The 71,917-nt window shown below is 40.5% G+C and overlaps 2 protein-coding genes, 1 non-coding gene and 1 pseudogene across 6 annotated transcripts; 1 reads left to right on the forward strand and 3 right to left on the reverse strand.

Annotated features, from left to right (window-relative positions):
- The first annotated feature begins 25,366 nt into the window (after positions 1–25,366).
- Positions 25,367–25,794, forward strand: LOC112836090 (small ribosomal subunit protein uS19-like; annotated as a pseudogene).
- Positions 25,795–27,169: 1,375 nt separating this feature from the next.
- Positions 27,170–38,793, reverse strand: CDCA7 (cell division cycle associated 7). 3 transcript variants are annotated; one of them, XM_025850169.1, is made up of 10 exons: positions 38,673–38,793; positions 35,868–35,993; positions 35,216–35,452; positions 32,418–32,654; positions 32,046–32,123; positions 30,824–31,021; positions 30,118–30,255; positions 29,396–29,545; positions 28,844–28,980; positions 27,170–28,482 (listed from the first exon to the last, which is right to left on the reverse strand). In XM_025850169.1, exons 1-10 carry the CDS (start codon positions 38,691–38,693, stop codon positions 28,452–28,454), a joined length of 1,353 nt encoding a protein of 450 aa, XP_025705954.1. In that variant the 5' UTR covers positions 38,694–38,793; the 3' UTR covers positions 27,170–28,451. The 3 variants fall into 3 exon arrangements, with proteins under 3 accessions (XP_025705954.1, XP_025705947.1, XP_025705959.1); XM_025850162.2 differs by having other exon boundaries at positions 30,824–31,024; XM_025850174.2 differs by lacking the exon at positions 35,216–35,452 and having other exon boundaries at positions 30,824–31,024.
- Positions 38,794–51,340: 12,547 nt separating this feature from the next.
- On the reverse strand, positions 51,341–51,831 carry LOC112836095 (transcription factor BTF3-like). Of its 2 annotated transcripts, XM_073904828.1 has the most exons (2): positions 51,445–51,831; positions 51,341–51,387 (listed from the first exon to the last, which is right to left on the reverse strand). In XM_073904828.1, the coding sequence occupies exons 1-2, from the start codon at positions 51,824–51,826 to the stop codon at positions 51,341–51,343; spliced, it is 429 nt and encodes a 142-aa protein (XP_073760929.1). In that variant the 5' UTR covers positions 51,827–51,831. The 2 variants fall into 2 exon arrangements, with proteins under 2 accessions (XP_073760929.1, XP_073760927.1); XM_073904826.1 differs by having other exon boundaries at positions 51,341–51,831.
- Positions 51,832–52,547: 716 nt separating this feature from the next.
- LOC112808237 (U6 spliceosomal RNA) lies at positions 52,548–52,654 on the reverse strand. Its single transcript, XR_003204309.1, has one exon. It is a non-coding gene; the product is annotated as a U6 spliceosomal RNA (small nuclear RNA).
- Between the last annotated feature and the right edge of the window lie 19,263 nt (positions 52,655–71,917).

The following is a 71,917-nucleotide window of genomic DNA, read 5'->3' on the forward strand; positions in this document are numbered from 1 at the left end:
TGAAAGGGAGCTATGGAAATCTGTATCTAGGTCCTCTTACACTTCTTTCTCCCCACAGCAGCGCTCTTTTTCTCTTCTCTCTCTTAGACTTAAAGCCACAATGCCTTTAAAAACCAACGCAGATGTCCACTTCTGTTCACTTCCATCTCTCTTCATGCTACAGTATTTGTTTATGATTTTGCACCCGTTCTGGTGATGCAGCACATTTACAGCTCATGAATATTTGATACTGAATTAAACCATTTGTCATTCTATTACATAAAGAACACAATTTAGTTCAGAGTGAACCATTTGAAAGAGAACTCATTATTATGATACCACGATTTTATTTTATTTTATTGGAGTGTTTTGATTGTCAAATAGACAATACATGTCTTTCTTTCTCTCTCTGTTTTAATTTTTTTTTTGTCTAAAAGATGAAACCCTGCCTTTTACTTTGCAAACTACATTGCTTGTTTTCATTTAAATAAGGGAAAGTATTTTTCTAAAATATTAAATTGCTTAATTTGGGACAAATGGAATAATAATGTTTTGCAATGAGATAGTGCTTCAAAAATGAGAGAGGAAACATGTGCCCCCTCTAAAAAAGGGGGGCATGTTTGTATTTAATAACAATTTAGCTAAAAGACAGTTCGGAGAACCAGCAGCAGCCCAAGTGAGAATGTTTGTCAATGAAAAGTCCATGATTGTGTTCTGTGCACGTTGTTTTAATGATATGGACTCATTTAGGCATGCACGGGCATATTATAAATGTTGGGTCGTTATCGACATGACTGCCCCAACAGAATCACTGGCTTGTGCATCCGACCAGGGCACCTACTGTGAACAATGATGAAAATAACCTGGGGTTTTGCTGGGTGAGCTGGACAAGGCAATGAGTTCTTGCCCTCCCCATCCTACTTTGTGGTGGCTTCTTTGAGGGGTTTCCAGAGCTGAACTAGGTGCAGGAATGAAAGAGTGCCTCGGGAGGGCCTGACCCTGTGTGTCCTGTACCCTACTGCCCTCCTGACAGTGACACTGGGTAGCCTGTTCTATAGCCTCATCATTGATGAGGGGACATCCCTGGCAGTGAGTGAATAGAGATGCTCAGAGAGAAAGATCTGTAAACACACAGGGATGGGAAATAGTTCACAAAAGTGGCAAAGCGTGTGTGTTCTTCAGTATGGTCACTGATTTCATTCAACGTAGCTATTTTCTTGCTTGATTTTTCTTTTCCCTTTAATTTGACAAAAGCAAAGCAGGAAATGCCTTTACAGCTTAAAAAAAATAGCCAATAAAACAAATCAACCTACATAAGCCACTCTGAAATCATAAAGATTTTTCCTTTATTTTCAATAATTTATAAGACATGGGCACGTAGGAAATTGTGTTTAAGGTAGAGAACCAGGTCTCAATATGCCATCAGTGTATCTTCCCCAAATATTTTCATTTCTTCATTTTCCTCCCTGTAAGAATATTTTTTCCAAGAGCCAAACTGTTTTATAAAAGTCCAGGGTGATATTCAGCATGCTCAGCATTTGCTGATTCTCATTCTAATATTGAACATGGCTTTTTTTTTTTTCATTCAAATGCTTCATTTGGTATATAATTTAAATGAAACCATCTTCATACATAACTAGGACAAACAGACCCCTGCATTCTAATTTACTGTATAAAACACCAAAAACATTTAGAATTCCTCTGTTTTCTCTTACATTTGATGATTCTTCTGCATAGCATTCTTTAAAAACTACCAGAAGCACATGACCTATCTCTGTCATTACTCCCAGAATAGCAGATAGCTCTCTGTAAATTTCCAGAATAGAAAACAATACTAGTCAAATTCTGCTTTGCCTTCAATAATCTATTTTATCTCAACAGGTACTGTACATATGTTTGTGATTATCTTCCTCATGATTTAACATTTTATGGTAATCTCCTGTGTGCATCTAAATTGATCAAATATAACACCCAGATCATTACAATTTGTGTTTTTATATTAGTTGCCCCTTATTGCCCAAAAGGTAGCCTTTATATTTTAAAGATTAATAGCAACAAAAGCTGCTGTCATGGAGTTGGTTAAAATGAAGTGCTCTGCATTTGTGTGTGTTGGCTGCTCTGTTGGTTTTGCTAACTTGAGGACCCAGTGTCCTCAGCTACAAAATGAGGAAGTTGAACACAATTACATGATTTCTAGGTTTCTTACAATTCTGCTGCAATCGGAAGCTTGGTTTATAAAACAAAGTTTGGCTTACTCAGGTAAAATAATTTAGGCTAACGCCTCTGTGTGGCCTCATCAGCCACCTGGTGTCACTGTCAGATCACCTGGTGGGTGTTGCTGCCCTCAGGAAATGTGGGGAGGACTCAGGTTTGATGTTGTTGTCTGGGTTTGGTTGTTGCCATTTTTGTTTTGTTTTATTTTTCACTCAAGTAATTTGATTTCTTTACTTGGCCTTCTTATTGTTCTCTGTCTCTCTCCTTTCCAGTATCCCTGATTCCTCTTTGAAGCCTGCTTCTTTGCCTCCTTTCTTTTTCCTATTCTTGCAAGAGTTTCCTTCTCGGACTTTCTGCTTATTCACCATTTCCCTCAACTACTTGTTTCTAAATCATTTTAGTTGTAGGCCCTCCTGAAAACTTGCTGGTTTGCCTCAGTACTCGAGGGGTTAGAGGGTCACGTTACCTGTCACGGATTCAGGAGCCTGCCCAGGGTAGAAAAGGTAGAGTTGGGTTTTATTTACAGAATATGGTTTTTCATGGTCATGAAGACAAAGTTCAAGAGAAGACAAAGCGGTATCATTGTGGGGTGGGTTCTCTAGGGGCTCAGACAGGTCCAAGAATCTTTCAAAAGATAAAGACTGGCCCCAGGGAAAAGGAGTCCATTTCTCTCCCAGAGGTCACCTAAATGTGGAAAGACCCAGACCTGTGTCTGGCCTCCTCTGTGAGCAGGGTGAGGGCTTCCCAATGTCTTTGAAGGCACCAGATTAGTGACTGACACAAACTCATCATGTCATCCCCCCGCCCCCGCACCGACCAGCAAAGACTCACTGATGGAGCTCAACTGTACACTGTAGCCCTCCCATCACTGCGAGTTAGAAGGCTCTCCGCAGCCTCCCATCCAGTCATCTTTAACAGAACAGCTTTAAATGGAATGTAAACCACCCAGGGATTAAAGATTAATCACACTGAGATTAAACTGCTTTAAGTCTCAGGAGAAAGTATGGCATTTCAAAAATAAAGTGAAGTACATCATTAAATAGGATGTAATAGTAGAGGCCAGCACCCACAGAGCAGGAAGAAACAGTTTCTAAGAAATGAGAACACCACTCTTCTCCATTGTCATATATTGGTATTTGATAGTGAGCATGTTTTCTACCAACAAATATCATTCCCCACCTACTCGGTGCTTATATGACTGACAGTACACAAAGTTCAAAAGACTTTCTTCTCCACACAGCTAGTACCTGGCCTTTCAGCTGCATTTTTAAGAACCTGTCTTGATTCGCTAGTAGCCTCCCCCTTAAGCTCCAAAAGCAAAAGTTAGTTTGTGCAAATGGGAAAGAGCGGCAGAGATCCTCGGATCCCTGGGGCCTAGAATAAGAGGCCCAGGCTCCGTCAGAATTCTGTCTTGAGATCCATGCTAAACAAAGCACTCTAGAGCCCTCAGCTCCTCCGAATCAGCCAAGTTCAGCAAGCATTTCTTGAGGACCCACTTCAAGCCCAGACTCTGAGGACCCTGAGTAGAAACAGCCTGACCCAAGGGTGGGTTCCTACAGCAGGCAGTTGAGATTGGGAACCACCTATGCCCAGGGTGGAGGAGCCCCGTCACTTGCTAGACATGGCCCAGTTTGCCAAGGGCTGGAGAACTTCTAGCAGCCCTGTGGGGGCTGGGAATGCTGTGAAAACGCAGGGTCAGCAAGCAGGAAAACAGGTGCTCCAGGTGCCCTGTGGGGGACTTGAGCCGTTTGTCAAAGCATTCTCACCTCCAAATGCAACCTGTTCACCACAATCTACTCCCACACGTTCTGGAAGCGAGCCTGCCAAGATGACCTGAAAATGTTGGAAACTGGTGCCATCCCTACAATTAATGAGGGGTAACGGAGGCCGCAGGTGTGGGAAAAGCCTCTCCAGGGGTCAATTTCCTATTTGGATACACTCAAGTTCATCCAGTTTGTTTCAGAATCATAATAAACGCCCTCTTTGAATCCAATATACAAATTCCTACTCCTGGGGTCTGTGCCAGCCTCACACCCCACTCTGGGTTTCTCAGGAGGGGTAGGTTTTGCTCCATGGTACACAGTGTCTTCTTGTGCAAGCTATCAATGGTCATAATAAAGCACCTCGGGGGGGGGGGAGCCTGCAGGGGGGGGAGGCGTGGAGTATTTAAGACTTCTCCTGAAGCTGTGGGCACCATTGGTGAGAGAAGTAGGCTGTCTTCTGAGATATCTCCAGGCTCTCTTGAGGTTCAGATCCTCTCACGTTCTTAAAATAAACAAGCCTCATCAATTGTGTGAGCTGAGGTTTTCTTTGCTCTTCACCATTTAGCTACCTTAAGTGTTTTTATGGCAACCTCCCTCCCCACCCCACCCCACCATTTATCACGTCATCTTATCACAGTCTCTTTTGGAGACGCAAATAGCACACTAATGTTTCCTTTTGTTAGGGTGAGTTGTCAATCTCTTCAGAAATGGAACAACTACAGACAGCTCTTTCTTTTGATCATCTTTCTGACACTTGCCTGAGCCAGGCTGATCCATCACAGAGAGCCTGGCTCAGAGCAGAGGCACATGCCGACAGTCAATCAGTATGGATGTCACTTTGCGTCCATCAGGAAAATATGTGATGTGAACTATCGTGTATTTTATTCTAGTAAATAGCCTTCCTTTTTCCTAAACCTTGTCTGTTTTTCCTGGGTTGACAATATAAACACAACACCCAGAACTCTGCCATTTTAACACCCAAGTCTGAACCTGACCTCTGCGTGCAGCTTTCAGCTGGCTTACTGATGACAAAGGAAGGGTGACACAAACATGGAGACTCGAAATGCCGTGCATTTGGTTTAAGAGCGCCTTGAGTTAGAAATGTTTGGGTTTGGTATGAAATTGCTACAAAGTTACATCACCCACCACATACACCTTCCAGACAACTGGCAATCCTCTCATAGACGAGAGTCACCACGTTCCAGATGGAGAACAACCCAAAGACTTTGGAGAATTATATGGGAAAACTATGTGGAATGTGGAGCCAGAAAAATATAATGTGGTCAATTCTCCAAATGAGTCTGTATACATCAGCCTAGTTCAAGCCCCAAACTTTCTCTTGGAACCTTTTCTTCCCATCTCATGGATGGGAAAAAAGGGAAAGACATGTGGGAGGAAGAAGTTGGGGAGGCTGGGATGGAGAAGGGAAGAAGAGATTTTGTATTTACATTTTTGTACTGGGTAAGCAGGCCAGGCACTGGCTGTGGATTGCCCCATTCCTTTCTTTCTAGGAATAGAAATGGATTGAAAAAAAAAAAAAACACTAACCACCTATTGTGACTATCCCTGAGCCTGGCTAAGATCTGTGGCTAGAATTATTAACTGGCCATGTGAGACATTTAGAATATATATATATTTTAAAAGAGAAAAATCTGTAGAAAACCTAGATGTCCCCTGATAGAAAATGATTAAACAATTATAGGGATTCATACTATGGAATCTTCCTATGCCATTCAAGAATGAGGTAGATCTTGCTTCTCTGCTATAGGGGTGGAAACATTTTCCCTTCTTCCCTTCTAGGTTCTTTAGCTGGTCTAATAACTAAATTGACCTAAGACAGATTAACAGGAGAAGAATTTAATTTTGTACATACAGAAGCCCCAAAGATAGGAGACTCAAGGGCAAGTCAGGCAGTTGCGCCTTATGTGCCATCCTGAGCTAAGGAATGAGCCAGGGGCCTGGGGCTTCAAAGGGGGAGAAGGCAATTCAGAGGAAGATAAGAAGAGCAGATGTTTGGTAATTAGAAGCTTGCCCTGCCATGCAGATAGGTCTTTCAGATAAAAAGTTCTCTCATAATAGTTCTCTTTCTGGGCTGGACCCCCTATCTAAATTCTTTTAGGCAGTCACAGGAGGGGTAAAAGTTGTTCCTGAGTGTCCTGGGTCTCAGTGGTATTTAGGCTCAATATAATCCATATACCAAAGTGGCATATTTGGGGGTGACATGTTCTGCTCCCCTTCACTGCCACAGAGCAGTATCCAATTTGGTGTGGAGTGAAAACAGCTTTCTGCTTTAGGATATGTATAGTGCAATCCCATATTTGATTTCAAAAGCATGATACAAACACCAGCTCTTCACAATGATTAACCCTCAGGTAATGAGACCATGAAAGAACAAATTTTATTTTTTTTACTTTTCAGATGTTTAAATTTTTTAAGACAAGTATTTATTTGCTTGGCTATTTCTTTTAAGCCAATAAGAAAATTTTACTTTCTTTCATTCATACATAATCTTCTGAGACAGGAAGGGTTTTAGAGAGAAAATTCATGTGCTTTTGTTGCTTTGGAGAAGAGGGTCGGTCGGTCTGTCTGTCTATCTATCTACCTACTATATCTCTGGGCCAAAAAAAAAAAATCCATGTTTTAAAAACTCCCAGGCAGTCTTTGCTCTCCTTGGCTGAGAAAAATCAAGATTTTGCTGTGCTCTGCCAATGCAAGTGAATTGAATTGAATTTGTTTAAATGGAAGAGAAACTGGTTATTCTAGGCCTCCCACAAAGATCTAGGGATTCCAACGACAAAGAAATAACAATCCCTATGGCTTCTAGACTAAAAAGAATTCTGTAGAGTCAATATAAACAAACATCCTAATAAAAACCCCTTTTACTTTAAACACATATCTCTGAGAATTATTTTTACTTGTCCTTTGACTGAAAATGAAAGACATCTTTAAAAAATAAAAATTTTTAAATGAACCCCTGATTTGAAAATTCGGCAAATGTGCCAACCCACAGGACTGGAGTTTTGTATGAGAGACTCTAAGTCCTAATAAAAAGCAAAGAGTATTATACCAAAAGCTGGGGGCGGGGTTTGAGAAACAAGGGTCGTGATATTCATGGATTAGAGTAGAAAAAAAAGTGCACTGTGTGTATCCATGGAGGTGCTCTCCAGTCAAGTGGAAGAGGTGACATTACAACAATTTGACCACATCAGAGGACTTGAGCCAGATACTTTATTTTTTTGCTCCTGTGCACTGAAAGACTAGAATGATCTGGGAAGAAAGGAAATGCAACCTGATGAGAATTTTTAAATGACTTCTAAAACCTCCTGACATGGTGTGTGGACCCAAACACACTTTCTGTCCCCTGCTCCAGGACTGGCCTGGCTTGGGGCTGCTGCGTAACAGAAGCACAGAACGCACACTCGCGTGCGCGCGCACACGGTCCTCCTGGCTGTGCTATGACTGAGTGCTAGAAAAAGAACAAAAGAGATGGACAATACAAAAATGTGGAAGTATTTAAGAATATTCGAACTTAATAACAAGAAAATAGGATTACAAAGCCTTTGGAATAAGTTTGACCATAGATGCTGCCCTAATGGCAATTTGTAAATATAATCATAAGAGAACAATGCTAAGTGTCTATCCATAGGGAAGTAGTTTACAAATTATGGTACAACTAATAATGGGATGCAGCCATTACAAATGATGTTTTATGTTTACTGAGATAGAACGACACTATATAAAGCAGTGATTATATAAATTACATATCTGTAATAATGTAAACATGAGATTTTATTGATATTTTATAAGGTAATATATATTTTACCATATAAATACTATATATTTAAAATGTACATTTTATACTACATAAAGTGAGATCTCACTGCAATATTCCATAAAGAATTTTACCTATTTTTGTAAAATTGTCTGATATACGCAAAACAAGGTATCAACAGTATAATACAGAGAGAACAGAGTATAAAGATGTGATAGGTTTATTACACATGTTGGAAGAGAGACCACGGCAATGGTACTGACTAGGAGAGGGCACAATAGAGTTTGCTATGGCACAAGAAATGTTTTAATCTAGATGGTGGTGACATGGATGTATACTATCTTTAAAGATCTTTTAAATATTGAGATGTGTACTTATGATTTGTGCACTTTTCTACATGTATTTTATATGTCAATGAAAAAAAAACATAGGACCAAGGTATTAACGATACTATCTTTGGAAAATAGGGTTGATTTTTATTTTTCATAGTCTATCTTTCTCTATTAGATTTTTCACAAGAGCTACCTATTTCTTTTATAATCTGAAAAAAATTAAAAAAGCAGTTATTGAGAAAACAAATAAAGTCATAGAGACCAGGATTGCAGTGATTTTTCAGAATCATGATAGAGTGTCCCACGGGCCGACTCATTTCTGGATTGGCGGTAGATGTAGATTATCCATATCATTTTTTCTATACATTGTAAAAATTTTCCCCAATCTCAACTAAATCAACAGTTTTCACTTCATGGTTAAAAGGTGTAAGTAACATGGAGACCTAATCCTCCTGCCTCATTAGGAAAATATCCAACCAAAAGAGGTCATCAACCAGAGCAGTGTCCAGCCCCGGAGGGAAGTGAATGAGAGAGGAGATGAAGGAAACCCTGTCTCGGATTCCTGCAGCTCTGGCCTACAAGTTGAAGGGCTCCGTTGAGGTGTGTTGCTGTGTACGTGCCAGGTTATGTTTATTTCATGTTCTGAATGATTCCTTTTTAACCTACCAAGTATTTATAGCCCATAGAAACTCAGAGATGAAAGTTTTTCCAATGTGCAAAAGCCACAAATGACAAAATCTTGTTAGAGTGGCCGAAGCCAGGAGGGCTCTCAAGCCTGTGTGTGCGTCTGTCTGTCTGAAGCCCCGTTCATTACGACTGAGCTTTTCTGGGCTGGTCCTCAGCAGAGAATGGGTGACCCTAGGAAACCATTGCGACCACTGTGTTATGAGCTGAAGGAGAGCCATTGAACACAACAAAAAGAATGCTTCAAGGACGCATTGCAACACAATCAGAACCATGCCACGGGCTCTGATGGCTAGGAGGTGACAGCAGGAGTGACACAATTAGGGACAGGAGTGGTTCAATTTAGGGGGAAAAAACCAACAGAAGTATGCTGTTTGTGGGACAAAGAGGCTGAGTTCTAAAGTACCCCCAATAAGCAGCTTCCACAAAAAGCTGACCATGTGCACGTGGCAGGCCTTGCAGACGGCTCTTTCAGCCACACTCAGACCGGGCACTCTAAAAAGAGTCAGGGGCAGCGGGCTTGCAGGCAAGGGAGCATGTAGCCGTGTGAGAATATGCGTGTGCCCTCGCCTACCACAGACAGTCCGGGCCAAACAAAGCCGTGCCTGGCAGGACTGGTGAGTCTCCAGCCTGTTTCTGCTCTCCTCCTGCTTCTTCCCCATTCTCCCCTCCCCAGAACTCCCCGCTTTACACATTCTGAAGTGATAAGCCAGTATAGAATCCCCACATCTCATTTGTTCAGCCATTTTGGTTACAAAGCTCAGTCAACTCATCAGTGAATGCTTTGCCTCCAGACAAAAATTTACAGCAAGTAAGAGCTTTATAATCTTCTGGAAGTACAGGCTGAAAAAAGCTATGTCTCACCTAGAAGGAATACTAATGGAATACATTATACCCTCAACAACAACTAATATGAAGAAAAACGAGGGGAAGATATCGATGAAGAAGACAAGTGGAATAAAATATGCATTTAACCAAGCCAGTTTCCTAGAATACCAGGCCTAGGTTAGTCCTTTATAAATATGTTCACAACTCGCCCATGAAAATTATCTCAGCCATGCTTTGATATGCTGTTACAGTAGGACCGCCAAGATCACTCTTTGACACTTCATCCTTACCATGTAACTCTTGAGTATGGGGAAATGGAGTTCATGGGTGTCAAAAAACCAACTGTACATACTCTGAACACTGCTATCTTTGACTTCTAGAAGGGTTCAGGGTATAAATTTTTAACTTTAGCAAGTCTTAAAGGAAAATTTTCTTCTTCAAATCTGAACACAGCTCACCATAACATTAGTGAAAGGAATCTACATGCATCTTTTGGGAAAGATAAGCCCTGTAAATCCTGTCAGTTTTGGGGAACATTTCAATAGCAGTAGGCACAAGACTAGTCTGCCTTGGAAAAAAGAATAGACTTCGAATTGACCACTTTGTAGGCACTTCAAGAACAGTGTACTGGATTCAGGAATTTTGAGTATGGTTGTATAGTTTATATACTGAACAAATCCAGGGGGTACGGCTCAAATAAACTATGATGTACGAGCTAACCTACTATATGTGAAGGTGCTGCTTAACGCCAACAAAGTAAATGAATGTTTAGTTTGGGATGTTGTTCTCCTGAAACAACGTTAAGTACTTGCTCTTCTGTTCTCTTGAGCATCCTGATTTGGGTATAATGGCGGTGGCTTACTTGCACGTGCCTTTACCTTTGTCTATCCAACCCCTGCCCCCAAAGTCCATCTAGCACAGGACAGGTAGTTGGGTGTCTTCACACTGCCACATAGCAATAAATAGCAAGATTGGTTGTTTCCCTGCACCAAATTTCTGTGTGCTGAGGCCTTCACAGATTGTGACTTAGTCCCTCACAACTAAGACAGGTTGACTGGCCCCCAATGAAACTCAAGTCTGTCTGGCCCCAGAGGTGAGCACTTCTCTCCAGTTCCTCTGACCTTCCACCAGTTACCATGGGTACCAAGCACTCTTCAGCCCAGGAATGCCCTTTCCTGTGCCTCCAAAGCCCTCCTCCCCCACCTTTCCCACCCTAACCCTTCCTGCTCCTCCCCCCCGCCCCTCCCCCCGAGTTCTCAGCTTCCCCATCACTTCCTCAAAATAAGTTAAGCCTCCCCAGTTCTTCCTCCACATGGATGGTGGGTATTCATTTGTACTTGTACTTGTTCAACACTTACCCTCCTACCCTGCGAGCCTGCCAGGCAGGCCTGTGCCTGTTACCCACACCATTGGGTGCCTGGTGCCTGTCACATGGTAGGGCTTATTAACACCTGATGGATGGCCAGATGAATGAATGAATGAATAAGTGAATAAATGTCCAAGGAGGGCAGGGCAGATACTAAAATAACACCCCTCTCCAAATTGCTTCTAGTTTAGCCACAGGTGATTTTAATTGTGGAGAAAACTCACAAATTGACATTTACTCCTTCCTTCGAAAATCATTTCCTGAGTTCCTATCAGGTGCTTCTATCAGCCTCCCCAAGGAGCCCCCCATTCCCTTCTGCTCTGGTCTCCCAGCACAGCCCTCGGCTTGCCACCACCACTGCACCTCCATCTTCACAGAGGGCTTCCTGCCCTGCCCTGGATGATGACATCCCGCAAGGTAGCCAGCTGTCCCTCCCAGATTCTCTGGTAAAATGCGAGGCTTTCACCATTCTTAAGTTAATGTGACTCAGTCCCAACACTAAGTACAATATTACTCATGAGTTCCGTGTACAATGATCATATTATAGTGATATAATACACTGTGACAATCTTGATACTTTAGTCTGACAAGCCAACAAACCTGACAATCTCGTTTTAAGGCATCTGCAATTTAAAGAAAAAAATGTACACTCTAATGTCATTGCACCCTCCCCATGAGAGGAGGGGCTGAACCCGCCTGGAGTACGACATTCTGAGATGCTGTCAGAATTCTTAAAGTTAAACAAAAATCCTCTTGGTGTTACAAGTAAGAAGACAATAGCAGCCGCTACCTGAATAGATAGCTGTCACTCCAGACGACAGCCTGCCTGCTATTCAGAGACGGTGCTTTTGAGGGGGACGCTAAGCTGAGGCTTCGGTGGGCGTTTCTGCTGGTTTCCAGACTCCAGCTGCTGGTGGGTGGGAGGCCCTCACCTGGTGTGGCTGGTCCCTCACGGGCAGGCCATGGTTCTGTGTCTAGCGAACAAAGGCTACTGTTGTGAACTGACACAGCAGCCCCGTTATGGGGTAAGGCTGGTATCCACTGTCTACTATTAATCCAGAAAACTATAGTAACAAGCTATGTTGAACCATACCTTGTCAAGATTTAATGTTCCCATTTAACTGTTACAGTATTTTTTTTAAAAACCGTGCCTGCCCTCAGATCAATGTACTTTTTTTTTTTGGCTTTTTTACATATAGGCTCTCGATCAAATTACTCACATCCCTTAAACACACACACACACAACTTAGCTCCATGCTATAAATAGAAGAGCAAAGATTCTAGCTAGTTCTGAGCCTTCCGAGGAGGAAGAAACCCCCAGGAGCTTGTAAAAACCATCAACTGTGCTTGCATTAGAGCAGGCACCCGCTCAGCGGCTGGTTTTGAAAACGCTGAGCCGAACCTGCACCTCCGCGGTCAGAGTCAAGCCCTCAGACTTGAAGGGCGGCGTTTCTCTGGAATCATTTTCCAGCCTTAATAAGAAGCTCTGTCCTTCCCAGGCATAAGATTAGTGCTCCTCTGTGACCCCAGCATGCCGGCAACTCCAAGTCGCTGAGATGATGCTCACCTTTGGGGAAAAGAATGCTCTAATCTTGATCCTGTTCGAAGCTGCAAGAACCACCGCCCCCCTCCGGTTGCGTGCCCTAGGTCTTTTCTCTTGTTTGCTTTTGTGGTCTGGGTACACTGATCCTTTCCTGCCTGGGTGAGAGAGCAGTGCTGGGCCTGTGGGGCTCCCTCCCTCACATCCTCATCTGGGTAGCAGGCTTTTTCAACCCCCAGTCCTTCTTCACAGGTAGGAAGCACATCACAACTCATTAGTAATTTACTGCTACAGTAATTTTTATAATTACTGCCAGGAGGCCTCATTAAATTTGATCTAATGAATAAATATTGTATTTTTCAACGTGATTACCAGAACAGCTTAAGCTGAGTGCCATAAACAATTATTTTCCTCACTACTCAGGATGTCGGTGACTATTGATTTTTATTTCATAAAGAATTTACTGTAGTAATACCAATATAAATGACTTCAGGAATAGGCCACATCCCCCATGTCGATGCGCAAGCAACATACAGCCCCAAAAACAGCCGAAGGGGAAGAATGGGAGTCAGGAGGAAAGAAAAATCTGTCCGGAATCGAGGTCTGCTGAGTGTCTGTGGCCAAGGCAAGGCGAGGTGGGGACTGGTCGGGGCTGCTCTGACTTCCGATTGTGAGCAGAGATGGAAACTTGTGATTCCTGGCATGTGGGTAATGAGCTCCCATGCTGAACGATAACGCCAGCCGTTGATTTTTGCATTTCATAAAATAGAGTCAAATCCTGCTCAGTTACAAATTTCCAAAGTAAATCATGAAGACCCGACAACAGAACTGGCAGCCCTAGCAATAAGAAACCCTAGTTATTCATGTGCATTTCTTCACTTCCATTAAATATCTTGTGCTTTCCTGTTTTCCTTTTTCTGGTTTCCAATGTCCTGTAATAAAATTCTGCACCTTAACTAGTGGGATGGATATTTCCCCACATCTTCTGCTTTTTATTCCACTTACTACCCCATTCTCCTCATACCTAAGCTACTGTGAAACATGAAGGGATTCTCTGTGATTTTTTTATTTCTCCCCTTCTAACCAAAACAACAATTTGCTGCCCCAAGTGACCCTCACTTCTCCTGGCTGGCTCACTGACTGCTCTTGTCAGACCTCTTCTGCTCCCCAGAAAGGTCATCCTCAACCCTAGCTGCACATTAGAATCATGGTTAAAACATGCTGATACCCAGGCCTGCCCCACAGATTGTGATTTAGGTGGTCTGGGGTAGGACCCAGCTATAACTTCTGTTTGGAACTCACCGGATACTGATGGGCAGCCAGGGTCTAAAACCACTGCCCTGGGACTCTCACGTAGATGAAGGCAGGAGGTAGATAAATGAGACACGAGCCAGAGCTACAGGCCCAAGACCACCAGAATGTCCTGTGGGTAGTTTTTAATGGGCTGAATTCTGTTCTCCCCAAATCCACTGTTAAACTTCTAACCTCCAGTACCTGAGAATATGACTATATTTGGAGATAGGGCCTTTCAAGAGGTAATTAAGGTAAAATGAGGCCACGTGAGTGGGTTGAAATCCAATATGACTGGTGTTCTTATAAGAAGAGGAGATGAGGACACAGACAAGCACAAAGGGAAGACCATGTGCCATCTGCAAGCCAAGGAGACAGGCTTTAGAAGAAACCAACCCTGCCAACACCTTGATCTCAGACATCTAGTTTCCAGAATTGTAAGAAAATACGCTTAAACCATCCAGTCTGTGGTACTTTGTTATGGCAGCACTAGCAAACTAATACAATAGACTTCCCATTGATGGAGCCTACCGGCTAAGAGTTGATTCTGGAGATAGAGTCACATGCAAACCCAAGGGCTGTCACTTACCAGATGTCTGTGCCTTGATTTGCTGGTTACCTATCACTGTGTATCAACTGACCTCAAAACTCAGTGGCATAAAACACCTCTTTGTCACATTTACAGATTCCATGGTCCAGGAATTTGGACAGGCATAATGGGGGCAAATTTGTTTCTGTTCTATAATGTCTGGGGCCTCAGCTGGGAGACTGGGAGGATGAGAATGACTCCAAGGCCTGTTTTCTCACATATCTGGTGACTGATGCCAGCTGTTGGCTGGGACCTACAGCGGCACTGTTAGTCAGAAAATTGACATATGCCTCTTCATGGAGCCTGGGCTTCCTCACAGCATGGCACTTGGATTCCAAGGGCAAGAATCCCCTCAAGGAGAGAGACAGTAAGAAGCTGTTCTGCCTTTTTAAACCCAGCTTCATAAGTCATGAAGCGGCAGTATTTCCAGAATGTTCTATTCATCAAGGCAATTACAAACGCTTGCTCAGTTTCAAAAAGAGAGGAAGTAGACTCCAAGGCAAGAGGAAAGGGTTGTGTTCTGGAAAAGCAGGTGGGACAAGAACTATTGTTGTGGCCATTTTTTGGAAAATATGGTCTGCCACCTTTGCACTAGTTTCTGTACTTCTTTGAACCTCTGTTTCCTCATCCTTTAACTAGAATAATGTAAATAGACTCATCTGATTGTTATAAGGATTAAAACAACAACTTCAGAGCAGAGTGCCTGACACATAAAAAGTCCTTAGGAAATTCTAGTTGCTCTTAATATTTAGTAATATTAATAATATTAATATCTGGTCAGGCCTTGAGAGGTGATGAGAAAGTAGGGAAAAGAGGTCAGGAGGTCGACAGATAATGTCTAAAGTTGATAAATCAAGAAATATCAGGAGAGAAATAATGTCTGAAATATGGTGGTTATCCCTCAAGTTACAAAATTGTTATTAAAAGTGGCTGCCTCCTGGAGAGTAGGACTGGGTTCTGGAAAAGTAAGGAAAAGCATTATTGTTTTTCATTATGAATCCTTCAGAACTACTTGATTGTTTTAACCAAATGCATGCATTACCTTAATTTTAAGAAAGAAAAAGGACCCATTAAAAAGACCTGCCAGAGGCGGCTGTCCCAAATAAATGTCAAAAAATTACTATTACTTATCTTTATAGTGTATTTAAATTGATGTTTCCTAACAGTGAGGCACTATTACACAACTTTGATGTAAAAAAAAGGGGGGGGAGGGAAGATAAAAATTATATGCAGAGCATAATCTTAGCAATGTTAACAATACTCATGTTCAGCATCCATGAGTAACCCAAATAATAACTGTAGTTATCTGTGAGTAGTAGAATTATGGGTGATTTTAATCATGAAACTCTAATTTTATATAATAAGTAATCAAAAGACATTTTTTATAACCATCCAAATATACTGAAAAAAATAAAATAAATAAGAATACACTTAAAATAAGATGAACATAAGCTTATTTCCCAGATCTCTCTTTTTTCTCCTCCCCAACATTTCAGTCAGCATTTTCAAATGAAGTATTACCTATGGTTAATTTAAGGGCATAACTTCTTGTTAATAAAGTACTATTGAAATGCTCATATCAATATGGGTGAGAATAAGGAGGGTAGCAATATCCTTCAGCATTTAGAAAGACTGAGGGTCAGAGAGTGACCATTAAACCCAAAGAATTAGCAAAAATTCTCAAGGATGCACTGGTGGGAAAACAGTTCCATTAATAAAAATAGTGACTTCAATATACAAAATGAATTATATTTCTATATATAAGCACTAAATGATCTGAAAATTAAGAAAGTAATTTCAATTATAATATCATCACAAAAAAAAAAATCCTTGGGAATAAGTTTAACCAGGGAGACGCAGGACTTGTACACTGCAAACTACAAAATACTATTGAAAGAAACTAAGGAAACCTAAATAAATAGAAAGACATCCCCTGTTTGTGGATTGGAAGACTTAATATTGTTAATATGGCAATATTCCCTAAATTTAACTACAAATTGCATGCAATCCTTATCAAAACTCTAACTTCCATTTTTTTGTAGAAAGAGATAAGCTGACCTTAAAATATGAAATTGCAAAGCATCCTGAATAGTCAAAACAATCTTGAAAAAGAAGGTAAAAGGTCACACTTCCCAATTTCACAACTTAGCACAAAACTGCAGTAATCAAAACAGTGTGGTATTGGCATATGACAGACATAAAGATCACTGGGATAGGATTGAAAGTCCAGAAATAAACCCATGTATCTATGGTTAATTGATTTTCAACAATGGGGAAAAAAAAGAGTCTTTTCAATAAATGGTGCTGGGACAATGGGATATCCGTATGCAAAAGAATAAAGTTGAATCCTTACCTCACACCATATATAAAATGAACTCAAAATGGATCATAGACCTAAACCTAAGAGTTAAAACTATAGGGACACCTGGGTGGTTCAGTCGGTCAGGTGTCTGCCTTCAGCTCAGGTCATGATCCCAGGGCCCTGGGAAGGAGTCCCGCATCAGGCTCCTTGCTCAGCGGGGAACCTGCTTTTCCCTCTGCCTGCCCCTCCCCCTGCTTGTGCGCTCTCTCTGACAAAAACATAAATAAAATCTTGAAAAAAAAAAAGAGTTAAAACTATAAAACTCTTTGAAGAAAGCATAGACGTAAATCTTCACAGTGTTGGATTTAGCAATGGATTCTTAGATATAACACCAAAAGCACAACCAACAAAAGAAAAACTAGGTAAATTGGACTCTATTAAAATGAAGACTTCTGTCCATCAAAGAACACAATCAAGCATTTGAAAAGACAGTCTGGCAGTTACTCAAACAATTAAGAATAGTTATTATATGACCCAGCAATTCCACTCTTAGGTATATACCCAAGAGATCTGAAATCAGGTGTTCAAATAAAATCTTGTAAACAAATGTTCATAACAGCACTGTTCACAATAGCCAAAAGGTGAAAACAACCAAAATATCCATCAACTGATGAATGAATAAATTGTGATATATCCATACAATGTAGTATTATTTGGCCATAAAAAGGACTGAAGTACTGATACCTACTACAAGATGAATCTTGCAAACATTATGCTAAGTGAAAGAAGCCAGACACAAAAAGCAACATATTGTATGTTTCCAGATGTCCAGAACAGTTAAATACATAAACACAGAAAGCAGATGGGTGCCATGGGCTGGGGGGGTGGGGAGAGAAAAAGGGGAGTGACCATTTAGTTAGTACCCAGTTTCTTCTGGGAATGATGAAAATGTTCTGGAGTTACATAGTGGCAATGGTTGCATGACATTGTGAATGAACTGGAAGTTATCAAACTGCACATTCTTAAATAGTTAAAATGGTAAATTTTATGTTAAGTGAAGTTTACTTCAATTTTTTTAAGAAAAATAGGTAACAGAAATTTAAGCAGTAGGCAAAGACCCAGCAAGCTTGATACTGAATTGTTTCCAAAACACAGTTCTCTGGTAAAGCAAACCAAGTTGCAATAGAACCTCTCCCTTACCAAGGGCAGCTCTCCAATTTTGAAGAGTACCACATCTCGCCTTGCTGAACTCAATTAATAGAGTTCTTGGTGTCTGCCCTAATCATCATGCAGACAGATAAAATTTAGTTAATATCCTTCTCGCCCTCCCCAACACTGAAAAATAAGATAAATAGAATCTATCTCCATAATTTTACTTAGTCATTTAGTTCAGTAGCATCTGTTTATCATGATTTACAAGAATTTGGATGGCAATGAGAATTGCAGGAAACATTTGCATAAAGGAATTTTATTTACATATTTTTCCTCCTTAAGCACTAGGATACTCAAAATGGTCACGTCTTGGAAATTCAGGCAAGCTCCAGCGGTGATTATTACCTTTTTAAAAGCCATACTGTATGGTCTTTAAGAAGTGAGAAACATTTACAGCTATTCAATTTAAAAGACAAACTTGAGGATCAGTCTATTTAAGAACATGTAATCAAATAAAAATAAGGGAAAACCGAAACACTAGTTCCTGCTGAAATGGCTTGCCTACTAAGCATGCAAGAAAAGAGAAACTGACTTTCCTAGCATAAGCTTACAGAACAGTTTGTCCTTGCGCGTCTGAGTAGGAGAGAAAACCACTCTCCTCCACATCTTTTTATCTAAAACTTTACAGCTTAGTTCAATGTTCATATATGTGAGTACATTTCAAAATTCTTTATATTCTACGTATAATAAAATTAATGTTTCTCTCTCCTATACATACAGTTAAATAAAAGAGGCAAGACAGAAAAAAGTATGTAGTGAGTAATATGCTCCCATTTATTTGAGATGGCAAGAGGTGGCTACAAACATGTATACATATTTGCTTACATTTTTGAAAATCAAAGTCATAAAATTTTATAAATGTTTACCTAGAGAGGGAGAGAGGATCAGAGTGAAAGGATAGAAATATCAACTAGTTTCTCTAAAAACATCTTATTTTGTAAGCTTGACTTTGAAAATATGTAATCGTTTTACATCATTATAAAACTATTTTTAAAAAAAGCAATCTTTAAAATCAAAAGCAAAATAAAACAAATGGACCTCACAATGTATTAAGGTTGTGGCTTAACCACATAAAGAGGAAGTGTTCAAAATGATTTTTAAAACAGTAATTTGGGGGTGCCTGGGTGGCTCAGTCGTTAAGCGTCTGCTTTCGGCTCAGGTCATGATCCCAGGGTCCTGGGATCGAGCCCCACATCGGGCTCCCTTCTCAGCGGGAAGCCCGCTTCTCCCTCTCCCACTCCCCCTGCTCGTGTTCCCTCTCTCGCTGTGTCTCTCTCTGTCAAATAAATAAAATTTTTAAAAGAACAAAAAATAAATAAATAAACAGTAATTTGTACCAAAGGACTTACACTGAGGACCAAACCAAAAAATATTAAACTGTTCTCAGTAAATAATTTATATTTTAGTAATAATATTGGTATTATTCTGAAACCATATAGATATGTATATGTAGTGATATTACTAATATATTACTAATAAACATAAACACTAAAGTATATAATTGCTTATATATAAGCACATTTATATAATAGTGTATACATGTATATTTATAATGTTCAGATAAATAGTAGATATACATGAAAGAAATGTGTTTTCGAAACAAAACACTTTGGAGAAATGGTTGATTCTAGGTTTGGGGCAGAAACTGTATAAGGTAAGCCTAGAACATTTTGTCTTACCAGAAAACAAAAGAAACTATCAAAAACCACTGGGATCATATCAGAAGGATTTAGGAGTCTACCTGAAGAGGCTCCCACTGGGCCAAAATTGGGCATCAATAAGAACAGTAACTGCAATGGATTGCAACACATTAAATATTTGAAAAATTCAGGAGGTCATATGATACTTAAAAATAAACAAACAACAACAAAACCCCCAAAAACCTTGGTAGGCACCACTGAAGGATCTAGAAACCTAATTTTTGATTCTGAAAACTGGTTTAAAAAAAAATCAAGTCCTTAATATGCTTTTTCTGTACAAACTCGACCTTGGATAATTAAATCATCCACGAGGGAACATTTCCAGTTGATTAATGAAGAAGGAAAGAGAGAATTTACAGGAAATGTTCATCAGTGGCTATCAACAATACAAAAAGGGAGACAACAATAAGAGTCTTCTGATGTTAGTACACAACATTAGCTATAAAGTATTGTTGCATCAGAATCAGATCAAGTTTCTGGATCTAACAGAGAAGACAGAAGAACATGTTAAATGAGACCATGGGGCCAATTAGTAAAATGTGGAAAATTCTACAGGAAAATTCACTGTTTTTTTAAATAAACTGCAAAGAGGATAAAGGGAGAGGAAAACTATTAATTAAATAGATAAATAAGAGTTAAGACTCCTGAATTCAAACAACTATATCAAAAGGGTGAGGGGTGTAGGATAGTGAAAATCTGAAATATCCATATTTGATATGTATTTATCTATTTTTATTTTTTAAGCCCAATGTGGGGTTTGAACTCACAACCCTGAGATCAAGTACCTGAGGTGAGATCAAGAGTTGGATGCTTAACCAACTGAGCCATCCAGGTGCCCCACAATACTTTTTATGACTTGACATAATCAAGTCATGGGACTTGAACTCACAAGCCTGAGATCAAGACCTGAGATCAAGAGTCAGAAGCTTAACTGACTGAGCCACCTAGGCATGCCTCCATTTTTGATATTTAGAAACTCTTGTTAATTTCATGCAGGTTTAACAATGATATTTTGATTATGTTTTTTAAAAAAAGGATAATTATCTTTTAGAAATACTGAAGTCTGGGGGCGCCTGGGTAGCTCAGACAGTTAAGCGTCTGCCTTCGGCTCAGGTCACGATCCCAGGGTCCTGGAATCGAGGCCCGCATCTGGCTCCCTGCTCAGTGCAGAGCCTGCTCCTCCCTCTCCCTCTGCCATTCCCTCCGCTTGTGCTCTCTGGTTCTATCTCTGTCAAATAAATAAATAAAATCTTAAAAAAAGAAAGAAAGAAATACTGAAATCTGTATGAATGACATATAATGTCTGGTATTTTATTTTTTCTTTTTAAATTTTACTTTTAAGTAATCTCTACACCCAGTGTAAGGCTCAGACTCATAATGCTGAGATCAAGTGTTGCATGTTCTTCCATGGTGGGGGGGGTTGGGGGGTGCAGGGGGCCTGGATGGCCCAGTCGGTTGAGAGTCGGACTCTTGATTTTAGCTCAGGTTATGATCTCAGAGTCCTGGGAGCGAGCCTCATGTTGGGCTCTGAGCTCAGTGGGGAGTCTGCTTGAGATTCTCTCCCTCTACCTCGGCCCCTCCCCCCTTTCATGTGCCTGTGCGCGCGCACTCTCTAATAAATAAATAAATCTTAAAAAAAAAGACAATAAATCAGTGGGTTGGGAGGAGTAAAGAAATATAGTTGAGACAGAATGGACCATGAGTTTATCATTGCTGAAGTTAGTGATGGGCACATGGAGGGGACCTCTCTTTTCTCCAAAAAAAAAAAAAGTTCTATGCACTCAATTTTTGCCACCAAAAGTTTTCCCCCAACACATGGTAGCACTTAGAGCTACTATGTCTAAAATTCTCTATTTAGGAATGGCTGTTTGGCTCAGTTGGTAGAACAGGTAACTCTTGATATCCAGGTTGTGAGTTAGAGCCCTTATGTTGGGTGTAGAGATTACTTAAAAATAAAATTATCTTTTTGTAGCTCAATTTATAGCTTATTTGTAGCTATGTTGGGTGTAGAGATTACTTAAAAATAAAATTATCTTTTTGTAGCTCAATTTATAGCTTATTTGTAGTTCAATAATACTTTACTCAATAATACTTTACTCAGTAGAACAGAGGTATTCTTTCAAAGTTAGTATGATGAAGGAAATTATATTTTCCCATAGAAATTAGAAATACATAAATTTAAATGAATTGACCACGGCAGCTTCATAGCAAGCTAAGTGTTATATCATAAAAAACGTTATGCCTCATTGGAGTTAATGCTTTCAATGTTGGGATCTACTCATTATTTCTCCTCCACCATAACTTTAGTTCTCTCTACCCAAATCTAAGGAAATATCCTGCCTGGGATACTCAATCATCCTCTGATAAATATTTAAAAAACATTTATCAAGTTAAGGGGATTTGGATCAAAGATGGTCTTGCTCTCAAGAGCTTCATGGTCTTACAACAGGAAAAACTAAAATAAACACATAACTATAGGTGGCAGGTATTATGTGCTATGATCAAAGTATGTAGACTGGTCCATCAGAAGTCCTCAGAACAGGTTTGATCTAAGGTCTACTTTCTTAGGCTAGGGGAATGAGCATGGGCTCTTGAGTCTTCAGAAGTTACTCAACCTCACTGAGTCTCATCTTTAAAACATCTGCTATGAAAATCTAACATACATACTGTATTGAGCACTGTGCCTCACACCTAGGAGGTGTTCAACCAATTCTACTTTTCCTCCTCTGACAAATATTTGTAAGGTTGCATTGAGCAGGGCTGCAATCACCCATTACCAGCAGATACTTTCATGTGAACACTTCCAATAAACTTCCTTAAATTCAAGGCACAGGATTACATAAAACATTGTTTCTTATTTGGCCAGCTATGCACTTCTGCAATCCTACAGATTGAGTTTACCTACAGTGAACCATGCCTCTTTTTTTTTTTTTTTAATCTGGAAAGCTTTTATTTTTTTCTCTTTAAATTTTTATTATGTTAATCACCATACATTACATCATTAGTTTTTGATGTAGTGTTCCATGATTCATTGTTTGTGCATAACACCCAGTGCTCCATGCAGAACGTGCCCTCTTTAATACCCATCACCAGGCTAACCCATCCCCCCACCCTCCTCCCCTCTAGAACCCTCAGTTTGTTTTTCAGAGTCCATCATCTCTCATGGTTCGTCTCCCCCTCCAATTTCCCCCCCTTCATTCTTCCCTTCCTGCTATCTTTTTTTTCTTAACATATATTGCATTATTTGTTTCAGAGGTACAGATCTGTGATTCAACAGTCTTGTACAATTCACAGCGCTCACCATAGCACACACCCTCCCCAATGTCTATCACCCAGCCACCCCATCCCTCCCACCCCACCCCCACTCCAGCAACCCTCAGTTCGTTTCCTGAGATTAAGAATTCCTCAGATCAGTGAGGTCATATGACACGTCTTTCTCTGATTGACTTATTTCACTCAGCATAACACCCTCCAGTTCCATCCACGTCGTTGCAAATGGCAAGATCTCATTCCTTTTGATGGCTGCATAATATTCCATTGTGTATATATACCACTTCTTCTTTATCCATTCATCTGTCAATGGACATCTTGGCTCTTTCCACAGTTTGGCTATTGTGAACACTGCTGCTATAAACATTGGGGTGCACATACCCCTTCGGATCCCTACATTTGTATCTTTGTGGTAAATACCCAGTAGTGCAATTGCTGGATCGTATGGTAGCTCTATTTTCAACTTTTTGAGGAACCTCCATACTGTTTTCCAGAGTGGTTGCACCAGCTTGCATTCCCACCAACAGTGTAGGAGGTGAACCATGCCTCTCATTTTGATGTCTAGTCAAGAAGCTCACCTCCTCTCCTCCCATCTGTGGGCTACACCCAAATTTACCAGCTTAGGTCTACAGAACAGCTCCACACTCTCCAAAATTCCTAATCTACTGCCTTCCTTCATCTCTGTAATTAAGGGTTACTTTACTTTCTAGAACTCTATTTCTAACTCAAGATTTAGCCATAACAGTACTAACTACAGCATTACTCATAATAGCAAAAGATTATTAATAATTCAGGCACCCCCAAGATTGGAAGTTGTTAAGTAAAATATATAGCATCCATATAAACAAATACTGGATAGCCATTTAAAAGGTTTTCACATCCTTGATGCTAAAAAAAAGTTGTACATGTAGTATAAATACTACCCTATAAAACAAAATGCAAGGGAGATTGAAAAAGCCAAAATGTTAGTGGCTTTTAGCCTTAAATGGTGTCTCCTTTGTTTCTTGCTCTTTCAAACAAGTCTTTCATCACCTGGATATTATAATGGATGGAGGCCTGTATCTGGAACATGCCAGGTTCTCTGCAACCAAGAGCCCATTTCTTACACCATCCCTAAGCAGATTCCCCAGCTTCCTGCTGCCACTCCAAGCTTTAGCGCATCCTCCACTGTCTCAGCAACGCCTCCTTTTGAAGTTCTTGTCCCCTCTTATCTTCAGCCTCCCTCAACGTTGTAATTATTTAAAAGGTTGTCTTCGGGGGCGCCTGGGTGGCTCAGATGGTTAAGCATCTGCCTTCGGCTCAGGTCATGATCCCAGGGTCCTGGGATAGAGCCCCACATCGGGCTCCCTGCTCAGCGGGAAGCCTGCTTCTCCCTCTCCCACTGCCCCTGCTTGTGTCCCCTCACTCGCTGTGTCTCTCTCTGTGTTAAATAAATAAAATCTAAAAAAATAAAAAATAAAAGGTTGTCTTCTACCCACAGAACTTCAATGCCCTACAGTTAAAAGCTTCAGGGGTTGCCAACATCCCTGCTGGATGATCCAATACCCAGGTTTCCCACTATCCGTGACCACAGAAGCTCTCAGTCCCCTCCCAGACCTCCAGTCTCCCTCTGTTCAAGTTTTCTGCAAAATCCACTTCAGCACCCAGTATGCCCTTGTTTTCACGGACAGAACCTCCTTCTCCTTTTTTAAGGCAGGCAAGCTCAGCTTAGTTTAAAAAAAAAAAAAAAAGATAAAGGCCTCCTCCCTGGAACAACCCTCTAGCTCTGACATTTTAGCTATGTGGCATTGGGCATTTTCCTCAACTTCTATGGATTTACTTCCTCATCCTTAAGATGTGTGGTTAACATTAAGATAAAATAACATTTGCTCACCTTTTAGTCCCCTTAGGACTTGCTATCACTTTCCTCTCAGAACCTAATACTTTGCAGCCACGCTTCAAAGCACTGAACTCTTACTCCATTCCCCTGGTATGCAAATAACCCAATTTTCCACCTGACCTTGAGCCATGAGGAGCTCCCTCTCACTTCTTTTAAAAGCAAAATAAAACACAAATATGCCCCTCCTGCAGCATCCCCTACTGCCTTTCCCCCTCTTCATTATTAAACTACTGAAGGCTATTACAGTCTCTATTTCATTCCTCAAACTCTTGGTCGCTGAAGGTAACGGTGGACATCCTCTCCACCTCGGGAACCCAGGCTGGAGCGACAAATGGAAAGACTATTGCTGGAGCATAAATGCTGTAAACTACTCTACACATCGAATTGTCGAAACTTGAGTGTCGTCTCTGGGACGCCTGGGTGGCTTTGTCGGTTAAGTGCCTGCCTTAGGCTCAGGTCATGATTGGGGGGGGGGTCGCAGGGTTAGAGCCCCGCATCGGGCTCTCTCTTCAGTGGGGAGCCTGCTTCTCCCTCTCCCTCTGCCGCTCCCCCTGCTTGTGCTTTCTCTCAATCTTTGTCAAATAAATAAAATATTTTAAAAAAACCCAAAACCTCGAGTTCTCACTTTTTCCGAAGAGCCAACAAGATGGCGGAAGCGGAGCAGAGGCAGCACCGGGCCTCCCTCAAGTTCACCTACTGCCGCGGGGGCCTTGACCGGCTTCTGGACTTGTCCCTCGCGCAACTCATGCACCCACTCAGGGGCCCCGCGGCTGGGTGGCCTCCCTAGGGGCACGCGGGGCCTGCGGAGGGAGCAGCACGCGAGGCTGAGGCGCCTGCTCGAGGCCCAAGAGGCACCGCCCATGGAGGGGAACCGGGAGGCTAGAGCGCACCTGTTCCACGGGGAAGGTGGGCAGCAGGGTGCGTGTCTACAGCGGCAAGACCTCCAGCCAGGTGGGTATCAAGCCGGAGATGACTGGCTGCGACCTGGGGGAGTTCTCCATTACCTGCAAGCCAGTGAAGCTCGGCTGGGCTGGCATCGGGGCTACCCACTCCTTCCACTTCATCCCTCTGTAAGTGACCTGTTCAGCCAATAAAGGCACAGACTTCTCTTAAAACACAAGTTCTTTCAACTGTAAGGACGGTGTGTGGAGCTTTGCAGTGGGGTGTGTGGGAGAAAGTTCGGGGCCTCCAGGCAAGGCTGAGACTGATCAACTGATGGGTTTCTTTTTTCTAAGACAGGAGCCATTACCAAACCCACGGGCCCATCAAGTGTTCTATAACACCTGACACTGAGAAAATGCCTTTTTCTTTCATTCCTACTCAGAACTTTATTTTTAGACTGTCAATCCTGTAAGGGTGTCTCAGAATCAGCTGTTGCTAGTCACTATTTTTGAATGAAAAACCACTTCAGTTCCACTTCATATTGAAACATGGTGAACACCAAAAATGTTCCCAACAGCCACCAATTTTACAAACTCCCAAAAATTTAACCTTCCCAATTACCTCCCTAAAAAAGGGTCAGATTAGAATTTGGGTTAAGATTCCCAAGTTTAGTAGAAGAAATACCCGATTCTTTTGCATCTGTCTACAATACCAGTTGTATTAACTTCATATAGTTTGATCTTTTCCCCCGAGTGAATACGATTTCTGAGATAAGTCTAGAGCCTATGTCAGCAAACCTACAGTTAAATGCCACACTGTAAACATTTCAGGCTTTGCGGACCATAGTGCCATTTGCTTTTTTTTTTTTTTACAACCTTCTAAAAATGTAATACTTAGTGCAAGTGCCATATGAATATCGGCTATAGTACGATCTGACTTACAGGCTGTAGTTTGCCAACTCTGGTCTAAATTGGGTTGAGAGGGGCGCCTGGGTGGCTCAGTCGGTTAAGCGTCTGCCTTCTGCTGAGGTCATGCTCCCAGGGTCCTGGGATCAAGCCCCACATGGGGCTCCCCGCTCAGCGGGGAGCCTGCTTCTCCCTCTGCCTGCTGCTCTATTTGTGCTCTCTCTCTCTGTTAAATAAATAAACATCTTTAAAAAAAACTAATAAATAAATTGGGTTATGAGTGCTTTTAGACCATGCCTTGTCTTTTGCTTCTCTCACTCCTGGAACAGGCCTCAAGGTACAGCATGCCTTAAATATTCAAATGGTTGATAAAATCAAGCCAGGTATTGTTAGCTCTTGGGTTAGCAAATGGTGAAGGAAAACAGTATTGTAAAACTTCATGAGCTTGTATTATTTTCTATCTTGGGATGTAGCTGTCTCAGCTGATTTTCTGAGCACAGCTACTGGTTGGTTATATCACCAAGCTAGGTCCTATTCAAAAGAGCTGGCCCTTGACCTTCAGAGACTTAAAAGGTAGAAATGGTCTTTTGTTTTAATAGGAGGAAAAAATTAGGATTCAGTCCAGTAAGAATGAGTATTAAAGAAAAAAAAAACAGACAAGCTAGAATAAAATGTTTTATTATTAAAATAAAAAACTTTGTATAAAAGCATTACAGATCAAAAGCTCTATTTACACTTATTGATTCAATATCCAATTAGGCATCAAACACTGAACAGGCACAGCAAAAGGCTGCACATGCAAAGAAAACGGACACACAAACACTTAAGATTCCACCTCTACAAAATGATTTAATACAAAAGGAGAGTGGGGTAGGGCACGACACATGAAATCTGCCCAGAAACTAAAAGGGTAGAGATGGCAAGTTAACAAACTGTTGAAAGTCACCCAATTCTAAAAAGGCACTTCTCATTGTTATAAAAGTGCTTAAAAGCTGAACATGAACCCTGTGCTTAGTTTATAACTTTAAGAAAGCAAACATCGCAAAGACTAGTAGTAGATGAGTATTACTATTAATTTTCCATGCAAAATGATCAGGAATTTGAAACACCTTACATACAAACCAAAATAAACTTGGCAAACTACAATTATGCTGAAGTGTTACAGCATGAATTCAAGTCAGCCTATTCCTGAAACCTCACCATCCTAACTCCCTGGGATGTCTTTTCTACAATGATTTTGAATACAGCACTGCCCTTGGACTGTGAGAGCCAGATGCATTACTTAACCTTGTAGTGGAAGAAAGCAGAAGCAACTGAGTCTCAACCAGGGCAACTTGTAAAATAAGCATAATACATGGAATATTCTCATGAGAGGCATCCAAAGTAATATACTCCACTTTACAACAATTACCCAATTTTTCCACATGGTTTTAAGACTTGTGTGCCTTGATTCTGTTAAAAAACATCAACTAGTATGAACGCTAAATCTAAAATTATACAGCTTTCTCGTAAACAAGTTAGAGGGCTGTTCTCTGGAATTCAGATGTAGTTAGTTAACATTACTACTGTATTTCTAAGTGCTTGGTTTTATGGGTGGATTCCAGGGCTATTTCAACGCCAATTAAATCAAACATGCTTTCCTAAAATTGCCATTTAAAAGGAATCGGAAACAAAATGCTGGGAGAGAATCACCGGAAATAGAGGGGGGATGGTATGGGGTGGCGGGGGGAGTGAAGAAGAAACTGCAGGAGGGTAAAGTATAGCTAAGCGATAAACCTCTGTGATGGTCAGGGACATGTGTGTCTAGTGAGATTAACTTGATTTGCGTTTCCTATAAAACTGGCTTATCATCAAAATTCTTAACTCGGGTTCCAATCATGTGACAAAACCAAAAACTTTAGGAAGCTTTGCACAGTGGAAGACGGAGAGTGGATCTTCCAAATGCTATGCTTGCATTTCGAATTCCTGTTTCAGACTGAAAGAGAGAAGGAAGGGAACAGGTCAGGATACGGCTTTCAACCTAAGAATGTTCTTTGGAAAGCCTAATTCAGTTTTCAAAATGTTTTCATTGAGTTATAGTATATGTAGTTAAGTGCATACATCTAAACATAACAACTGGAATTTTTATGCCCTCACACACACGTCCCCACCACCCAGATGAAGACAGAACGCATTTCCAACATTTGAAAAGACTCCCAATGTGCCCCTTTGCAGTCAAAACCTGCAGTCCTCACCCCCCGGAGACAAACGCTATTTTCACTTCTATTATCTTTTCATTAAGACACAAACGTGAATGTAAGATTTGGGTGTGGAAGAGAGAAAAACCAGCCATTTACCTTTTCAAGTAAGCATGCACATTCCCAAAGCCATGGTATTTGGCTAAATACACAAGGACCCCAGTCGCACACCGCCCATCTCGCTGCCGGCAGAAACTACAGTTGCAGATTCTGCGGCAAGGCGGGCAATGCCAATTCTGAAGGAGAATTGTGAAAAGGCACAGTTAAATCAAATCTTAACTTTCCTCCCCTTACTTACCTATTCTTATTTAACCTCTAAGGTAGGTACATCAATTGCATTTACTTTTTTTTTTTTAAGTAACAGCAAAAGCTTAATATGATTAATTTCCATTAGTCCTCCTGATGTTTTCTTAGGAAATGCAGCAGAGGTTACACAGCAACTAGCAAGGGTAGAGTCAACTTCCCCTGTATGGTCTGGTCCCAACCAAGCACTCTGGAGGGGGGGGCTCAGACTTGTCTATGAAGTCATCAGCCTCCCCTGAAACATGCACCCCACAACTCTAAGGCTCGATCCTTTCACTGTTACCCTTTCTGGCCCCTTCAACTCATGGCTAACATTTAAGTCCACAGGACCACCCTTCAAGCACCTACTGGATCCAGCAGAGCATCCTTGACCTCTTCACCATAACGGTTTCGAAGGCAGGGACCACAGAACTGGCCTCGAACACCCCAGCACTCTGGGTTTCTGCAGTTTGTTTTGGTATCAATAGTTTTCTGGCGGCATTGATGGCAAGTAGATCCCTACAAAGAGGCAAATAAGATGGAAAAAAAGAACAAAACACTGCTTTTTGTATAGAAAAATGGCATAAAGAACGTCCTTCTTTGTAGATGGTGTCTGACAATTTGTCTTTCAATCCTATGTTAAATCTACATACACATGTATATGCCAAGGGCATGAAAAACAAATCAAGCATGGTGACTTCATCAACTGGCAGATGCAATAGTTAATATTATCAAAACTAGTTTTCTGCAAGAAAACATCTTATGCAAAAAAAATACCCCAATCTTTATTTTTAGCACACTATACCCCAGCACCTGTGTATGTAGACGTACACACAGTAAACATGTTGAATCAATTTCTAAATTAAAAGAAAAATCAAATGCTACCAAAGGCTTACTAGGCAAATACCATTACTGCAGACTAAGAGATGTATATCCCAAGGATGCTAAAAAACTTTCCTTGTATCAAAAAAACACACAGGCACATATCAAATATGCTAAGACCTTTAACATTAGCAAAACTCTAAGGATAGAAGCTATCCTTTCTCTCACAGATGTTCATGTTCACAGATACGACTTAGAGAGGTTCGTACCAATGAGCGGTTATAGATCTTCTCTCGAGAGTTGTTGCAGATGTTCTCCAGCTCTTCCTCTGTAATTTCTTCCACAGGGCGAATTATATGTGGAAGGGTCATGGATCCGGCACGACGACTTCTGGGCATGTCATCTTCCTGCATGACAAAATTCATGGAATGGTGTTCTACTGGCTCTCCCCAGCTCTGAATCCCAGATACATGATTTGTAATTTCTTCATGAAGAATTCAACCTAGAAATCTTTCTTATAGCTTATGGAGAAGGGGCAAGTTAAGTTTACTAAAGATAATGGGACAACATCATGGAAATGATTCCTACATTAAGAAGCTGAAGAAAGCTTTGGCCACTTAAAAATAAAATCTTGAAATAAAAGGTGGGGGCGGCACTCTGGCTGGCTCAGTCGGTAGAGCACGCAACTCTTGATGTTGGTGTTACAAGTTTGAGCCCCATGTGGGATGTAGAGATTACTTAAAAATAAAATCTTAAAAAAAAAAAAAAAAGGCAAGCAAGCAAGCTTTGACCTTCTCACCTGCTAACAAAACACATCAAATAAGTTTATACGACATTAACAATTCTGAATGATTTGAGAACGTTTACTATGGGTCATCTGGTGTTGAGGCCACATGGGTCCCTGTGCTGTGTTTTGGATACTGGGCCTACAGAAGATAACAAACAGAAGAGCAAGCACAAGTGCAGAGAGCTCACATTCATGTAGTTGTCCATGGTCTTCCTCTTTCTCACCAGCATGTACTTATCCTCCATCTCTTCCTCCTCCTCCTCTGTGGGTAGAGCACTAAGGGACCCAAGGATCCGGGACCTTGACCTGGTAAGAGGACGAGCTCTTCGTTCAGGGTTTCTCCTGGAAGCTACACCTGGGAATGTACGCCTTCGGGGGGTCTTTGACTGCTAAACAAAACACACATGATGGAACCCATTTATTCCAGAATGAAGAGAAGTGGCACCTTCTCCTTAAGTACGTTTTTGTTTAAGTAAAAGGGGAGCTCCATTTCCTAATCCTTTGTCCTTTCCATAATGCATGGAAAGTGAGCCCCAAAATGATACAGCTGTTGTAATTCTGCTCTTCTAACACCAAGCCATTTCTCTCAGACTGAGAGATGATCCTTCTATTCTTCCACTTAAGAACAGATCTTGTTTTCCAAAAAAACCCTTTCTACAATATCTCTTGAGCCCTGAAACATACTCAGTATTTCTACACGGCACAAGAGAGAAATATATGTATGGTTTTCCTTCTTCTGTTTCTTGCTTGCCTCTTCCCCTTCTCCTCAGGGAGCAGACACATCAAATTCCCCTTAGTTGCATCAGCTTAGTTCCTCAGAAGATAATCACATATATTAGGCCATGACTTGGTTAAGAAATTGTTTTTTCCTCCCATTCTCAGTTATTAAAAACCTCTATTATTAGGAAATGCAGCAGAGGAAGGAAGGAATATCCTAATGCTAGGGATACAGAAAAAAAAAAAAAATTCAATCTTTACTCCCTACCCTTGAGAGGCTTAATTTAGCTGGGAAGGAGAGAAATAGCCAATCAAAAGGGGTTTAAGCGCTGCAGAAGCATGGTTTGGAGAGGCCAGATCTGTCCTAGCATGTACAGAAGAGGTCCCAGAGATCTGTTAGAAGGTTTACTTCTTTGTCTGTAGGACTACACAAAATAAGGAAACTGGATTTTAAAATAACAAATTTAGGGGCACCTGGGTTATTCAATCGGTTAAGCGTCTGCCTTCGGCTCTGGTCCTGAACCCGGGGTCCTGGGACAGAGCCCGGCTTGGGCTCCCTGCTCAGTGAGAGTCTGCTTCTCCCCCTCCCTCTGCCCCTCCCCCCCGCCCATTCTCTAATAAATAAAATCTTAAAAATAAATCTATCTTAGACCTGTCCAAAATATTACAATATAAACAAGGATTTGCACTTACTGTACTGGGGCCTGGTAGGGAACGCCTTCCAGGGAATGAGCCAGGGAAGCTTTCTAGTTCTGACATTAGTTTTGCAAGCTAAAAAGGGAGGATATTCAACAGAAATTATTAGTTTAGAATAACTGCTGAAAAAAAGCAACTTCTGGAAATTAGTAGCACATCTCGAGTTTCTGATTTCACCTATACATTTACCAAGACTTTAATAGATTAAAAAAGAGAAGTTAACTTAGGAAAAGCAGCACATTTTAAAGCACACATTGTGAATACTTAAGTTACATTGAAAATAATTCTTAGGACACAGGTATAAGCAATGAGCAGCTTACAGAAAGGACGGGAAGGGTTATTAGTGTTATCACAAAGTCAGATACCTACCATTGCTTTGTTTTGCTTTATATTTAAAGCTCTTTTCTCCAAAAAATTCATTCCATTTTCATCTTCTGAATCAGAACTGGAATCGGTTACAGTATTCTCAGGGGGCTGGGGGGGCACTGCTCTTTTGTTGGTGGCTCCCCTGGTTTTTTGGGTTGGAAACTTCATGGCCACCCGGAGCGGTCCGGACCGTCGGCACTGGCTGCGGGTCCTGTAGCCAGTGTGGTCTGACTGCAGTCTCTAGTTAACCAGGAACAATGGAGTCGTTAATGACTTGTTGATTGTCTGACAGGCTGCACCAATATGACTACAAAATCCCTTCTGAACAAAAGACACTGACATCAAATAAATTTTAATTGAACACCTTAATTGTCAATTTTAATTGACAGCTCTGGGCAATAAAATCAGGAATTACAAATAAATACAATAATCAGGGTAACTGAACTCCTGTAGCCTGAGACACGTCTTTATAAACCATCTGCATAGCCCTTAGGCCAGTGGTTCTGAATCTTTTTTTTAATGTGAAAATCCCAGCTCCCTTTTTAATTCAAAAATAGATCTTTTGTTTTTTAAACGAATTCCTATAAAAACAAATATGTGTTCTCCCACAAACATGGTTTCAATGTTTGGCATTAAACTATATTACAGGTGCCTGAGTGCTCTAATCTACTTTTTAAAAATTTTGCAGCAAACAGGTATAACATGAAATTCACCATTTTAACCCTTTTTAAGTGTACAGTTCAGTGGCATTAAGGACATTCACACTGTTGTACAGCCATCACCACCATCTGTCTCCAGAACTTTTTCATCTTCCCAAACTGAAACTCTGCACCCATTCAACACTAACTCCCCACTACCCCCTAGCCTCTGGAAACCACCATTCTACTTTCTGTCTCTATGAATTTGACTATTTGAGGTACCTCTCTAACCTACTTACTGTAAACTTAAAATTAAAAAAAAATTTTGAGATTTCAAAATTAAAGTGGGGTTCCATCATTAAAAATATATTAAAATTAGCCATCAGGGAAAAGCAAATCGGAATCACAAGATACTGTTTCATTACCCACTAGTGGAGCTGAATCAATAGCAAGTATGGCAAGGATGTAGAGAACCTCGAACCACATACACTTTTGGTAGGAACATGCAAGAGTGCAGCCGAAGACAGCCTGTCAGTTCATCAAAAGGCCAGAGTTACTATAGGACTTGTTCGTATATATACTCTGATAGTATTATGTCCACACAAAAACCTGTATGTGAATGTTCACGGTAGTGCTATTCACAATAGTCAAAAGGTGCAAACAACTGCCAAATCCATCAACTGATGAAGAGGATAAGTAAAATGTACATTCACACAATATTATTCGGCAATAAAAAGATATTAAGTACTAGCACATGCCACAACACTGAAGAAACATGAAAACCTTCCATGAAGTGAAAGAAGCCATTCACGAAAGACCTCATAGCGTACGGCTTCATTCGTACGAAGTGTCCAGAGTAGGAAATCTACAATGGTGGCAGACAAATTGGTGGTTGCCCATTGACGATTGGGGGTACTGGGAAAGGATGAGAAGTGACTGCTAATGGGGACAAGGTTTTTTGGGGGAGCTGATGAAAATATTCTAAATTGATTGTAGTGATGGCTGAAAAAAAAAATTGATTGAGAAAAGAAAATATATCACCCATAAAGTCCCAGAAATGGAACAGCCACTTTTTAACATCCAAACACTTCTTAAATCTGCACAGCTTCTAGGATTCTTCATGTACTTTTAGTGTGCCCGACACGAGAAAATGACAAACTTTTACGAGTTCTTAAGACTTTTAATCGATTGGCATCTTATTAATTGAAACAAACACCATCTACAAAGAGTGTAAACACTGCCCCGAAATGACTCAGGCTAGACAATGTTTAGGTCACATGCAGACTTAAGAGACTAGCCCCTACAAGAACTCCAATCTGCATTGATTTGGACCATCACTTCTTAGAGGCAATGTTACATTACCACCAAGTTACACCGTGATAAACACTCCTTGGCCAGATGTTCTCACTTATGTCAGCATCATTGTGGTCGCTGGGAGTGGCTCCCCATCAGACCCCAATGAGCTGAAGAGCATGCACCTGACTGTAAATCAACACACTGCTTCCTTTGTTGAGACAGTCCTGCTAACCAGAGTCTGCAGAACTAAACAATATGCTCAGGGAGAGTGGGACCGAGGTGCAGCAGCAGCAGTGGCCTGAGCAGAATGACAGAGGTTAAAGGTAAAGCAGCGTGCACAAGAAAAGCCAGCCAAGGAGCACAAGTGAAAGCAGGAAGGGCCCTAATTGTCATTATGTGCACTCAAACTCCTGCACATGAATTATCACAGGTTTTCCAAATGAGGTCTAGGTCCACCACCAGAACCCACATTTACCAAAGGCCTGCTCCAGGCCGGGGCCAGTACTGGGCTGGGCACTTGAACTTAAATACAAATATAGCTAATCTTGAGGACATGTGGGCTTCTGATCATCAGGCTAGATTTCTGTGGCAACAGAAATCTGGAGGTTGGCCAATTTTATCTTACCAGTTTCCAAGACTTTCAGAGCCTACAAAATGTTCAACCTTTACAAGTAGGACTATATTAGTAAAAACTGTTGTAAGATAAGAAAATAACTTAAAATTTTAAAAAAGGTCAACAAAATCTTCTGGCATGACTAAAATGAAAATTACGAGGAAAAAAACTTTAAATTATGAGAAAAAAACTTCAAACAAGTATGTCATGCCTGTAAATGTACGGTACTTCTTGACATGGGTTCTCAAACTCACCATTCCATCTTGTATCTCACTCTCTGAGAAACCGCAAAATGATTCATCGTCAGAGTCGGCATGAAAAATACTGGCCAGTTCTTTAGTGACATCTGGCCTTGATTTCTGTAAAAATCCACAATGGTCTAACACATCTTGCACCTCACTTTCTGAAAAGCCGCAGAAAGATTCATTATCAGAGTCCTCATAAAAAACATTTGCCAGTTCTTCACTGATATCTGACCTGAATTTAGGTTTCTGTAAAATAAATAAATAAATGTGGTTGTGCATTTTTTTCCTTTTTCAAGAACCAATTTTCCATAAACGTGCAGAGAGCAAATCACATTTACAAGTGCACTACAAGAGAACAGCTTTTGTTACAAAGAAAAATGGTTCAGAGGTTTACAAATGATTTCTGAGTTGTTATGGCAAATCATCAGGCATGTTAGGTTAGGCGACATTTCAAAAAGACAGAATAAGTAGCTAATCTACCTCCAACAATTACTACCTAGAACCACAGCAAAAAGTGAAATGAAATTACAATGCATACTGTATTTTCTAGCGGCTGTATAGAAATGCAGGCAAAAAGCAAGCAGCTTTAATCACGCACAAAGCATTTGGGGCACTGTGGGCACTGCAGACTCAATTCTGTTTATTCTCAGGCAGCACTTACCGTGTTTGCAAAATTATCAGAAGCAAAGCTGTCACAACTGTCATCAGAGGATGACGACGTTTCCATGGAAATCAACTTCACATATCTAAATTTCTTTACGTTCTTCTTTACTCCGTGATCCTTTTGCTGTAAATGAAAATGGCAATACTATTAAGTGGGTCGCTTACACCAACTGAAGACATCATTTTGAGTTTAGTAGCTGAAACAGCACAGAGTAGATATATCCATTTCTTATACCCTACATAGTAAAAGGAGGATTTGCGAATGCTACAACAATATTTTCAAAACCTGGTAAAATCTTCAAAGGGGATCCCTTTGAAGGAATATTGTTAAGGACATTTATCGGTTCAATCAAACATCTACAGAACTACCTCACTGAACACCTCTTTCCCCCCAAGCTGAGCGTGTGATACGGAGTTCCCAAGGGGTTTAATGCTGACCTCCTAAAACCTGCCTGTTAAAAACATTAGATTGCACTTCCAAAAGGAAATTTCAAAAGTACAAAATGGTTGAGTGATTTCTCTCCCTCAGCCAAAATCAAGCTAATGAGGTCTTTTTATATAAGCTTTGGCCTATGTACTGTGATGCTAATTTCCCAAACTACAAGAACTGGGCAGCACCTCTACTTCAAGATGGCAGGCTTTCAAGCTGGCCCTGCTCTAACCAAGAGGGGTACAGTGATTTCAGCACAAGCCCTTACAAATCAAGTACATCAACCGAGTGAACAAACATACAAGGAGGCAAGTTAAAGGTCAAACAGCACTCCAAACCCAGGTAGAATGCACGATTCCATCCCAGCATTCTATCAGCCCGGCCTGACATTCAGCTTTTTCCGAAGTCCCCTTCCTATACAATTCTTAAGTTTTTAGAAGTCCTTCTGTAAGTCACAAATTACTTGTAGGTTACTTGTTCATAAACACCGAACAGCCTGGCTTTGCTCATCAGAAAATGCAATTAGCATCTCATCTATCTAAAGATAGAGACAGCAGTTTCTGGCATTTCTTAACATTTAATGAGACTTAAGTGTTTTTAGTTCCTATGTTTTAATTTTCTTAAATATGGCCACACAATAGAAATGACTCCTCCCACTGAAAACTTTAAAAGGCAAGCTCTGCTATGGGTCCCACAAAATAAAGCCAAGATGTGAGGTGTCAGGTGGAAAGAACATTCTTGACCTTCCTTGTACATCTAACATTAGGCACTTCATTTCAATCTCTTGCAAATAAAATTATGTCTTCTGTCCTTTTAGAAAGGCAGAAAAATGTGATAATAGGTAGTGCTACTACCTATTAGAAGGGCTCTCAAACACCCCATTTTCCAAGTGAGGAAATTCAAGGCTCGTGAAATAGAGTGCCCAAGAGGACACAGCTGGAAGGAGAACCCAATTCTGTAATCTCCTACGACAGCAGTGCTCCCTGCACTAATGCAGCAATTTACTCATCAATCTACCTGCAAGCAGTCAGAGGCCCAGGACAGCCTCAAGGGAGGCAGTCTACTGGAAGCTGACAATACGCTGGGCTTTAACACGTCAGCACATGCCAAGAGTTAGTTAGCAGGCAAACGCATGTTTGGAGGAAAAGACGTAGAAAAAGGCAAATAGTCATGGTTGAGATGAACTTTTCTGGCAGGCAGGTAAAAACTAATACGACTTAGTAGGTGTTTTTTTCGTGCCAGGCCCTAAGCATGTTTTCACATTACGTTTAATTCCTTGCAACAAAGGTGCTATCACTATTCCCACCTAACAAATGGGGAAGCCGAGGCGTGAAGGGTTAAGTGGATTATTCGTCACAGGATGGCCCAAATTTGAACCCAGGCACGTCAGATTCCAAGTCCTGTTACACATGGCTTTCTCCAACCTAAAAGCTAATGCCGGGTTACACCCAAGAGTAGTGTCTGAAACCACGCCCCCAACACGCCCTCTCCCACACCCCACCCCCACTAGAACCACAGCTTCCCCACGTGTGTCACTCTTTATTTATTTTAAGCATGTCACACTCTTCCTTTCCACCCAACCCCCATCTTCTAACATCTCCTGGGGCAGACCCTACGTTCCGGTTTCCGTTAGAGCAAAAAGTAACGTTCCGTTCAGGGAAACGTCCTGCAGCTGCGAGTAAGGTTGGTGGGTGGAGGAGTGGGAAACGAGCAAATGGTCGTTGAACAGCACCTTCAGGTGCTCTTAATCGCCGATGCCTACCCCCCTGTGCGCACCCAAGTCCTAAAGAGACCATTTTGCAAGACCTTTAAACTTCAAACCCACAGGTACTCAGCGGTTAGAAAGCGGATGCTGGTGTGGCAAGCGCAAAATCCGGCGGGGAGCGGGTCCAAAGGGCCCCCCGGTGCGCGCAGGTCTTGCCGCAGCGAGCCACCCACCCGCCCGCAGCGGCACCTCGGAAAGGCCTGCACTGCTGTAGGGCAAACCCCCCAGGGTGCAGGGAGGGAGGCGCTCCCCTCCACCCGGGCTCTGGCCGGCAAACACAATGGGGGACCCGCTAGATCTGGCCGCTGTCCGGCCCCGAGCGCACGTGCACTTCAGGCGCACGTGGCTTCGGGCTCCCCAGCGCTGCCAACCAACCTGAAAACTGCTCAACTCTCCGACCGCCAGCGCGCCGGGTGCGCACGCCCAGCGGGGTCGGCCCCCGGCTCGGAATTACGCGAAATGCATAAAATCTGGGGCTTGCCTAAATGGGCGCCGCCCAGGACGGCCACCAGTTGATAAGCAGCACTCGGACCGCAGAGGTAGAGGGAGTCGGTCCGCGCCCAGCACCCACCGCACCCGCCCCTCGGGTTCATCAGCCTAGCGCTCACCGGCACGCGGCGAGCGTCCATGCTGGCGGCGGGCGCCCAGGCCGGCGCTCTGAGCCTGGAGAGCGAAGCACCGCGCGCCGCGGTCCCACAGAGCTGAAGGAGCTGGAGCTGCAGCGGGCGGGGCGCTCAGACCCGGGCCTCGAGGGGCGGGGCTCCGGCCGGCTTTCCCGCGTTGGGGCGCAGGTCCTGCAAGCTATGGTAACCGCCTACCCAGGCGCGAGACCCTTTCGGCACTGGGGAAAAAAGCGGCCCCAAAAATATTATGACCCCAGGGCACAGTCTTGGAATGCCCTAAAGTCCGCCGTGGAAAAGCGGCGCTTTTAGGGCTCTAGACAACTCTCTTTAGGTTGCTGCACGGTCCTGAGCGAATGGCGCGAAAGAGGTTCGTATTGCCCCGGGGTTAGCAGGCTGATTTGCATGAATTCCCGGGCTGGGAGAGGAGAAGTCGAGGTGCGGAGTAATGGAGAGCAGAGCGAGAGTCTTGCGGGTTTTGGCTCTTACCACTTGCATTGCGGCGTGCGGTTTACGTTATTAAGCGTAAAAATCAAAGAATTAAGCATGAATTCCCCCTTTATTAGTCCAGTCACTGTCTCTGAGTGTGGCACCTCTTTATCTGGCAACCACATCATTATCTGCAGCAATAAAAGGAGTAAAATCTTGATTTTTTTTTTTTCCAGAAAGCACGGGAAGCCGTTGTTTTGCATAAGACTTGTGGTTTTTTAATGGACAAAAAGGCGCTGCCATTAGTTAAGACTTACTGCGGGATCATACAGGCTTTAAAATTTACCTGTTGAGGATAGAAGCTGAAGACTATTAATGCGGTTTGACTATCTTTTCTTTCGTCAGAATTTATAATTACCGAAATTGGAATGACCGTGAGGTATTTTTCAATTGCCCTTTTAATCAAATCTGACGTTCCGACGCAATAAAGTGAGGTTTTAAAAATTTGTAGAGAGCAGGAATAAAGCTTTTAGAAGAAAAAGTAAGATGATTTGGGTTGCTTTAGAAGACACTAATTATAATCTTATACTTAAGACAAGTGCTTGAAATGAAACCATTCGAATTTTCTCCTTAAAAACTTTTCTCTCGGGAATAATTCCTTTACAGTAAGAGAGCATGCGTGAACACACCGCGCTCCTCTCTGGATGTATTGAATACAAAAACTTGTGCGCAAGTAATACCAGAGAACAATGGATTGGAAGAATTGGGAGGGTCTTGGTCAGAGTCTTCGAGCCTTTCTAAAACACGCCTGCCCATGGTCACTCTGTCACAGTGTAAGGGACAAAGAACTCACGGTCTCGAAGGTAGGCGCCAAGAGAGGCGGTTGGTTTGGCGAAATTTTTGGCAGTGGTGGTGATTGGGGGGGGGGTGTGAGTGACTCAATAAGTATTGAGTAAATAAACAACTATATAAATGGTGAAAGAACTAAAATTGTCGTTGGTGCTGTGTCCTTGGGAATACAGTTTTTTGCCACTGAAGTATGTGAGAATTTGGAATTGTGAAATGCATAAAGTAAGGGAAGATTAAGTCCTTTGACTCTGAGAAGTTCTGATAGGAAAATTCTTAATTCTCTTGGGGCACTAGAAAATCGTTTACATATTAAGATTAAGATGTCTGGTCTATCAGTCTTTTTAGTAAACCGAAAGATGCAAATTAAAACAGATACAGTTTCACTCAGAGGCAAAAATTTAAAAAAACCTGATAAGACCAGGTGCTGGTAAGGACATGAGGAAATTCCTGCAATGTTAGAAGTGTATTTTTTTTTTTTTTTTTTTTTTTTTTTACTTCACAGGACAGTTCAGGGATATTTGGTAAAACCCAGCAAAACCATTTCCAGGTATATTACCCCCCCAAAAAGTTTTTCACACTGCTGGTTAGAACCCATTGGTGAATTGTGAAATCAACTTAGTGGGTTACAGCTAGCACACTTTCTTCTTTCTTTTTGAAATTGGGTAAAAAATGAGTAGTAAGTGTGAGTATTGTTTTCTCGAACTGTGTCACTTGTGTGTGTGTGTTTTGTATAAATGCGTATTTCATATTGCGCTTCGCCATGGACAGAATTTTCAAAATAGCATCCTGGAGAATGTGCATGATGAGTCTTGTACTGATGTTCTCTCATTCATTCAGGTTAAGTATAGACAATGCCTATTACAGCAGGCACTATTCTGAGAACTGGAGACTCAAAGGCCAGGGAGTGTACATCCTAGCAGAGGAGTAGAAGTAAACAAGATAATTTCAGGTGTGATAACTTCTGAAAAGAAAAAAAAAAGGAAATGAAAGAGGTATTAATTCAAATAAGAAAAACAGGAAAGGCTTCTCTGAGGTGTTACCTGATCAGGAGCCTGAGTAAAGCAAGGGAAGGGAAGAAGTCATAGGAGATAAGAGAAGTGCTGGTTTTAAGCAGAATGAATAGCTGGTTCAAAGGCTCTATAAGGCAACTAACAGAAGAAGCCGAGTATGCTGTGACTATAGAGCTAGGGTAAGAAAGGGAGAGGGCCCAGATCGTGTGGGGTCTTCCTGACCATGGGAAGAGCTTTGGATTTTATCCTAGGTATGATGGGAAGGATTTTGATGGAGAGACCCAATCTGACCCCCATGGACTGTATGAACTGTAGGTTGAAGGGGAGCAGGATTGAAAGCTCAAGGCACTTAGGAGCCCCTGGAGGAGAAAATGATGGCTTGGACTAGGGTAGTTTTAGGGTGGGGAGAACTGCTCAGATATATTACTTTGAAGATCGAGCTAATGGGACTGGAGGGATGGATGGTTCATTCATATTAGCATTGTGTATCATAGTAAAATATGGCAAATTAAGTGCCCCTCAGAAGGGAAATGGATGCACAGACGGTGGTATATTCATAGAATGGAATTTGAACAGTAATTCAAATGAATGGTATGGCTTACTTGCACCAATGTAGATAAATCTTAATATTGAATGAAAAAGCAAATTGCAAACATTTCTGCAAACTGTACCCCTTAGGCAAATTTTAGAAACATAAGACCAAACAAAAGAAACCTAAAATCTACTTAAGTTGTGAAAGTATAGAAAAACCTACATGAACAAAACAGGATACAGTAAACTCTGAGGAGGGAAAGATGGAAAGAGAGGTGAGGCCTTCCACTCTATCATTAATGCTTTGTTGTTGTTGTTACTTTCTTTAAAAATAGTGTGAAGCAAATATGGCAAAGTGTTAAATGTGAGTGGTGGGCACATGAATGTCTTTTATATTTTTACTTTCCATGGGGTTTTCTTTTTTCTTTTGGATCCAAAACATTTTATAATAAAATTTTTAAGTCTGAAGCACTTGACCTATCTGTCCATCAAGATCTAGGTTTGTAGTGTTAACTATGCAGTCCCTTTACAGGGTCCTATAAATGGGAATGTAAGTTCATCTTGCAATTTTAGGTACCTTATAAAGGTCTTCAGTCACTATGTTAATTGTATCCTGGTAAATACGTTCATTTTAAATGAAAGCCACAAAAAGCATAAGAATGGAAATTCAGTGTGCTCAGCAACAGGTAACAGGGAATGACATTTCATAGGCACGTACCTGCTATCTACAGACAGTATCTGGTATGAGAGCTGTAAATACAAGTACTCAGAAAATACTTATTACCAACTAAAATGATTGTAGATGGAATTTTAAACCTAAAACTTTCTAAAATACTGTCTCCTATTGAAGAGCTTTAAGGTATGTGTTGTCCTGTAGCTTTTATTCACCTTGCACAAAGAATTCCATTTCCTATTATTGGGTTTGAAACTTGACAACTCAGCACTTAAATAATGAGGTAAGGTGAAGTCAAACTTGAACTCAAGATAATTGATTTTAAGACAAAGAATGCAAGAATTAATAAGATCATTTTTAGATGCGTGGGTGTATTTGTTCTCTGTCCCATACACCTTTCCTTCTCTCAGGAAATGTAACGTGAACCCAAGTGGCTCAGTAAATGAGAGACCTTCAATAGACCATGCACACCCAGAGACAAAGGGCTGGTGAGGGGTTTCACTGTGTTTGTGGATACAGACAGGTTGCAGTCTGTCAGGTCACAAATCTCTATTCTAAATAACCCCCTAATTATAGATTTACCTCCCCCGTGTCTGCTTTCAGGATGTACAAAGGCAAGAAACCTAAAAGGCCTAAAGTTACCCTTCCGTTGCCAGAAGCCACTCTGTGGGAGGGCCCAGCCCATTACCACCCTGGTTGAGTTTAGTCCACAAATCCTACCTCTCCAAACTCTACTTGTATGTTTGCTTTTGATTATATGTCTGCACTGTTGAGCAGGTCCGTTTGCAGACATCGGATACCTGGTTAGAGAAAGGAATATGGAAACATGAATGCAAATCTGGTGGTTTTTAGCAAGAGGAAATACTTGTTTTTTCATGGATAAGCATTGTTCATTATGAAATATTTGACGGTATAAAGCGTTAAAGCATCATTGAACACTAGATGAGATAAAGTCATGTTTTAATTACTGAATCAGTTCAAACATTATGGAAGCTGAACTATAAATATAACCTAACCGCCTACATTTTACCAACCGCAACTCCCCTCTAACTTGTTCTCCTTCTATAACTTTTTAAATTTGCCCTTGATAAAGTGTTTTTACAGGGGTACAAATATTTCTTGGAGGTAGGGATTTCATTTCCCTTGGATATAGACCCAGAAGTGGAATTACTGGATCATATATTTCTATTTTTAGTTTTTTGTGGAATCTCCATACTGTTTTTCCATAATGGCTACACCAATTTGTATTTCCACCACAGTGTGCAAGGGTTTCCTTTGTTTTCCCCACGTCCTCGCCAACACTTGTTATCTCTTATCTTTTTGATATAATAACTTCAGAAAACACAATGAGGGGAGGAAAGAAGTCCAGAAAGATATGTAGCAGAAAGTTGGCAGAGATTTCTTCTGGGATAGGGGAGCTAATGGTGATTTTTCTTCTCTTTTCTCCTCTTTTGTTCTTTCCAAATTATCTGGAATGAGCTCAAATGACTTTCAAAACCACAGGAAAAACAACAGAAAAAAACAAGAGTGGCTCCCTATCCTTAAAATAACAGAAACAAACCATGCCAAGGAAGAGAGGCTGAGGCACTTAGGGTGATTTGGAGGGGATGAAAGATGGGGGTGGGGGGAGAGGTGTGTGAAGGGAAAATGGAGTCAGGGAAAGGGAGGGTCTGTTGATGGGGCAGCCAGCTATGAAGTGCTTCTCAGTTATCCTGGGGGCTCTGACCAGCACCTGCTTGGCCTTCTGGGACATGGTAGCAAAGTCCTGCTGAGCAGCTTGGGGCCCATAGGCACCTAGCAAGATTTTTGGTTTTACTCAAGAACTTCTTGTTTGTTTTTAATTTGATCATTTCCCCTTCTGGAAACAACTAGGATGCAAAAAAAAAAAAAAAAAATTCTGTTTTAGTTGTGAGCAGTCTCTGTTCATTGCATAGACAACTTCTTCTAAACTATTATGGTTGTGATTTTTCCAGATCATAGAATTCTTCAGATTTCTTTTTAAGCAACTCTTTGGAAAGAGAATCGTTGCAGAAAGAGGAAGTTTATTAGCTGAAAGGAAACTTAGGGATTGTCTATAGATTGGTTAATTTCTGGAGTGAACCAAATTCAAGATGGTGAGGGACCTAGGGAGAAGTCTAATCTGCACATTGACATATAGAATTCAAAACCAGTCTACCAGCAGTCCTTAAAACCTTAAACGTAAATACCATATGATCCATCAATTCCACTGGTCAACTGGCAGAATTTCCGCTTTTTCTCTTTATCTCTTTTGGAGTCCCCAGAGGTAACCTTGTGAATGGTATGGCTCATCTTAGTCGTTTTTCAAAGCAGCTTTCTTCAGGCTTCAAATGTAAAGCATACAAACTGCTATGGACTAATACTTTCTCTACCACTCACTCCGGAATTTCATATATCCCAACCCACAGAATTCACTAAGGAACACTGACAGAAAGCTGAACGCTTATTTTTTTATTTTATTTTTAAAAGATTTTATTTAACAGTCTCTCACTTAACAGAGAGACACAGTGAGAGAGGGAACACAAGCAGGGGGAGTGGGAGAGGGAAAAGCAGGCTTCCCAGGACCCTGGGATCATGACCTGAGCCGAAGGCAGACGCTTAACGACTGAGCCACCCAGGCACCCCTGAACTCTTATTATTCTACTTTGCTTTTCCTTAGGCTTATCAGAAAAACAGCTGGTACCACACCCAGGACACCTGTAGGGGGCTGAATTGTGGCCCCTCAAAATACATATCTTTGTTCTAATACCCAAATTCTGTAAATGTTCATTTAGGAAAAGGGTCTTTGCAGATATAGTTAAGGGCCTTGAAAGGAGACCATCCTGGATTATCCACGTAGGCCCTAAACCCAATAACGAGTGTCTTTATAAGAGAAGAGAAGTCACAGAGTAGGTCATTTGAAGATGGAGACAGAGATTGGAGTGAGCAATCACAAGCCAAGGTACAAGGACAGCCTCCAGAAGCTAGAAGAGGCAAGTAACGGAATCTCTCCTTGAACTTCTAGAGGAAGCACAGTCATGCCCACAGCTTGATTTCAGACTTCTGGTCTCTGGAACTGTGAGAGAATACATTTCTGTTGTTTTAAGCCACAAACTTTGTGGTAATGTTTATGGCAACCACGGGAAATTAATACAACCACGTTGGCTTCCAGTCTCTAAAGAAGAAGAGTCCAAACAGAACCAGCTTGACCAGGCTTTCATGATAGAGACGGGATTGCCATTACAACTCTGGTGACAAACTAGGTTAGATCTTTCAAGCTCTTACTCTGAAAGACAACTAGAATAACTAGGCTTTCCCAATTACCAGCTAGTGTTTGTGACTTATGGAGCCAGTGCTAGGGACTGAATGTATGCCCACCCTCCATTCTACCCACCCCATTCATATGTGGACATCTACTCTAATGAGCTGATATTTGGAGGTGGGGCCTTTGGAGGTAATCAGGTCATGAGGGTGGAGCCCTCATGAGTGGGGTTAGTGCCCTTATAGGAAGAGACATGAGAAAAATTTGCTTCCTCTCTCCCTGCTCTCCACTTTGTGAGGATCTAAGGAAGACCACCATCTGCAAACCAGGAAGAGGGCCCTCACCAGATACTGGATCTGCTGGCACATTGATTATGCACCTCCCAACCTCCAGAACTGTGAGAAATGAACGTCTGTTGTTTAAGCCGTGCATCCTGTGGTATATTTGTTAGACTAGCATTAACAGCCAGTTTTTTACAGTTTCTAATTTTTCCGAGTTTTAGATAATTGTCCTTAACACGGTCCTGATCAACCCAGCTTTCCTGCTGTCCGTTATGTTCTCATGACACTGACTTCACAGCAAGCTTTTGTCTGCCTTGGATACAGAGCATCATTTTGCCTTCAATCTTACCATTGGCCAGCATTATCTCTTGGTATTAACAAGAGATTAAACCAAGAGAAAGAAAATGATTGGCTTAGGTTCATCTCGTATATGTGTATGTGTGTATGGGACCACTACGGTATTATGGATCAGTGGCCCCTATGTCAGGTGTCCAATCTGTGCTATCTGGGAGCATGAGAGAATTATCATGTGGTATCAAATGTGGTGCTTAAGTAGCTGGGGCTGGGTATTCAGATGCTGTCTGGCACAGTATAAGGGTAAATAGTGTGGGCGGTGCCTGGGTTTGCATGGTAGCTCTGTCACCCACCACATGTTTTATGATCTTGGGCAAGTTAATCTCAATCTCGGTTGTATTGTCTATAAAACGGAGATAGTAATCCAAGTCTACCTCATAGGGTTGGCATGAGGAATAAATGAGTACATATCTGGCATATACTCAGTGCTCAATACATTTTTTTAAATTTTTTTATTATTATGTTAATCACCATTACATCATTAGTTTTGGATGTAGTGTTCCATGATTCATTGTTTGTGCATAACACCCAGTGCTCCACACAGAACGTGCCCTCTTTAATACTCATCACCAGGCTAACCCATCCCCCCACCCCCCTCCCCTCTAGAACCCTCAGTTTGTTTTTCAGAGTCCATCGTCTCTCATGGTTGGTCTCCCCCTCCAATTTCCCCCCCTTCAGTGCTCAATACATTTTAACTATTGGGGCTTAAATTTACCATTTAATTTTTTATTTCCTGTTTTTTCTCCTGTTTCTTTGTTTCCCTGTTTTATTCTGCTTTCCGATGAGTTTGAACATTTTTTAAAATTCAGTTTTGACTTATTTATAACTTAGTGTATCTCTTTATATATTATTGTTTGCTCTAGGTATTATACTTATCACAGGCTACGAGGGTTTCCATTTCACAAGTTCAAACTATTATTGAACCTAATAAGCACATGACTTTTCCCATTGTGTGATTCCAGAGATGCCCTCAATTAACATGATTCATATGTCACTTATGGCTGAGTAATATTCGTGTGTGTGTGTGTGTGTGTGTGTGTGTGTGTGTGTGTATACACACCACGTCTTTATCCATTCATCTATCAAGGGGCACTTGGGCTGCTTCCGTAATGTGGCTATTTTAAATAATGCAATAAACACAGGGATGCATATATCCTTCAAATTACTGTTTTCATATTCTTTGGGTAAATATCCAGTAGTGTGATTACGGGATCAGATGGTACTTATATTTTTAATATTTTTGAGGAATATCTATACTGTTGTCCACAGTGACTGCACTAGTTTGCATTCCCACAGACAGCACACAGTGGTTTCTGTTCTCCACATCCTCATCAACACTTGTTTCTTGTGTTTTTCATGTTAGCCATTCTGACAGGTGTGAGATGGTATCTTATTTTGGTTTTTGCATTTCCCTGATAAGTGATGTTCAGCATCTTTTCATGTGTATCTTAGCCATCTGTATGTCTTCCTTGGAGAAATGTCTGCTCATGTCTTCTGCCCATTTTTTAATTGGATATTTGTTTTTTGCTGTTGTATAAGTTCTTTATATATTTTGGAAACTAACCCTTTATCAGGTAAGTTCTTTGTAAATCTCCTCCCACTCAGTAGGCTGTCTTCTAGTTTTGGTGGTGGTTTCCTTCACTGTGTAGAAGCTTTTTTATATAGATGTAGTCCCAATAGTTTATTTTTGCTTCTGTTTCCCTTGCTTCAGGAGACCTATCTAAGAAGATGTTGCTACAACCCATGTCAGAGAAATCACTGCCTGTACTCTCTTCTAGGATTTTTATGGTTTCAGGTCTCACATTTAGCTCTTTAATCCACTTTGAGTTTATTTTTGTGTATGGTATACAAAAGTGGTGCAGTTTCATTCTTTTGCACGTAGCTGTCCAGTTTTCCCAACACCATTTGTTGAAGAGACTTTGTATTGTATATTCTTGTATAATCTTGTATACATTGTATATTCTTGTATAATCTTCAACATATTCATGTTGAAGATTAATTGACCATACAATCGTGGGTTTATTTCTAGGCTTTCTATTTTGTCCCATTGATCTCTGGATCTCTGTGTCTGTTTTTGTGCCAGTACCATACTGTTTTGATTGCTACAGCTTTGTAGTGTATCTTGAAATCTGTAATTGATACCTCCAGCTTTGTTTTTCTTTTTCAAGATTGCTTTGGCTATTTGGGGTCTTCTGTGGTTCCATACACATTTTAGGATTGTTTGTTCTGGTTCTGTGAAAAATGCTGTTGGTATTTGGATAGGGATTGCATTGGATCTGTAGATTGCTTTGGGTAGTATGGACATTTTAACAATATTTGTTCTTCCAATCCGTGAGCATGGGATGTCTTTCCATTTGTGTCATGTTCAGTTTCTTTCATCAGTGTTTTAAAGTTTTCAGAGGACAGGTCTTTCATCTCATTGGTTGAGTTTATTCCTAGATGTTTTATTATTTTTGGTTGCAATTGTAAATGGGATTGTTAATTTCTTCTGCTTCATTATTAGGGTATAGAAATGTAATGGATTTCTGTATGTTGATTTCATATTCCGAGACTTTAACTGAATTCATTTATCAGTTCTAGTAGTTTTCTGGTGGAGTCTTTTGGTTGAATATATAGTATCATGTCATCTGCACATAGTGAAAGGTTAATTACTTCTTTGCCCATTTGGATGCCTTTGATTCCTTCTTCTTGTGTGATTGCTGTGTCTGGGACTTCCAGGACTATGTTAAGGTGGTGAGAGTGGACATCCTTGTCTCATTCCTGATCTTAGGAGAAAAGCTCTTAGTTTTTCCCTGTTGAGTATGGTATTGGTTGTGGGTTTTTCATACATGGCCTTTATTGTGTTGAGGTATGTTTGCTCTAAAGCTACTTTGTTGAGCGTTTTTATCATGAATGGATGTTGTACTTTGTCAAATGCTTTTTCTGTATCCATTGAAATGATCATATGATCCTTCCTCTTATTGATGTGATGTATCACATTGATTGGTTTGCAAATACTGAACCACCCTTGCATCCTGAAAATCCCACTTGATCATGGTGAATGATTTTTTTTTTTTAAGTATTATTGTATTCACTTGGCTAATATTGTGTTGAGGATTTTTGCATCTATATTCATCAGAAATAGTGGCTTGTTTTCTTTTTTTGTGGTGTCTTTAAATGGTTTTGGTATCTGAGTAATGCTAGCCTCATAGAATGAATTTGGAAGCTCTCCTTCCTCTTCTATTTTTTGGAATAGTTTGAGAAGTTGTTCAGTAGAACTCACCTGTGAAGCCATCTGGTTCTGGACTTCTGTTAAGAGGTTTTTTTGTTTGTTTTTAAAGACTATTTATTTGAGAGAGAGAGCACGAGCAGGGTGAGGGGCAGAGGGAGAAGCAGACTCCCTGCTGAGCAGAGAGCCCAAAGTGGGGCTCAATCCCAGGACTCTGGGATCGTGACCTGCGCTGAAGGCAGACCCTTAACCGACTGAGCCACCCAGGTGCCCCTAGGAGGTCTTTGATTACTGATCCAATTTCATTGCTGGTAATCTGTTCAAATTTTCTATTTCTTCCTGCCTCAGTTTTGTTACTTTATATATTTCTAGGAGTTTATCCATTTCTTCTAGGTTGTCCAATTTGTTGGCATATAATTTTTCATAATCTCTTATAATCACTTATATTTCTGTGTTGTCAGTTATTTCTCCTCTTTCAATTCTGATTTTGAGTCCTCGCTCTCTTTCATTTGATAAGTGTAGCTAGAGGTTCACCAATTTTGGAGAACTAGCTCTGAAGGAAACTGTTTCCTTTGTTCCTTTGCTCTAAACCTAAAACTAGCTCATTGATCTATTGTATTATTTTTTTAGTTTCTATATTGTTTATTTCTGCTCTAATCTTATTTCTTTTCTTCTGTTGTTTTCATGTTTTGTTCTTTTTCTATCTCCTTTAGGTGTAAGTTTAGGTTGTTTGAGATTTTTCTTCTTAAGGTAGGCCTATATTATAAACTTCCCTCTTAGGATTGCTTTTGCTGCATCCCAAAGATTTTGGACTGTTGTGTTTTCATCTTCATTTCTCTCTCTCCCTCTCAACCTCCCCCCTCTAATAATATATATTATTTTTTCCTTTTTTAAGTAAGCTGTGTGCCCATCATGGTGCTTGAAATCCCAACCCTGAGATCAAGAGTCACATGCTTTACTGACTGAGCCAGCCAGGCATCCCATGTCTCCATATATATATATATTTTTTTTTTGAGTTTCTCTTTGATTTCTTGGTTGACCATTCATTGTTTAGTAGCATGTTATTTAACCTCCATTTACTTGTGCTCTTTACAGGCTTTTCCTTGTGGTTGATTTCTAGTCTCATAGCACTGTGGTCAGAAAAGATGCATGGTATGAATTTGATCTTTTTGAATTTGTTGAGACTTGTTTTCTGGCCTAATATGTGATCTCTTCTAGAGAATGTTCCATGTACACTGGAAAAGAATGTGTAGTCTGCTGTTTTAGTGTGGAATATTTTGGATATATCTGTTAAATCTCATGTGTCGTTCAAAGCCACTGTTTCCTTGTTGATTTTTCTGTTTGGTTGATATGTCCATTGATGCTAGTAGGGTGTTAAAGTCCCCTACTATTATTGTATTACTATTGATTAGTTCTTTTATGTTTATTAATTGCTTTATGTATCTGGATGGTCCTGTGTTGGGTGCATATTTACAATTGTTATATATTTTTATACCCTTTATGATTATATAGTGCCTTGTTTGTCTTATTACAGTCTTTGTTTTAAAATCTGTCCTGTCTGATATAAGTATAGCTATCCTGGCTTTTTTCTTACATCCATTTGCATGATTAATGCTTTTCCATTGCTTCATTTTCAATTTCCATGTGTCTTTAGATCTGAAATGAGTCTCTTGTAGGCTGCAGATAGGGGAGTCTTTTGGAGCACTTAGTCCATTTGCATTAAAGGTAATTATTGATAGGTATGTACTTCCATTTTGTTACTTGTTTTAATTTTTTTTTGTATGTGAGGTCTTTTTTTTTTTTTTTTTTCCCTAGGCAAAGAACTTTATTAACCTTGTTTCAAACTTTATTCCCAGGCTTCTTCAGCTTAATTAGCTGCAAAGAATGAACTGTGTATAAGCAAAAACTGAAAAGAGCTGCAGTGTCCAAGGGGCTTGGGCTTAAAAATATTAGAGATCTAGATTTTATCAGATCCATGAACAAAATTTTAAAAAGCAGTCATAATATAAAATAGCAGCTCCCAGGAACTTCAAGTTTTATCTTCTTCAGAAGTTGACTCAATTCAGTTTGCTTCATTCTTGGAAGCTTCATCAAAATTCTCCACAAGATCTGGAACTTCATCATCATCACCCTCTCCGGTAGCAAGTGGTGCTTCTCCATCCGCAGATTGTTTGGGCAGAGCTTCAGCCAGTCTTCTTAAACTAGTCAGACTGTCTGCACCAAGTTGGTTTAAGATACTGGGTAGCATTTCTGTCAGCTGCTTTGTCTCAGCATGGCCTGTAATGGTGAAAGTGTTCCCTGCCAGCGATGCCTGAACTTTAGGGTTGTTAAAGTGGAGCACTGTTCCTTGGTTTGTGAACATATTCACTTCTTCAGTATCAGAGATATTGCTTACCCCTAACTTCTTTAACGAGAACTGAAGTTTTTTATCATCTGCTGTAGCCGTTCTGTGAACCACCTTCTTTCGGCGAGCGGTTCCTTTCCCACCAATGTGCACTTGTGCTTGCAGTTTGGCGAGTTTCTCCTGGTTCATGATAGTTTCTTTCATCTTGTTGGAGCTGAATTGGGACCGCTCGGGGGTCTCAGGCGGACCGGCTGAGATTAGGTGCACACACGCTGGGACGCAAGATGGCAGCTAGAGGATGTGAGGTCTTTCTTAAACTTTGTTTTCACCCTAATAATTATATAATTCTGACTAGAGACCAGTGTTTTACTTTAACTTCTGATACCTGTTTGTTTCTTGGAATCATGGTTTTTAATTTTAGTTTGTAGTTTTCAGTTTTAAAAATATTTCTACAGACTTATATACTATTATGAATGTAGTTCATTGGCTTATTTTTGAGGACACTAATGATATTCTTTCTTTAATGACAGCACTCTAAATCTCTTTATTAATTCTATTTTACAATCTATCACAGCTTTCTTATTCTTTCTCTGAATTCCTAAAAAAATTTTACATCCAGTTTTATGCTCACCCTTCCCTCTAATCCCACTTGAACCATATTAAGTTAGCCCCTCATGATTTCTTGTCCCAATGGCTGGAATAGATTCCTGGTTTTCTAACATCCAGCTTATTTGCCCCCCTTCCTATACATTCTTCATCCTACTGCCAGAGTGCTTTTTCTAAAATGCAAATTTTATGATATTGTTCCTTTGCTCTAAACCCCATTGTCTTCAGGATACAACCCAAACTTAGGCCTTTCATCAAATTCTAGTCCAAGAGGCTCCTGTGATGTCTTTGGTTGCCATTAAGTCACCCCTGTCACACCTGTCGGTGCCTCTTCTTCACAAATTTGCGTGTCATCCTTGCGCAGGGGCCATGCTAATCTTCTCTGTATCGTTCCAATTTTAGTAAATGTGCTGCCGAAGCGAGCACTGTCGGTGCCTCTTCTACTCCATTGCCTGGTGGTCCCAATCAGCAAGGTCCTTGCTGTTGCAACTTATATCACCCTATCATCCCCTCAATCACTGATGCAGGTGTTTGGTGACATTTTAAGTGCAGATGTTGGTCCTTCTGAAACAGCAAAAGCCTTCCTCCAATTTTTGCAATTCTTTCATTAAATTGTAAAGGGAGTAGGCCATTCTGAGTTACAAACTGGGAGAAACAAGTTTCACCAGGACCATTTGGAGACTATTAGAGTAGAATCTTTGTGTCCTGTTCCAAAACATCTGTTTGTACCAAAACTCCATCAGTGTTCCAGAAGATACCTAACTTAGCCTGAGTGCTCTATTAGTTATTTCCTTTCACACTGGATGATGTTCACCTAAGAGCTAGGGATGCCATTTCTCCCATTGCTGGATCTCTGTATACCTGGGTCAGATTGACAATTCTGAGTGTTTTCATTTCTTTTTGATGGCCCAGAAAATGAGTATATGTTTGTGGGTATAGAGATTATGTGCCACTGATAGTAAAATTTATTTTTATTTTTGGTTTTAAAAACTGCAATTTTTAAACACTGTTAGAGCAGAAGGGAGCTGTGAAGTATGACATTAAGGAGTATTTATAATTCTGTCATATTTACAAAGGTAATTTCTTCTCTCTGGACATCTGGGAGAGGATGGGGTGGAAATCTGGTTCTCCTCCTCATTCCCACCACCTTTTACTTGACCACATGAGTCCTCACAGAATCAGGACTTCTGGTGTACTAGTTTTTTGTTCTTGTTCTATTGTGTATTGTAAAATATACACAAAATGTACCATTTGAGCTATTTAGTGTACATATAATTCAGTGGCATTAAATGCATTCGGTGTGGTGTAGCTATCACCACTGTCCTTTTCCAGAACTTTTCATCATCCCAAACATAAACTCTGTACCCAATAAATAATAATTTCCCATCCCCTACTCCCACCCCAGCCCCAGCAACCTCTCTTCTACTTTCTCTATGAATTTGACTCTTCTAGGTACTTCATACAAACGGAATCCTATAACATTTGTCCTTTTGTGTCGGGCTTATTTCATATCACTTCCAGGGTTCATTCATATAGTATCAGAATTTCATTGCTTTTAAGGCTGAATAAACCGTTACCCAATATGATAATAGATCATTTGAATACCCTATGACTATTAATGAAATGGAATGTGTAATTTTAAAACTCCTCATAAAAGATATATCCAAGCCCAAAGGAGATTCTACCGAACATTTAAAGAATTAAGACAAACAAGCTTAATTAAGACAGTTTGGGACAAAATATTTACAAACTGCATATCTGAGAAAGGACTAGTATCTGAAAGCTATAAGGAATTCTCAACATTCAGCAGTAAAACAAGCAATCCAACTTGAATGTCCACAAAACTCATGGAGACATTTCACTGAAAAAATTTATAAGCACATGAAATGTTTGATATCCTTAGTTATTACGGAAATGCAAATTAAAACCACATTGAGATTATCACTGTACATCTATCAGAATGGTTAAAATTAAAAAAAACAAAACAGTGATACCACCAAATGATGGTGAGGATGGAGAGAAACTTGGATCACTCATATATTGCCAGAGGGAATATAAAGTGACACAGCCAGTCTGGAAAACAATTTGGCAGTTTCTTAAGAAACAAAACATGCAAATACCATATGTCCCAGCATTTGCAGTCCTGGGCATGTATTCCAGAGAAATGAAAACTTGTGTTCATATAAAAACTACATAAATTTTCATAGCAACTTTATTCATAATAGTGAAAAACTGGGGGGAAAAATTTACATGTCTTTCAATGGCTGAATGGTTAAACTATGGTATATCCATACTTTGGAATACTAATTATTAAAAAGAAGTCACTGATACATACAACCTGCATGAATTATGAGAATTACACTGAGTGGAAAAAGCCAATCCCAAAAGATTACTTGTGGAATTATTCCATTTATATATATGTAAATTTTTTTTTTTTAAGCAACCTCTACCCTCAACGTGGGGCTCAAACTCGACCTCAAGACCAAGAGTCACATGCTCTACTGACTGAACTAGCCAGGCATTCTAATTTATATACATTCTTGAAGCGACAAAACTATAGAAATAGAGAACATATTAGTGCTTGCCAGGGATTGAGAGGATGAGGGTTGAGGGAAATAAGCATGGCTATAAAAAGGCAACATGAGGATTCCTTGTGATAGAAATGTTCTGAATCTTGATTTTACCCTGGTGATTATGTTGTACCATGGTTTTGCAAGAAGTTACCATGGCAGGGAGGGGACTGGGTAATGTGTACATGGGGTCTCTTATTTTTTACAACTGCATGTGAATCTACAATTATCTCAAAAATCAAAGTTTGATTAAAAAATAAAGCTGGGGTGCCTGGGTGGCTCAGTTGGTTAAGCGCCTGACTCTAGGTTTCAGCTCAGGTTGTGATCTCAGGGTCATAAGATTGAGCCCTGAGTTGGGCTCTGTGCTCAGTGCCGAGTCTGCTTGAGATTCTTTTTCTCCCTCTGCCCCTTCCCCCACTTGCATGCACTCTCTCTCAAATATATAAAATCTTAAAAAAAAATAAAGCTGTTAAGCATAAAATATACTGAACAGTTATCTATAAAGTAAAAGTCTAAAGATACTGTCCCTAAGACAGTCCAAGTTTTTTGGACAAAGACAATGATAAAAAAATCAATTGCCTGAAGGTACAAGAGAGAGTGACCAAAAGCAATCAGGAACTTCGGAGTTGGAGGAAGGGACTAGCTCTGTGGGGTCTCCCATTTCTGTAACTTTTACCTGAGGGAAGTCCCTACTTGGCACCAGATAGGCAGGCTAAAACTCCAATAGGAACCTGCAGTGTTACTGGCTTGAAGAACCAGAGTCTGAAGTGGCCACAGCAGCTGGAAATGGACTGAGAATCTCAGAAGAGAGACATAAAGGGAGAATCTCAAAATCTGCACATAAATTCTGCCCAAATCTTTGATTCCTAAACTACACATGTGTGAGACAGATCCAAGAAGTTTATCCATGACTAAAAGAACTAAACAGATTTCAGCTGCTGCTAACTGCAGGAGAGTTTGAGTTTGGAGTTTGAAGCAGGCGTAGTTAACTTTCTGTTAAACAATCAAAACTCTTTGGAAGAATAGAATCCAGAGTTTCTACAATGATTATTAATAATGTCTTGAGTAAAATCCAAAATCACTGGATATAGGGAATAAAAGAAAACATGACTCAGGCATTCAGTGTAGACTAACTTCAAGATTCCCCAGATGTTGAAGTTGGCAAACAAAGATTGCAAAACTGCTGTTATAACTATGCTCAGGGACATAAAGGAAAATATCTTGTAATTGATAAATGAGATATCAGCAGAAAAATCAAAAGTATTTTTTTAAAGATTTTATTTATTTGAGAGAAAGAGAGCATGAGAGGGGAGAGGGTCAGAGGGAGAAGCAGACTCCCTGCCGAGCAGGGAGCCCGATGCGGGACTCGATACCGGGACTCCAGGATCATGACTTGAGCCGAAGGCAGTCGCTTAACCAACTGAGCCACCCAGGTGCCCAAATCAAAAGTGTTTTATTTTTTATTTTTTTTTTTAAGATTTTATTTATTTATTTGAGAGAGAGAATGAGAGACAGCATGAGAGGGAGGAGGGTGAGAAGGAGAAGCAGACTCTCTGCTGAGCAGGGAGCCCGATGTGGGACTCGATCCCGGGACTCCAGGATCATGACCTGAGCCGAAGGCAGTTGCTTAACCAACTGAGCCACCCAGGCGCCCTCAAAAGTGTTTTAAAAAAGAACCCAGAGGCGCCTGGGTGGCTCAGTCAGTTAAGTGGCTGCCTTCGGTCAGGTCATGATCCCAGGGTCCTGGGATCAAGCCCCACGTCGGGCTCCCTGCTCAGTGGGGAGTCTGCTTCTCCCTCTCCCTCTGCCTGCCTCTCTGCCTACTTGTGCTTTCTCTCCGTCTCTCTGTCAAATAAAATCTTTAAAAAAGAACCCAAATGGAAATTCTGCAGCTCGAAAATAACCTAAATAAAATGATGGATGGACTTAACAGAAAATTGGAGATTATGTAAGAATAAGTGAACATGAAGATAGATGATTAGGAATTATTTGGTCTGAAGAATAGGGAAGAAAAAAGATTGGAGAGAAAGGAAGAGAATAGAACAGGGACTTAGTGACATGGGACAATATAAAAATTTGTAATATATGAGTAATTGGTGTCTTAAAAGGAAAGCAGAGAATGGGACATAAAAATATTTGAAGGAATAATAGCTAAAAATTTCCCAAACTTATAGATTCAAGAAACTCAATGAATCCCAATAGGATAAATACAAAGAAAGCCACATCTCTGATATTCTTAGTAAATTTTCTGAAGACCAAAGATGAAGAGAAAAACTTTAAAAGAAGTTTTTAAAAATACATTGTATACAGGGGAATACAATACAAATGACCACTGGCTTCTTATCAAAAGTATTTAAGTATTCCAAAATCTGTGTTTTAGTGTAATTCAACTTTAGCATACTACCAGTCAGTAGGACACATGTTCATGATACTAGGCCCTTAACAGAATTATTGGAAATTTTTTGTTTAGTTCCATTGTTCAAAAGAGATCAAAGAACCAGCTACTACATACTGGACTGATGAAAACTTACGTAAGAAAATAAAATTGTGCTTTCACTATATAAATATTAACACGCAAGTTGTCCTACCAACCCCTGAAGAGCTAGAGTAGAAAGGACTGGTAGCAGAGTTTAGAAACAGGATCGCTGATTAAATTGGATTATCATCCTGACAGCCTCTTCTAATCTCTAGTCAATGCTATCTCCCTAGGGGTTTATTTTCTTTCTATTCTTTGGATAACAGAAGTGTTACTTTTCAGGTGATATTGACCTGATCCAGGACTAGAATCAGATGACTTAAAAGAAAATTTTATTACTCTCCTCAGGATCAAGATCAATGTAGGAAAAAAGAAAAGCAACAATAGATATTTCTGAAATTGAAGTGTCATCAGAGACATTCAAACAAATGAATTTATAGAGGTATTTTAAAGCTACCTTCACAATGGTTGGAAAGAAAGCAAAGCAAATAAAAAAACCATAAATCAGAAGTGGAATTGAACATGTTACACTGATTCTTAAAAAACTTAACAACCTATAAAGATAAAAACATCTTAGGGAACCAAAGATAGAACCTCATAGAATGGCTGTATTCTCAACAACCTTTTACAGTAAAGCTGTAAAACCCGATTTTAACAATGGCACTGGATTGAAGGTCTTAAGCCTTTGAATTCTCTAATCTCTATTTCCAGTCCTGACTTGACTTCCTAACTGTAGACTGCCATTCACCACTGCCTCATGCTTAGAGGAAGTATGTTACTGAACAGAATTTTCCTAACTTCAGCCATTCCAGCATTCTTGCCTCATGTTTTGCTGTAACTGTATAACCCTGGTACTATTAGTTTTTATTCATTTTCTGTACTTTGACTCACAATTTTGCTTGTATAAAAGTTGAAATCATAGCTATAGTTGGAAAAGTAGTATCATTAGCCATCAGTAAAATGATAAATGGATAAAATACAACACGTGATTATTAAATTCTAATTAGATGCTATTGTCTTCCAAAGCCTGAGACCTGTTCTCTTTTGGATAAAAGGTTATCCCCTTACATAATGATTTTTAAAGGATTAAAAGAGACTTGAGAATTCTGGTGTTGATAATGGCAGAGTTGCCAGTCTGAGAATAACTGTCCCAGAGATCACAATTATAAACTCTGGACAAAGTGTAGCCAGACAACTATTTGAAGACTCTGGAGAGGAGACAAAAGCAGGCAGGTACTAAGGGGAGGCTTTCATACCTTAAAAGAAGGGAACTACATGCAGTGGATGAGATCCACATTTATACAGATATTCCCATGTCTAGGCAGCATGGGGCCACCAGAACTCAAGCAGAAATCTGCAGTCTTACTGGCTTGAGGTGTCAGAGCTAAGAAGCTAATGGAGGAACTAAGAGATTGAATACTAAAAAAAAAAAAACAACAAAACAAAACAAAAAACCCAGAAGGATGAAAAGAAAAAATAGAGAAACAAAAAATAGTTGAGATGGATAGAAAACAGGAAAATAGAACTGAATTCAACATACCAATAATTACATCAAATGTAGATGAACCTAGCACACCGATTAAAAGGCTAGGATTGCCAGACTGAATTTAAAAAAAGGAAGTCTAACTGTGCTATCTAAAAGAGACCCACTTGAAGAGTGGCTATATTAATATGAGGCAAATTAGACTTCAAAACAAAATATATTACCAGAGATAAAGAAGAATAATTTATAATGATAAAGGGATTATCTCACCAGGAAGACCTATCAGTACCAAATGTATACAAATCTAATAGATATCAAAAAAAAATTTAAGAAAACTTTGACATAACTAAAGAGGAAACTAAAGAAATTCATAATCACATTTGGAGATTTTAACACCCTTATGTCAAAAATTGACAGACCAACATACACACACAACCAAATACCAGGATATGAAGAATTTGAAAAACACTATTAAGCAACTTACTTGACATTTATAAAATATTTCATCCAGCAACTGTAGAGTAACAGAATATATGTTCTTTTCAAGTGCAAATGGAACATTCATCATGATAAATCTTATTTTAGATCATGAAATAGTCTCAAAAATTTTAAAAGAAATTGCAGTTATGTGTAGTATCTTCGCTGACCACAAGAGGATTAAATTAGAAATCAGTAACATCTAGAAAAGCCTCAAATATTTTGAAATTAAATAACACACATCTAAATATTATCCATGAGCCAGAAAAGAAATCATAAGGGAAGAATATTTTGAATTGTATCATAATGAAAGTAGAATATTAAAGCAGGCACAATGAAACTGGCAGTAGAAATCAGAACAGTGATTGCCTTTGGCATGTGGGGTAACTGATGGCATGAGGGATGACATGCTCTCACATTAGCAAAGATGTGACTTTATCAGGATGTTTTTGAGGAGCAAATGATCTCAACCCTTGGGCAATGGAGTCATTATAGCCTATAACTCCTGATACTGTATCTCCAGCAAAGACTTTTTATTGGAACTCCACACTCCCATATTAAACTAGCTGTTTGATGTCGTTTTGAATATAACAAACATTATCAGTCATGGATCTGTTGGCTCCTTCCTCAAAATCCATTCATCTTCAGATCTTTCCACTTCAGTAAATACCATCATCATCTACCTAGTTGCTAGCTAAAACTCAAGTGTTATTCTTGATTCCTCTCTACCCCTTATTTCTCACATCAAATTGCACCAAATACTATAGATTCTACTTCAACAAGTCCATCACCCCTCTACTTCTCTCCATCTCCACTGCCATCATTCTAGTCTAAACCACCATCATCTCTCTGGATACTCCTTTGATTTCCTAAATTTCCTGTAGATACACAGGAGCCAGAGCAGTTTGTTGTTTTTTTTAGACAAGTGACTTAGATTATGTCATTCTTCTGTTTAAAAAGTCCTTCATTAGCTTTCCACTGCTCCAGGTCCCATATGGTCTGGCCTTTGCCTACCTCCTCCAGTTCATCCTTACTAGTGATCGCTTTGCTCAGTGTGATTCCTCCACAAGAACCTCAGACTCATAACCACCTCAAGGCCTTTGCCCTTGCTATTCCCTCTGTGTGGAATGATGTTTGTACTGATTCCTTCAAGTCTTTTCAGATGTCACCTTCCTAGGTCTTCTATTACATTCAGAGAGGCCTTCCCTAAGCCCTATTATTTTCTATTACAATATCCTATCCCTATTTATTTTCCTTACAGTTCCTCTCAGAATCTGATGTTTTCATGGTTATTTAATTAAAATATGTTTCATACCCTACTCCCAACACATACACACACACACACACACACACACACACACACTACCTAGAATGTAAACTCTGGGAGAGCAAAGACCCTGTCTGTCTTGTTCATGGCTCTCATCTTAGTACCACGGCTGATGTAGAGATTCAGTATATGTTACCCCCAAATATGCCATTTTGGCATATTATTTTGAATTAAAGGAACTGGAGAAACAGCTGGTGCAGAAAGGATACTCACCCTCCTTTGGCCCCCTGAAAACAGGAGATAAATCCCCTAAAAGGTACCCTCCCTGTACTAGAAGAGTAGAAGACGTCTCCGGGAATTTAGGGCCAAGATGCTGTCCTTGTTATTTCTTCACCATATTATTACCTGTGGCGCAAACCCCTTTGTCTTGTCAGTTCTTCACAAATCCGGTCACTTCTGTCTCATATCCTTGTGGGGCTCCCATAAGTATGAATGTAATTAAATTAGTTTTCCTTCTCCCTGTTAATCTGTCTTTTTATTACAGAGTAGTCTCAGCCAAGAACCTAGAAAGGAAGGAGGAAATTTCCTCCCCCCCTACACTGGCATATAGTAAATGCTGAATGAATTAAGAATACCTGCGTATGCTAGGAAAGCCTATGGAGAGTTTCTTGGTTATACTATTTATTACGTTACTGTTATAATAGTCTCCTTTTTGTTAAAACCTAGCAAGGCTTCTTTTAGAATGAGCCTAGGTTTGTCATTTTGATTTTTCACAATTGTAAAACAGAAGAATTAATCCTCATGGCCTGGGAAGAAAAATAAGTCTTTGGCCTTAGCCTTCGTAGGCTCCTACAGAGAGCGGAAGAGAGAAAATGATGAACAAAGAATGAAGGAGCAATGTGAGGAGACTGAATCATCTCCTTGCTTCCTATCTCTCCTCCACACACCCATCCAGCTTCCTGGCAAGCTACTGTTTTTAATACACACACAACCATATAGTTTCCCTGTTTGCAATTCCTCAATGACTCTCCTGAACAAAAATTCAATAATTTCAATCCAGCCCTGTTACCTATTGGTCTTTATTTCTTTGGCCGCTCCAGTGACTCAGGTGTTTCTCATTTCTTCTTACATCTCCAGGATCCACCATTTGTTCTATCACTTGGTATTCTTTTTTTTTTCCCTTTCCCAACACTGGCTATGGAATGGGTCACATTTCCCCAGGAACCCATAGAGGCCCAAGTTTATAGACAGTCTTCCTGTTTCCACTCTAAAAATGTTCTTGGGGGTTTTGATCTAGGTGTTCTCCTCTATCTACACACACTGGTGGTTGATCACATACAACATTCCTCTCTCCTTTCTCGTTCTTACCCTACTCACCCCTTTTTGGGCCAAGTCTTTAGAGATAGGGTGTCTTTCTCTTTAGAAGAAAGGCTGATAATTCTAGAGGCAGAGTGAAAGTGAACGAAATCCAAGAGTGGTATATTTGTTTATACCTTTCTCCCTACAAGCTGGGCTGCCCTGGAATTGCAAAACATGTCTTAGTGGTGTACTTAATAGACTACAGCGCAGCATGGAATACCTCCTCTTGACCTCCTGCTCTCTTCACTTAGTCTCAGGCTAACTTCTTTTCTCAGAAATTAGGCCAGAAATAGCAGCCAATGAGCAATAGATTCGCTTTGTCTTAAGTGGTTTATTTGCATTTTGAGGACTTCCTTCCTAGGAAATACCTGTCTCAAAGAGCTTTTGCCTCATAGAAGAATGACCTCTGAGAGGTCATTTTCTATCTTTCTAGACTTAGTTAGATGTTCCTTTTCTGAGTTCCCATCAAGGCTATTTCATATCTTAAGACTGTTCTCACCCATCATTAAGATGCTTGAGAATAGGGACTTAGCATTCCTGATACCTACGACAAGAATGACAAGGGAGCTTCATTTTTTAGTACAAACTGATGGATTGGTAGTGATTGCCTGGAACATTGAGAATGACCATGATCCTGGGAAAGTAGGGGAGAACAGTAGCCCCTCAACTCTGGCTTAATATGAAAGAATTAATTAATGGTCATTATCATATATCAACATTCTCCTTGTGAGCCTTCATCCTGGCTAATAGATGTCTAAGTGTCTTGTGTACCAAAAACAACCCTATGGACCTCAGGCTTTTCTATGGGAACTCTGATTACCCTCCAGCTCTTATAGAAATGAATCTTAGTGCAGCACTCAACACCTGTAACTTCTGACAGGCCTGAACCCTCATCACGACCACCTGGCCAATTTCAGGGCTCCAGATGACACCCTACATCTTCCCACCCTTCACCTACCATAAACAAGAAAGCATACAAATTCTCCTATTTCTTGATGGCTGATTTCAGTTCATTGGTCTCCAGCTTTGATGCCAAAGCCTTTTGAGGTTCCCACCACACCTGCCTTCAATTCCACTATCTGCTTCCATGGCTCTCATTTACCAGCCTCCAGGTGACCCAGGATTTGCCATTATCCTCAGGAATTTTAGTGCTATGCAAATTATGCATCTAACAGCTTACCACCAGACTCCCTATACCTAGTTCTAATGGTCCCCAAATTCTTCTCATACCTCAAAACTGTTCCATTTGCAGGGGCGCCTGGGTGGCTCAGTCGTTAAGCGTCTGCCTTCAGCTCAGGTCATGATCCCAGGGTCCTGGGATCGAGCCCCGCATCGGGCTCCCTGCTCGGCGGGAAGCCTTTTTCTCCCTCTCCCACTCCCCCTGCTTGTGTTCCCTTTCTCGCTGTGTTTCTCTCTGTCAAATAAATAAATAAAATCTTTAAAAAAAAAAAACGTTCCATTTACAGAATGATCAACCTAATGGCATGACTTAAGAACTGTCTCCTGTTCTGTCTCTTGCTTGCTCATGTGCTTACTTGCACAAGGCCTCCTTTATATTTTACCAAAAGCTGCTGTCCTTTTGACAGCTCTTTTCTTGCCCTCGGGCATGGTGGTCATCATGCTTACACCTTTCCTCTCTGGACTAGACCTCATGGTCCATTGCTTCAGTCTCTTGCTCACCACCAGCCTCAGCTCCTTCCTTGCTTGTGCTACTGCCCTACTAACTCTATAGGCCTTCTCTGGCAGCTGAGCTATTGTTGTAAAACCTCATATGAAAAAACAAAGACTTCATTTGATGATGAGGACTGGTAGCATTCTGAATTTATGATGTATAGTTTAAGATGGATTCTCAGTGCTGCTGGTTAATGCTTTATAGGGTTCCATGTCTGTTCCTTCATTAAATCCCACCAAGGCTAACCCAAACCATTTATCCCTTTCATCACACTACTCATGCTACACTTACCTCCTTTTTTGGCTCAGGATTCTACCTCCTATTTCAGTCAGAAATAAAGACACACTTTCTTGACTGGTTTCCACCTAACACTGCTCATTTATTCTTAATCTCCCTCCTTCTCTTGTTCAAGACTATTTTCCTGTTTTTTTTTTTTTAAGATTATTTATTTTAGTAGGAGGGGCAGAGAGAGAGGGAGAGAAGCAGACTCCCTGCTGAGCGTGGAGCCCAGTGAGGGGCTTGATGTGGGGCTCCATCTCATGACCCTGAGATCATGACCTGAGCTGAAACTAAGAGTCAGATGCTTAACTGACTGCACCAACCAGGAGCCCCACTCTGTGGTTTAGATCAATATTCTCCAGATGTGACTGTAGCTTTAGCAGAGGTCTTGGAACTTGTTAAAAATGAAAGTTATCGGCCCACCCAGACTTACTGAATTATTCCCTTTAGGGATGGCAGGGTATTTAACAAGCCCTCCAGGTTACTCTGAGGCAACCAAAGTTTGAGGATCATGGGTGTAGACTTCTTCTGAGGATTTGCTTGTTCTTTCATCTATCTGCATTCTCTTTTTTCACATAATATTTCCCTTTATGGGAATTTATTCTAAGGAAATAATCTAAAATGAGAGCATGTTTGGGGCACCTGGGTGGCTCAGTCAGTTAAGCTCTGCCTTTCACTCAGGTCATGATCCTGTGGTCTTGGGATCGAGCCCTACATCAGGCTCCCTGCTCAGGAGGGGGCCTGCTTTTCCTTTTCCCTTTGCCCCTCCTCCTACTGGTGCTCGCTTGCACACTCTCTCTCAAATAAATAAATAAATAAAATCTTTAAGGAAAAAAGAGTGAGAATAGATATTAACTCTTCTTTCAGTGTTTGGTAGAATGCACCTGTGAAGCCATCTGGTGCTGGACTTTTCTTGGGAATTTTTTGACTACTGATTGTTTCATTGCTGGTAAGCAATCTGTTTAAATTTTCTATTTCTTCCTGCTTCAGTTTTGGGAAGACAGATGTTTCTAGAAATTTATCCATTTCTTCTAGGTTGCCCAATTTATTGGCATATAATTTTTTGTAATATCTCTTAATATTTGCATTTCTTTGGTGGCAGTTAATTCTTTTTCAATGGTGATTTTGTTTGAGTCCTTGTGCTCTCTTTTTTTTTGGATGAATCTAGCTAGAGGTTTATCAATTTTGGTCATCTTTTCAAAGAACCAGCTCCTGGTTTCATTCGTCTGTTCTGTTGTTTTTTAGTCTCTATATTGTTTATTTCTGTTTATTTCTGCTCTAATCTTTATTATTTCCTTTCTTCCGCTGGTTTGGGGTTTTTGTTTGTTCTTTTTCTAGCTCCTTTTGGTGTAAGATTAGGTTGTTTATTTGAGATTTGTCTTAGTTCTTGAGCTAGGCCTGTGTTGCTATAAACTACTTTCTTAGAACCACTTTTGCTGCATGCCAAACGTTCTGGACCAGTATGTTTTCAATTTCATTTGTCTCCATATATTTTTTTATTTCTTCTTTGATTTCTTGTTTGACCCATTTATTATTTAGTAGCATGTTATTTAACCTCCATGTATTTGTGCTCTTTCCAGATTTTTTCTTGTTGGTCATTTCTAGTTTTAGCATTGTGGTCAGAAAAAATGCATGGTAGGACTTCGATCTTTTCAAATCTGTTGAGACTTGTTTTCTGGCCTCCTATGTGACTTATTCTGGAGAATGTTCCATATGTACTTGCAAAGAACTTGCAAAGAACCTACTGTTTTAGGATGGAATTTTCTTAATCTGTTAAATCCATCTGATCCAATGAGTCATTAAAGTCAGTGTTTCTTTTTGGATTTTCTGTTTGGATGATATGTCTTTTGACATATCTTACATCTATTGATGTAAGTGGGGTGTTAAGGTCCCCTACTATTATTATTGTATTACCTTTGATTACTTCCTTTATTTTTATTATTTACTGCTTTATGTATTTGGGTGCTCTTATGTTGCATACATAAATATTTACAAATACAAAATATACAATTATATCTTTTTGTTGGATTTTCCCTTTTATGATTAGTGTCCTTTTTTTTCCCTCTTGTTTTAAAGCCCTTTACGGTCTTGTGTTAGAGTCTATTTTGTCCGGTAGAAGGATTGCTATCATAGCTTTCTTTTCATACCCATTTGCATGAGAAATGTTTTTCCATCCCCTCACTTTCAATCTGCCTGTGTCTTTAGGTCTGAAATGAGTCTCTTGCTGGTAACATGTAAGTAGGTTTTGGTTTTTTTATCCATTCTGTCACCCTGTGTCTTGATTAGAGGATTTAATCCATTTGCATTCAAAGTAATTATTGATAGGTATGTATTTATTGCCATTTTGTTACTTGTTTTATGGTTGTATTTGTAGTTCTTCTGTTTCTTTCTTCCCTTGCTCTCTTCCGTGATGACTTTCTTCAGTGATATAATTGGATTCCTTTCTCTTTACTTTTTGTATCTATTAGTGGCTTTTGGTTTGGGCTTCTCATTATATAATACCTTCTACATGTAGCAGTCTACATTAAGTTGATGGTTACTTAAGCTTGAATCTATTTTTTGCAACCTCCCCACCGCCCTTTATAGGGATTTGGTAGCATACTTTACGTACTTTTATTTTGTGAGTCCCTTGACTGCTTTTTAAAGATACGCTTATTTTTACTGCTTTTATGCTTACTTTTATTACTCTTACTTATGGTGTCTCCTTTCCACTCAACCAGTTCCCTTTAACATTTCTTGTAGAACTGGTTTAGCAGTCATGAATTCCTTTCACTTTCCTTTGGGAAACTTTTGAGCTCTCCTTCTATTCTAAATGATAGCTTTGCTGGATAGAGTGTTCTTGGATGTGGATGTTTTCCTTTCAGCATTCTGAATATATATCATGCCACTCTCTTATAGCCTGTAAAGTTTCTGCTGCCAAGTCAGCTCATAGCCTTATGGGGTTTCTTTTGTATGTAACTGTTTTCTCTTGCTGCTTTTAAAATTGTCTTTTTACTACTTTTTGCCATTTTAATTTCTGTGTGTCTTAGTATGGACTTTGGTTGATTTTGTTGGGGGATCTCTGTCCTCCTGGATATGAGTTTCTCTTTCTTTCTCCAGATTTGGCAAGTTTTCAGTTATTATTTCTTCAAATAAACTTTCTGCCCCCTTTTCTTTCTTTTCCATCTGGGATCCCTATAATGTGAATGTAATGACACTTGATAGTGTCACTGAGTTCCCTAAGTCTGCTCTCATTTTGCATAATTTTTTTTTTCTCTCACTGCTCAGCTTGATTACTTTCCATTATTCCATCATCCAGGTTGCTGATTTGCTCTTCTGTTTCCTCTAGTCTGCTATTTATTCCGTCTAGTGTATGTTAAATTTCATTTTTTGTGTTCTTAATCTCTGATTGATTCTTTTTTTTAATCTCTTCTTTGAGGGTCTCACTAATGTTCTCTACTCTCAAGTCCAGTGAGTATCTTTACAATCATTCCTTTAAATTCTCTATCGGTCATATTACTTATTTCTGTTTCTCTTAGATCTCTTGCTGTGGTTTTTTCCTCATCTTTCATCTGGAACATATTCTTTTGTCTCCTCATTTTACCTAACTGTCTGTTTCTGTGTGTTAGGAAAGTTGGCTATGTCTCCTGCACGAAGAAGAGGTTCTGTAGTGCCCTGCAGGGCAGTGTTCCCTGTTTACCAGCACCTGGTGCTTCAGGGGTGTCTCTTGTGCGTGTCGCATACACCCTGCTATTGTGGCTAAGCCTCTTTTTCCTTCAGTCCAGTTGTGTACAGAGACCCTTTGCCTGTTGTAGGCAGGGTTTGGTCTGTGTGGTGTTACTGGACCAGTCTGAGGTTGCCTTGGGCTTGAGTTGAGTCAGATGAGGTGTTTGCCAGAGATGTAGTAGCACCAAATTGCAGGGTGCTTTCCCTGTGTTGTCCCCTGAGAAGCTTTCATTGGTGGCCAGGAGTTGCAATCAGACTATAGATGTCTGCCTCCAACCCAGTGCTGGGTCTGAATTCTGAGTGGTGTGTGTGGTTATCTTCCCCTCTTCCCAGGTCAAGAGTCACTTTGGAGTGGTGCTGGTCCCTGTCTGGGCTGCTTGCACACTGCCCGGCTTGTGGCCCCTTTTGAATGGGCTCCATCTGAGGGAATATTGGAGGGGGTGGGTATGAAAAGTGTGTGGGGGTAGGGCAGGCAGTTTTAGTAAGGTTTGTACACCGGTCCTTTGTGAGAGGGGACCTGCTGTTGCCAGGACCAAGGCCCCACAAAGTGCGTGGGTCAGGAGACTATGTGTTAGCAGGCTTTGCAATGGTCTTCTTGGGGAGGGGGACCCACAGCACTGGGACTAAGGCAAGGCTGACTGGAAAGGGCAGATCCATGAAGCCCAGGGCAGGGCTTGGTGTAAAGAAGTTAGGTGGTACATGTAGGCACAGGGCTAGTTCCCACAGGTGGCTATGTTTTTATGTTGGGGTGTCAGGGAGGGAAATGGCACCTCCCTGTTCCTTTGTTCCTGGAGGAGTCCCCCTAGAGATCTCTGTCTCTCCAGGACATGCTCTGAGATTAGTAAATAACTCTCCCTACCATATATCCCAGACATTTTTCAAACTGCTGCTTCTGTGGTATAACTCCGCAGACTATTTGTTGTGTTCTCTTTAAGGATGAGGACGCCATCCCGGCTCTCCCAGAGCTGAGCCCACTGATTTTTAACATTCCACGTTTTCAGGCCTGCTGGTTGTAGGAACTCATGAAATTTGGCCCGTCTGGTGTTCAAAGCCAAAAGTTGTGGGGATTCATCCTCCCCTGTATGATATTCTTCTTCTCTCCCTGCTCCACACTGGCAGTTCCTCCCTCCCATGGACAGCCCCGCGGGTCTGCTTAGCTCCCCAGCAGGTCTCCACTCTTCCTTAACCCTATTCATGTGACCTCTTCTTTACATTTACTTGTGGAGTTTTTCTGCCAGTCTTCAGGTCGTCTTCTGGGTCATTTACACTGATGCGAGTGTTATTTAGTAGTGTCTGTGGGACGAGGTGAGGTTAGGGTCCTCCTACTGTGTCATCTTCCCAGCAATCTCTGGTCAAAACATTTTGAAAGGCACTGCTCTGTAGTGAGAACACAGGTGACAAGCTACACTCAGTTTTTCAGAGCTTCCTATCAGCTTTTCTTCCTCACTCTAAAAGATGGCGTTGGAGGAAAGCATGTAAAATGATAGAGACAGACAACTAACAAAAAATAGAGGAAACTTGGTGAAAACAGAGACTCTACATGGAAAAATAAACATTAACAGGAAAAGACTACATTAATATTCTCAAAGGGATGAGGAGATACTAAATGAGGACAGAGTGAACACTCAGAGAACAAGAAAAGGAGAGCCTTCAGAATAAAAAATAAAATTGCAGAAATGGAAACCTTAATATAGGTTTTGGAAGATAGATTTGAGGAAGCCTTGTTTACCTTTGTATCTCTTTCTAGAACCTCATTCTGCATAAATCAAATAATAATTAAAGATCTGTTAAATGACCAAGTGAACTAATGACTATAGAGCACCGAGGGGTTAAGTGATTTGCCCCAGGTCACACAGGTAGTTTTCAGTGCTAGTATTATAAACCAGACCACCTGGCTAATAAATCTTTCTACCATACCAGAAAAATGCAATAAATACCTAAGTATTTAAATATATTTTGTTTTGGCGCAGCTGGCTGGCTCAGTCAGGAGAGTGTGTGACTCGTGTTCTTGGGGCCATGATGAGTTCAAGCCCCATGTTGGCTGTACAGATTACAAAAAAAAAAAATGTTTTTTAATATACTTTATTTTGGGGCGCCTGGGTGGCTCAGTTGGTTAAGTGACTGCCTTCGGCTCCGGTCATGATCCCAGGGTCCTGGGATTGAGCCCCGCATCGGGCTCCCTGCTCGGCGGGAAGCCTGCTTCTCCCTCTCCCACTCCCCCCTGCTTGTGTTCCCTCTCTCGCTGTGTCTCTCTCTCTTTCTCTCTCTCTCTGTCAATTAAATAAATAACTAAAAAAAAAAAATCTTAAAAAAAACTTTTGTTTTATGAGGCACATGTTCTGTTTGCCTGTTGACATGTGGAAAAAAGGAGTAGGCTGAGCTGGTGTGACATTTGAAAACTGGTGTTTTTATCCGGTTGAGTTGAGAGTATCAGCTTCTCTGTGCCTATGACTTTTGTGGAGTTACTGGAAGTTCGAAGGACGTTATCAATGACCCTAGTAAGGAGAGAGCTGAATAGTGAGAAAAGACCAATCTATGGAAACAATTAGACCATTTTAACACTTTATTACAGAGTCTCGTTAAAATAGTAATAGAATGTAAACATCAGGCTGTCAGTAGTATAGGAATTTTGAGAAAGGAAAATCAAACTCTTTGTGAGCCTGGATCCTCAGAGGAGGCCAGAAAATCGCTTGGGAGGTATTTCCTGCCTGATAATTTCCTCTAGCAGAGAGCTGATGGATATTGTGCTGCCCCTGCAGTCTTTAGCTTAACCACTCTGGTGCTTTCTGGCTGGGCCTACCATTGGGCCAATTCTGTTTTTCCACAGCAGATGTTTACACCCGGTTAAATATAATCTCCACAGACTGTTACTAACTTTAGACATAAAAAACTCCTACATGACCTCCAACCTGTCACAACCAACAATGTGATTCTTAGAGCTCTGGAAGTTTATTGGAAAAAAAAAATTAGACAAAACTGCTTCCACGTCACATATAGCCCATCACAAAATATTTTTGCTGATCTCCATCTTTTTCAGGGGAGTATGGTTATTTTCTTCTAATTTATTGGTATGTAATGTCAGGAGGTCTTTCTGGCTCAGGTTTTTCCCCCTCAATTGCCAAGTAACGTAACTCGTCTTTTCTGGCTTAGAGTAATAATAGTAATTAGGACAGAGGGCATTGCACCATGGAGGTAAAAATTCAAATGAGTATCTTTGAAGCACATCATCAGTATCTTTGGGAGCTGGGTTTGTGGAAAACACAGACTTAAAAGGCAGAGGTTATGATCCTCCGCAGTATCGCTTAAACTGGTAACAGAATCATCGCTGGTGCTGTCGCACACAGAGATCTTTGTTTTGAGTGATTGCGCACAGTGGGGAGGGAAGAACAAAGAATGTCTGAGAAACTTTGTGGCCTTCAATCAGCTCAGCCAGTTTCTAGATAATGGTCAGGGAATAGTTTTGATGTGTCCCCTTGTGGGGTGTGCTTCTGCTGGTCTTCCTCAAGTACTCCCACATGCATGGGGACATCTACTGGGGGAGGCCGGAATAAAGGAGCGGAAACCGGGGATTAAACAAATAATAAGAAACTCAGCATTCAAACACATCTGAGATGACTGAAGTTGACTGGTGGCAGAGCCAACTAGTTATTACTGTAGTTTATTGGAAACTCCCAAACCACGTTTCTCCACAGGAGTGAATAATGTTCTGCCACTCAACTTCCAGTAACATCTGTCATGCAGAAATTACTTTAGAGACTGTCTGTGTATGTCATGTTCTCTTTGCTATGACAACTGTATGCACATTTATTTACTTATTTATTTTAATAAAAGATTTTATTTATTTATTTGACAGCAAGAGAGGGAATACAGGCAGGGGGAGCGTGAGAGGGAGAAGCAGGCTTCCCGTGGAGCAGGGAGCCCGATGCGGGGCTCGATCCCAGGACGCTGGGATCATGACCTGAGCTGAAGTCAGAAGCTTAACAACTAAGCCACTCAGGGGCCCCTGTATGCACATTTAATAGTTTTCTGACAATGGTTATCATTTGAAAGAGAATCCTGCAGGTAGGCAGTTTGCCTTTCTGATGGAGTTGCAAATGTTTGTGGAGTATATTTCACTTTTATTTTAAGATTTTATTTATTTATTTGAGAGAAAGAGAGAGAAGAGAGTATGAGAAGGACAGGGAGGAACAGAGGGAGAGGAAGAAGCAGGCCCCTTGCCAAGCAGGGAGCCCAATGCTGGGCTTGATCCCAAGACCCTGGGATCATGACCTTAGCTGAAGGTAGATACTTAACTGACTGAGCCACCCAGGCGCCCCTGTATTTCACTTTTATAATATTGATCACATATAATAATAGCTACTTACTGTATGCTGGGCTCTCACTGTTCTAAGCACTTTACCT

This window comes from Callorhinus ursinus, unplaced genomic scaffold, assembly GCF_003265705.2.
Source record: "Callorhinus ursinus isolate GAN/ISIS: 27379988/994484 unplaced genomic scaffold, GSC_fseal_2.0 scaffold2, whole genome shotgun sequence".
In the NCBI taxonomy this organism is placed as follows: domain Eukaryota; kingdom Metazoa; phylum Chordata; class Mammalia; order Carnivora; family Otariidae; genus Callorhinus; species Callorhinus ursinus.

Coding starts and splice junctions, on each gene's coding strand:
- CDCA7 (XM_025850162.2), bottom strand. CDS start 38,693: ATGGACGCTCGCCGCGTGCCG. Junction 32,124..32,417: donor TAAAGCAAAACAAAGCAATG/GTAGGTATCTGA, acceptor CTCCCTTTTTAG/CTTGCAAAACTAATGTCAGA. Junction 28,981..29,395: donor AGGATGCTCTGCTGGATCCA/GTAGGTGCTTGA, acceptor ATTCTCCTTCAG/AATTGGCATTGCCCGCCTTG.
- LOC112836095 (XM_073904826.1), bottom strand. CDS start 51,826: ATGAAAGAAACTATCATGAACCAGGAGAAACTCGCCAAACTGCAAGCA.